The following is a 72,089-nucleotide window of genomic DNA, read 5'->3' on the forward strand; positions in this document are numbered from 1 at the left end:
TAGAAGCATAAAAATAGGACCTTGGTGGTAGTCTTGACCTTGAGCATGAGTTAAAGACCTTGGGAAGGTCTTGATGAGGGTTTTGGAAGTATAAGGGACATGCAAAGACATAAAGTTAGCAACTTTATGCCTTAGGACGTGTTAAAGAACTCAGATCTAGCTTTTGGACGTAAAAGATTGGGATATTAAGCACTTAATAGGAAAGTGCTTAACTCGGGCGAATGCCGGGCGTACTCAGTGTATGTCGCGCGTAGCCTTGGGATCCCAGTACGCGACGCATACCAAAGAGGTACGCTGAGCGTACGCAAGACAGATTGGGTCGTTTCATGTTTTGGGGCTGGCGACTTTTGGGCCTCAACTTGGTATTTGGGTTGACTGCATTTTGTGAAATATGGGCCATATCTTTGGATTTGGGTCATGGACTTTTTGGAGGGTCTTTTTGGGCCAAGAGGCCCATTAATGATTTTGGACTTGGACTTTGGGCCATTTTCAAAGAAAGATTAATTGGGCCGCGTGAATAGGGTTGGGGCTTGGGTCTTTCCCTCCTGGTTACTTTAAGGATCTAATGTTATTTAATACTATTATCCAGCCCGCGAGATTCCGGATTATTAGGAGAGCAGCTTTGGTTTTCGGCAAATGGAGGCGAGTCTCCTCACCATACCCATGGGTCTAAGGCACCAAGGCCGGCCCATTATATGAGATGTGTTACGTGTTAGTCATTCTGTGAAACTATGTGTTTGTGATTATGTTGGTATGGAAGACCTCGGGGGGTTCCCGGGGCACTTAGGTATAAGACATGGGAGGGTTTCCTTAGCGTCCTAGGTCGAAGACCTCGGGGGGTTCCCGAGGCATTGGGCTAAGACGATGAGGGGGTTCCTATGGCACCCGGAGTAAGACCCTAGAGGGTTTCCAGGGCTTCCCTATGTGTTTGTTTGCATGGTTTCTATGTTTGTATGGCCGATTAGTATGTATGAGACACTTTCTGATTATGTGTGGGTGTGCCCTGGTGTGACAACCCAAGTTGTTCCGAGATGCGATGAACATGTGCTTGGGAGTGATAGTGTGTACAACAGGTCTGAAACTTACCAACTAGGATTTCTAGAGCCAAACATAAAATTTAAATACTATAGGAGTATTTTGGAAGACTAAAAGATTCACACCAATCCCAGAATCATATTCAGAAGATAAGAAACAAACAAGAATTAAAATACCATAGGGGTATTTTAGAATACATAAACAACCTTCCGTGAATAACCAAAAATATCCTTATTGATATACCTACGACTACAGAGGGTGTACTCCCAAGGTTATATATAATAAGGATCCCATAGGCTAAGAATGTGTGGTTTCGCTCTACTTCCTTTTCCTCGTTGGGATGTGGTTCTAGAGTAGTATCACATATTCGAAGGCCTATCGGATCTAAGCTATATATGATTTGTATACCCTGTGTAATCGTAGCAGGACTCGATATGGACCACACAGTGAAATGTTAATAATCTCTTAGGATTCTTTAGACATTTCCATTCTCGCGCGAACCCTGTAGACAACCCTATCCACTTCAGTGCTCGGCAAAAGAGTTGATTCCGACCCCGAGGAGGTTCATTGAGAAGATTTCCTGTTCGGAAATAAGTGAACTGGGTCGAGACTATTGAATTCACCAAGTACCCATATCTCTTAGGGACAACGGTGAGAAATTCGCCTAAACTTCGGAGATTTCCAGTCATCCATCATGAAGTGGTGACACCCAGAGTCGGAATCAGAAGGAAGGCGGAGTAGAGATTCAATATGTCCATACAAGAAAAGAACCCTGGGTAACTACCCGAAGGAAACCAACGCCGATTCCAGTCAAAGATACGAGGCAGACCGAGGGAGCCAGTACATGGAACCCGAGAGTTGTCTTTTCCTCGTGTTCGTCACACTAATACACCCATAAAATAATACAATTTAGTGAGTTAGTGGTTACACTACTCACACTATGTGTTAGGTAAATCGTCGTTTCCCGTTGCCAGTTACACGATTAGGGCGGATCCCCGCATCTCTATTGAGAGAATTTAGTCATTTTCCCTTGTGAGCCTCTCTTTCCGCAGTTTCGTTCCGAACTGTTCTCAAATCTCTCCAGGCCGGAGAGTGAGACCTTTCGCAGTATAAAGGTAACTTAGTAGGAACGACTCGCATCTTATGGCTTTTTTTTCCGATACTCATACACCCACTTCGATTACCAGGACTACATCATAGGGATGTAGGTCGACACTCAGACAACCAGTACCCGAGGCACGGAAAAGTTTATGCCTAACACAGTCAGGACAGATATGTCCAGGCTAGCCATCGTCTCTCATTACCTTGTATTCCTTTCCGTGTAGGAAAACCATGCCACCGAAGAAGCGTAACCAATCCACAAGCAAGAAACATGCTGTCTTATTCGATGAAGCTACGTTCCAAGCTGCAGTCTCAGCAGCCGTAGCAGCTATCATGGCTCACCTGAATGCTAACACCGCCAATGTTAGCAAGGGCCCTGTCGGGATTTCCAATCCTAGCGATGGACAGCAGCAACCAACGCTTTCATACCCAATCACCCAAGAACCTTCACCGAACCCACTAAAGAGAAAACTCAAGATTGAGGAGGGAAGTACCTCGGCTCAAGGACTTTCTGAAAGGCGACGAGCTGAGGCAATCTATACCCCTGTCAATCCTTCCCTCCCGACCTCAAGAAGACCATACCTAGGAGACCTTCCCCACTGCAGCAAGTGCAGCTACCATCATCATGGTGCCTGCCGAGAACTCTTATGTGCTAGGTGCAACATGAAGGGGCATACTACTCGTGTATGCAGAACTCCAGTGGAGCGTATTGCATCAATCACCAATGTGACGACCAACCCAGTTTGTTGTCTATGTGGTGAGAGTGGACACTTCAAGAAGGATTTCTCAACTGAAGGAAAGACAAGAACACAGGAGGATCCTGACTCTACTGCTTAGGGAGAAGTGTCAAGGAACTCGTTAGATTTTGGTACGTCTCTCGATCTCGGGTAACTAAACTAAAAACAATAAAAGACTAACTCAAATGTAAATTCTTCTCCAATAAGGCGAAAGTCGCAGCACTGTTATAAAATTTAAAAATTCATTAGGTAAAACTATAATGGCTAAACATATACGTTACGGCCATGTATATTTAAGATGGACAGACCTAGAGTGAGCGAATGCCGCCTCATTTCCTGTTCCTCGTTTGGTTATGGATTTAGGGCGGGGTCGCTCAGTCAACAGTCCTCCCCACCTTAATATACATGACTAGTATATGTGAGGCGATTATAGAAATGCCTCGTGAGAATCCATTCATGAAAAGGTACTCCACTCAGAAACACTTAGAACTCTCTATAGTTCCGCGTCGACTCTATCGGTCCAAGTATCCGCGGTAGTGATACATAGGACGAAACCCGAGACGCCTAGAACTTGTGTGCCTGTTCGGCACATGACTCTATCGATCTTCACTTTATATCATGTCGAAGTGTGCCAACTTCGACGACTCTATTGATCATGGTTCGACTTCGTGCAACCATGTGTACATTCTTAGTGCTGTGTAAAAAGAACTTTCTCCGTAGCCATGTCGGCAAATAAAGGTTCTTTCGAACCTGAACCTAACACAAATAATCAAACCTAATGCGATCCGTCAATCGCCCCTCTTATCTCAAACCTTCCGAAGTACCCAAGAGAGGGTACCACGTGCCGCCGACCGACCCCTCGTAGTCAGATGAACACCGAAGCGAAGGACACTGTAGAAACTCCAGTAGACAAAAACCAACCGAAGCATACTCCGTAGATTCCCCCGGGAGACCCTTCGCACCTCGCACATCAGGTTCATGAACCCAGAGAACAGAACTCATGAGACTGACCACTATAACTAGGTATATGCATAAAGGTGGCATATAATTGAGATCAAAAAGATTTAAGGTGTGTGTTCCTCCCTATTCCCTGTTCCTCGTTGGGTTGTGGGTTTGGGGTGGAGTCGCACAGCTGAACATCCTGCCGACCTCAATTGTATACTGCTTGCATACACCAAGTATTGGTGGTTAAGCCAAGCATGAGCTCTACCACGAACCTCTTCGCAAAACACTTTCACCCTATTTCCATAACATAGGAGCCGGAGTCAAGAGAATCACTGCAGGTTAAGCTAGTAAAGTTCTGAGCGATGGGAACCTATACTCACTAGATTCGAACTAGACCGAGGAAACTCAGAACATTCGGAAGAGTAGTTGCCGTAGATGTCCACACTACTCAGGCACTTCGTCCCTCTTGTTTTAGACAAGTAGTGCCTATCATTGTCCACCCTCTCGCATGGAGGAAATCGTCGTCACCCTGTAGATGATGAAATACACTCTCCGAAGTGAACACTAGGATACCGAGAACCACAGGATAACCTTCGCAGCCAAGAATACTTGATCAAAGTGCAAAAGTAGTTGGGTTAAGCCTCATGACCCAGATCCCGAAGAGGTTATAGACTTGACACCAGTCCTGGTGTTAGTCGAAGGGTTATGCAGGAGCATGCACTTTCCACGCTAGAATAAACCAAAGTCTTAGAGATCCATTGGACTATTAGGTGTTCCACGGATACTACCTCACGTAGGGATAGTAGAATCACCTCCCGAGATAGTCCAACACTCGTCTAGTGAAACCCTATCTCTTCGACCCTCAGGGTTTCCGTGCCTCAAGATTCGTTAGTGCAGGTCCATTTTGCACAAGCTTGAGATAGACACTCTACAGCAAACCGAACAACCATAGTCATGCAACCCACTCGACGATCTAGAAAGTCTCTATCAGCCAGTTGACAGAAAACACGAAACCAAAGACCACTCGAGATTCCTAAGAACCAACCTGAAGGACTACACTACCGGTACGAGTGAGAACGTTAGGAACTTCGGAATGGAGATCAAGCCAGTGATGATCTTACCATAGAAGTACACTATGTTCTTAGTACTGAAAAGCTCTACCATTCCGAGAGCTTAGGACCATATGAGAATCCCCATGGAGACTTGGTCCAACCCTCTTCAGGCCGCCACTACCTACGGATATACCACAAGATTCACACCTGATCAATCCACTTCTTAGACTAGATATGCGATTGCCCGACATCACTCTTCGTGCCTCACTCATCTTGATAAAACCCATTGAGAACCCTAACCTTGTAGATACACCAGTTGGAACCCACTAGCCACACTAGACGGAATCCGCCTCCCGTACATGAAGGTCTGTCGGAATGACAAACACATACTAGAGTTCACTTGGGAATGCGAGGACAACCGTGTAGGAAGTACTCTCTTACCTCTACTTGGCCATTCATACCTACTTCCTTGCCTAGACCTGAATTTCGGGATGAAATTCCCTCTAACGGGGGGATGATGTGACAACCCAAGTTGTTCCGTTACATTTCCCCGTTACCGTTAACGGAATATTCCAATTTATAAAGTTCCGTTAATTTGAGGTCGTCAATTCAATAAACATTCCATTTGTTACACCTATTATGCCGTTAAGTCGTGATAAAAGAAAATAAAAACACATAACACACATTTCCATTTAATTGGAAAATGTTAAGTTTATTATTACGACCACTAAATCGGGTGCGACCAAAAGCCCCGTTTAACGGCAGTATTGGGTAGAATTTCACTGAGCTTCAACTCCCACCCATATATATAGGGGAGTAAACCCCATTTCAACCTTTTTCACACTTTCTCTCTCTCTATACTCTCTCACTAGACCCGTTTTCGCCCCAAATCCGCAACCAAACGCTTCCAAATCGTAAGTCCACTTACCCTAGCTTATTCTAAACATTATGATTTGTGTTTATAGCCCAAAAATCAGACTTAGAAGCAATGGAAAAGGAGTTTACGTGTAAGTCCCTAATCTGCCCGTGTATCAGTCAGATCCGTTTGATGGTGCGGAATCCCAATCAAACGGATGATGTCAGATAAAATAAAAGAGAAGGAGAAGAAGAATATTATGAATCTTGAATGTATTAATGATATGAATGAAATTCCTTACAAAAGATTCACACACACAAACACTCTTTTCTCTCTGTAGGCCATAAACTCTCTAGGGTTCATCTATCATCAATCTCTACTCCCCACCCTAACACCTCTATTTATACATGTTGGATATGGGCCGGAAACAAATGGGCCGTAAATGAGTTTACGGCCGTAAGGTGTTTATGGCCGTAAACTCAGCCGTAAACTATACCGAAAATTCATAAACTATCACACAAAAATATAATTGCCCAGAAAAGTGAAGTATAAACCATATTTTGACCCAACAATCTCCCCCTTGGTTTATAGCTTTCTTTTCTTAATGACCCAACAAGCCCCCCCTAAAAAGTAGCTGGCTCTTCTTGTCAATCTTCAATGAGAGCTTGGCTTCAGCTTTAACCTTCGATTTCTTCACAGCATCAGGATGAACATATGAATCTTCAATAATTGACTTCATCTTGAGCGGTTGGGTTTTTCTTCAGAATTTGACATTGAATGCACGTTTGGTGAGGAGGCTTGACGTACTGATTCTTGAAAGATAATACTTTCAGCTTGAGAATCTTCAGAGAGAAATAATTTTTTGGATCACTTCAGCAGGTACAAAGATGGCAGCAGACTGATTGAGGAGGCTTCAATGCAATCCGTTACATAATCTTCAATTGCAGCTTCACCTTGCTTCTGGGGTTGAAGGATTGAATGTTGAAAGAATAATCTTCATTTCTTGCTCCTTCGAATGCGAATTCTTCGAGGCTCATGGACGAGGCTTTGGCTCATAAATCTTCAACACAAACTCCATGAGTCTTATCTATACCTGAAATCACTTTTCAAGACAAAAAGAAAACTAAAAGAAAACTTAGCACACAAATTAAAATAGAAACAAAAATATTTTTGAATTTTTGATTTTTCTGAATAAGAAATAAAACAGAAATAACACTATTTTTGGATTTTTAATTTTTTTTATTTTTCTTTCATTTTTGATTTTTTTGATTTTTTTATTTTTTTTCATTATTTTTAATTTTTAATTCTCCCCTAATATTTAAATTAGAAGAAACTATGACAAATTTAACAAAAATAAAATTGATATCTAACTTTAAGAGTGATTTGGGATCAAAGTTTTTAGACAACCTTTATCCAATTGTCGGTACCTTCCATATTCACATCTTTGTCTGGTCGATCGTCGGTATTGTTGTCCACTTAAACACGAAAAATTGTGACTGATTTAGGACATACTATTTGATACAAGACAAGGTGAACTTAAGTTCCTAAAAATTATATCTGATCCTAATTCCTTAGATACTATATCTTAAGGACCATTCATCTGACGACGACCAGGGATATTGTTGTCCACCTAAATTGAGCAGCGAGATCTATAGACAATCTGTATGAGTTCAATTTTAAGTGTATTGGAACGTGTTTCCCGCTTCCTGATATGCCCCAGCCATCAAGAACTTCCAGAGTACTCCTTACACCGGGTGAGCAGACAACCATTCAGAGAGAGAAGAGATTCAGAATTCTATTGCTAACTACTTCAGAGGGGTTGAGAAGAAGAAGGTTGCATATGCTGTGTACCAGGTCGGATTAGAAGTCGCGCAAAGGAGACAGCATATGGCTAACAGATGAGAAGTATTTCACACATACATTTCACACACACACACACACACACACATATATATATATATATATATATATATATATATATCCTGCAGAGAAATAGAGTTGCATATGTTGTGTACCAGGTCGGATTGGAAGTCACGCAAAGGAGACAACATATGACTAACAGACGGAAAGAAAGAAAATGATATTCTACAGACCTAATTTATCGGAATTTACCAGTCGCCCCATCCAACCGGAATTAAGGACATAATCCGCACATCGAGGAAAAGTTAAACCACGGTTCCAAGTACGGGTTCATTTAGTGTGACGAATAGATTCCCATATATATCTCCCTGCTCAACCTATCCGAGCGTCGTATTGTCAGGCTGAATGGATCTAACTAGGTCAAGATTTGTCAAGTCTATAAATTTCCTAAGTTCAACTCTGCTTAGTCATGTCCATTTAGAATCTTTCGTGCCTACCAACGCATCAAGTCAGAGCATAGACCCTTCAACTTTGGGTACGTTACGCAGACTCAGGTTGCCTGTTATCACTTGCTAATTTCATTTCCCAAAACATCTCTTACAAGCACATTTCATAACCAATATATTTTTTATTTTCTGATTTTCTGATGTTTTTGGATTTTTTTTTTAAAAATTTCTAATTTGTGTTTTGTTTTTATTTCTCCCCCTAAATTTGTGCATATGAGAGAAACGAAAGTAAATGCGCAAATTTAAACTATCCTAAAACGAAAATTAGTCTTTAAAGCGAATCGGGTTAAGAAAAACTTAGGAGTATTAGAGAAGAAAACGCAAACCGTAAGTCACCGAGTGAATTTGCATCCAGAAGGTCTGAGAATAGCACGCGTAATCTCAGAACAGATCCGAAAATTCTTCATGTCATTAAGCACAAACCCCATGTGATCCCTTCTTTTCTTCCTTTCCCGCAAAGGACACATACTCCCAAACAATGTTCTGAGTATTGTACAGTTGAGAGATGCCCCCAATCATATGCCAGGAGCAGCCACTACCAACAAACCGAAGTCTGATGATATGCCTCCATAGCTGCCCCAGCACAGAGCGGGATCAGTTGGTCTTTGGAAACCAGTCCATTTTGAAACTGGGTCGACCTTTGTCATCAACGCAAGGTACTTTCTCCCATGACATGTCCTGTTTATCACAAACAGAAGATATAGAAATATTAGAATCGTTAGAAAATTTGGGAGATTGAGCCTTCGGAACCCATTTGTAGTTGGGTTTAACCCATTTCTTTTTCGATCTGATGGGTGGCTCAGTACTTGATTTGGAACTAGAAGCCGACTGTCGAGATGACTTTGACCTAACCGGTCTTGGCTTCACAGGAGCATGTCTTGAACTAGACTTCTGGGCCGACGTTTCCTTCTTTCCCTTGGCATTCAGATTCTTGGCCTTTGGAGTTTGATTCTTGGCCTTCTGCGCGTTCCAGTCATCATGGTATGAACGTGACTTTGAGGGGTTTCTTTTGAAAAATCTCCCTCTTGGCGCGTTCTGCCAGCCTTGTGCATAGTAGGGAACATATGCGCGATTAGGACAATTTCTAGCAATGTGTCCAGGTGTTCCACAGTGAAAGCATGTCTTTTTCTTCACTGTGAAGTTATCTCTTCCTGCCCCTGGTGGCGTATCCTTGCCTCGTTTCTTGTTGTTCCCACATGCACACTTGCAACAGGCACTTTGTTGCACTGGAATTGGAGGCCTATATTTCTCAACGGCAGGTTTGTTAGAAGCATCCGAGTTCGAAGCAACAGATTTAGAGTTCAAGGAGTCATTGGTTTGTTCAGAAGAACTCTCCTTGTTCTCATCCTCTGCTACTTTACCTGCACATGTAACAGAAACATCAATATTTTCAACATTAATAACTCCTCCTGACACAAATCCAGCTGGTTTTCCGTATTTAAGATGTGCCTCCCTGTCAATTTCTTCTTGTTTCATAGGGATGGATGTGTAGTTATGATTGTAAGGAGGAGGTACACTATCATACCCTAGACCCTTGCTTTGATTTTCTTGGAATTTTAACTGGGTCTCATATAAGGACTCGACTGTCTGACTTGACGCAGTATTATTTTTGAAACTGACATCAGTTTTTCCACACTTAATTTTTAAAGCGTCAAGTTCTTTAGTTACAGCAGCAAGTTGACTCTTAACATAATCATAATTTTCACACTTGTTGTTGTACTCTTCCTGAAGTTTCCTAAAGTCCTTGGTTTTTGCTTCTAACTCAGCGTTCAGGGGTTTCTGTCCTTTCCTGAGTTGATATCCTTCATATCTCAGGTCCTCAACTTCTCTTTTAAATATATCAATTTGTTCCCGAAGAAATTTAATCATGTCTTCACATGATTGAGAACATGAAACTTCACATGAATGAGAACATGACACTTCATTGACCGGAAGGTTTACAGAACTCTTTAAAGCGTCAAGTTCTTCAATTATATCAGCCAGACTAAGACGATTAAAATCTTTTGTCTTCTTGATGTCAGCCACATTCATATCCCACGATTTTGGAAGTGAATTCAATAGCTTTTTGTTGATCTCGGACTTAGTCAAGAAGATCCCGGCTATATTCATCTTAGTAGTGAGTGTGGTGAATCGCTCCAACTGAGTTTCCAGGGTTTCTCCAAGGATATAATCGAACATGTTGAAATTTTGTCTTAAAATCTCCTGACGATTCTCTTTCATGTTTTCAAATTCCCTCGTAGACCTTAAAATCGATTAAAAAAAACTAGAAGCTAAAATAAAACTTAAAAGTCAAAATTTAAAAAAAAAATTAAACTCAAAAGTCAAACATGAAAAAGTCAACCTTGAAAAGCTAAATTTGAAAATTTTAAAAGTTAAACGAAAAAGTCAAAGTTTAAAATCAATGGTCAAACGTGAAAGTCAAAATCAAAATTTGAAATAAAAAGTCAAAAATAAGAGAAAAAAAAATAAAATAAAATAAAAACAATTTATTATTATTATTATTATTATTATTATTATTTTAATTTTGGATGAAAAGGAATTTGAAATTAAAAGGAATTGAGTTTTGGGATTAAAAGTGTAAAAAATGTGAAATTGGAACTGAAAATGACGGGTTATATTTAAAACTTCGGAGGAAAGGAATAAGTGATCAGTTGGTCGAGTTGGCTAAGAGCTGTGTCAATGACCTAGAGGTCGCGGGTTCAATCCCCGCTACCCCCAACTTCGCGTCCTCCTTTTTAATTAAAACGCGCCTGTAGACCATTTAAGATGCCGAGCCGAGCCGATTCTTCAAGCCGCTAAGCCGCCGAGCTGAATTCCGAGCCGAGAACTTCCAACTGAGCCGCAAACTCCGAGCCGCAAGCTCGGAAACCCTAGCCGCAAACACGAATCCGCCACCGGCCGTGAACTGTTTCCGGCAGTAAGCTCCGGCCGAAAACCCTTCAAGATTACGTGAAAAACAGCGATTTTTCGACTTTGAAGCTCCAAAACTCGATCAAAAACACCTTTTTATGAAAAACACAAAGAACAAACCCACCTTATGTTTGCGAGATCTATCCAAAAACGCAAAAATATTTCGAAAATAAGATCAAATAATGCTCCAAATAGAGTTTACGGCCCAAGAACTCGGTGTTTACAGCCGTAAGTTTGGACCGTAAACACAGAATATTCGATATTTGGATGAAACAATAAACCTTTTGACTGATACAACTAGGCTCTGATACCAATTGTAAATCCCTAATCTGCCCGTGTATCAGTCAGATCCGTTTGATGGTGCGGAATCCCAATCAAACGGATGATGTCAGATAAAATAAAAGAGAAGAAGAAGAAGAATATTATGAATCTTGAATGTATTAATGATATGAATGAAATTCCTTACAAAAGATTCACACACACAAACACTCTTTTCTCTCTGTAGGCCGTAAACTCTCTAGGGTTCATCTATCATCAATCTCTACTCTTCACCCTAACACCTCTATTTATACATGTTGGATATGGGCCGGAAACAAATGGGCCGTAAATGAGTTTACGGCCGTAAGGTGTTTATGGCCGTAAACTCAGCCGTAAACTAGACCGAAAATTCATAAACTATCACACAAAAATATAATTGCCCATAAAAATGAATTATAAACCATATTTTGACCCAACATTACGGCCTAAGCTCCTCCTTAGGCCGTAAACACCTAAAATGAGGCCAAAATGACCCAAACTTGTCCCTAATGGCTTGGAAATAAATTGAGGTATTAGTCTAGGAGTGTTTAAACATTAAAACTCATGGATTTAGGGGAGAAAAGAGAGTTTACAGCCCAGGAATATGCCAAGGCCGTAAACACCTCTTAAACATGTCTAAAAGTCCCAAAAACACTCCTAAACCACCCTTAGGCTTAAGACATAAATTAGAGGCTTAGCATTTCGGGTTTAAACCATTTAAACACAATGAAATGAAGGGGAAAAAGGAGTTTACGGCCCAGGTATATACCAAGGCCGTAAACACCCCTAAATGTGCCAAAAATGTGGTTTTTGCCCCCCAAATGGCCTTAGACAATTTTTATAAAATGCTAGGAATGATTTAAGGGCTTAAAACTTCATTAAGTCCATGATATGAGAGTTTACGGCCGTAAACTCCCTTAGGAGTTGTCCCTAGGCCGTAAACTCCTATATGAAGCCCTTAGAAGCCTTAAACTCACTCATGCCTTTTTGGAATTGTACTTAGAATAATCCCATGAACAAGCTAGAAGCCTTAAACACACTAGAACCCTTCACCATGATTTTACGGCCGTAAACTCATGGTGAGTAGTCCCTGGGCCGTAAACATGGTATTAAGGGTTTACTCTCGGAGAGTAAACTCCATTCCTAAGCCACACACACCTTTAGACGCTACCCGGGACACCCAAACACTTATCCAAAGTGTTTGCCGCTCCTTTGAGCGCGTATAGTTGTTTAATTAGTATTAAATATACTAATTGTATGTGAACATATGTTATCATATGTTAAATAGGTCATTGAGTGTGTTCGAGTCGTTACGTGACACCGAACGCCCAAACGGCACCTTCGTCGGACCTACTTACACCAGGTGAGTTCATACCCCTGAATGAACCTTTTAAATGTTTTCACATGTTTTATAGGGGGGGAATACAAGTTAAACATGCCATTTATCATATCAATCACATGTGATTGATAACCCACATGCACAAGATTTTACCACACTTTACACTGTTTTACCGAGTAGGACACCATGATGGTTTTCAATTGTTTCAAAACTCTTACTGATACTGTTTTATCTAAATTCATTTTAAACTGGTTCATAAAGGTTCCAAAGATTTTAAAGGCTTTCAAACTTATTTTACCAAGAACACCAAATGCGATTTTCCTAAATATAAAGGTTTCCAAGGTTTTCATCAAAGTTCCTTTCACGATGTATAATTTTACTTGTTTGTTACTGCTGCTTCGTTTTTACTTATTTAAAACTCCTACTTGATAACACATTTCCTTCGTGATACTCTTATACCAGTTATTGTCTCTATTTCACTTATACTTTTAGTCGCTTATACCTGATAGACGCTCTTACTTCACTTATTGTCGTCTCTACTTCGTGATACGCTTATACTTGTTTGACACTCCTACTTCACTTACGACCGCTCTTACTTCACTTGTTAGACACTCCTACTTCACAAGAATCATTTCTACTTGATACACACTCAGTCGTAATTAGATGTATGTCCGTGCTTATATAGGTACATATAAGTAATGATTGAAAGACTTAGGAAGGCTCGTCCGTCCTATTTCCTTTTCTTCGTTGAGATGTGGTCTGGTGGGATCGGACGGCCGTCCGAAGGTCATTTGATTCATTAGTTATATATTATGTATATGAGTATGGGCATACAGGAATTCTCTAGTCAGTTCAGTTAAGGGTCTCTACCTCTAGTCTACACTTACATTAGAAACACACTACCCACTATTTGGAAGTCTCTACCCACTATTTGGGATGCATCTTCAGGACACGGCCTTCTCCGTCGTCTAGTTGGTAACCAGAATCTCCTGTAGGGAGAGCAGACATTATGTGTATAGATCTATACGGGATTGACAACCCCGCACCCAGACTGCTAGCTACAGTCCCGGCCTACCAAGCCAATGGGTGACAAATGTCATATTTTAGACGCTCGTAGGGCGTCTGGTACTCTAGTCAGTATGGTTACGAGTATCCCGGGTTACCTTATAATTCATTGGCTTTAAGGTAACGATATTTCACCGGCAATTTACACTGTATGCTGGTAATTCATTTTCAGAGTCACACTGTTTTGACCTTACAAGACGTATCTTTCATTTGATACTGTCTGGGGTCTGTCTACACTGTTTTGACCTTACAAGACGTATCTTTCATTTGATATTGTCTAGGGCCTGTCTACACTGTTTTAACCTTACAAGACGTATCTTTCATTTGATACTGTCTGGGGTCTGTCTTCACTATTTTGACCTTACAAGACGTATCTTTCATTTGATACTGTCTGGGGTCTGTCTTCTCTGTTTTGACCTTACAAGACGTATCTTTCATTTGATACTGTCTGGGGTCTGTATGCACTGTTTTAGACCTTGCCAGCTGTGCCTTTCCATTGGTACCTTTTGCGGTCTGAGTCTCTACTTGTTAGACGGAACCAGGTGTGTCGTTAGTTCGATACTCTCCTGGAGTCTATGATTCCTTGCCTTAGTCAGCAGTCCTCCCTGCTGAGGCATATGTTTTTCTCTGCTGTCGTTTGCTTTCCTCAATAATCAAATTCAGTATTTTGAAAATGATAGCAATTTAGGGAAAATGACTTTTTACCACATGACACTGACCAGTCTTGGTAGAAGGCTGCTTTATTAAAGAAAATATAGGATTTTCTGGAAAGAACTCTAATACACAGTAAACACTTAAACTACTACTTTATAAAGTTATTCGAATAAAACGTCACTAAATGCTTATGAACTCACTAGCATTTGTAAAAATGTTGATACTCGCTTTTCAAATAGCTTGTATTCTCAGGTCAACAATTAGACAGGTACACCCCCGGAGCTGTTGATGAAGATGGCTTAGTACCTTGTTGTACTTTATATATATTTGTCTGTATTACTTAATGCTTTGTAATGTAAACCATGTAAAACTATTTCTATTAATGCAATGTATTGTTGTACTTTGATTACTATAATGCATGTGTTGTGATACTTGACATGAGGTCATCCACCCCAGAACGTTTCCGCCGTTCCGGTTTTGGGGTGTGACACCTGGAGAACTCACTAAGCTTTCAAGCTTACCGTTTGTGGATGTGTTTCAGGTACACTCGAGCCCAAGGGCAAGGGCAAGGCGTGATGACGCGGCGTGCACTCTATCTCTCTTTTATTACTACCTTTTGGGACACTCTGAGGTTTTTAAACAAAATGTAATAAAGGTGGATTTGAAAACAATTGTGATGAGATTTATGGTTAATGCAAGTATGTTTATTAATTAAAAATGAAAAAAAAATTAGGTTGTTACAAGTTGGTATCAGAGCCTTGGTTTGAGGGATTCGGGCACACTCTCGGGTTTGTCGGGACTCAAACTAAGGAAATGGTAAAGAAAAATTGTTTTAAAAAAAATAATAAGAGTGCAACGCGCATGATTAGCCGAGCCAAGTAAGTGATTCCCTTGTATCATGGACATGTTACGCTATTATTAGAGCTATGTGAATATGTGGAACTTGTTATGTGTATGCTTTTAAATTTGTATACGACTAGGAGCTTATAGACTCAGAATGATTGATTTGGCCTTAATTTCTTTTCCTTGTTTGGATGTGGTCTTAGGGTAGAATCTTTATTCGAAAGTCAATTTGATCCTTTTTGTGTACAATTTGCATGCATAAAGGTAACCTGTTATGATGAATTGGTATTAGTAGAACAATTGCTAGGGAAGTATAGGGCTTGTTTCCTCTTTTTGTATGAGGTGTGAGGGACGGGGCAAGTTGGAGTTAGCAGGTGGGACATCGAGGGAAAGGTACGGGTAGGTGTGGAAGGTAGTATTGGGCCCGTACTACTAGAAGCACAGGACCTGTACCCAAACTCATGTTGTACCTGAGAACTCTAAGGAGGAGAATCGGTTGGGAAGGTTCTTGTTATAGGCATCCTGATCATTATTTTTTTATGACTTTTCAGTTCAGCATGGTGGTGACTCGATTTGGAGCAGGGGGATCAGGACCGGGATCTGGATCCAGGGCAAGATCAGGAGACACTACTGATGCTAGTGATGAGAGGCTGCGAGAGCTTATTGCACGCGAGGTTAGCAAGGGCATACTTGACGCGACCTCGATCATCTTCGGGATGGTCAAGGAGGGTATCATGGATCTTATGGAGGAAAGACTCAGATCATTCAGGGATGAGGTTGCAGCGGGCCAGGATGGAGCCCGAACTCCCTCGTTTCGAGAGTTCAAGGCGTGTGGAGCGCCGAAGTTTCTCGGGGCCAGGGACCCTATTGTCAGTCGGCGTTGGATAGTGGATATTGAGAATGCCCAGTGTACGAGTTCTTGCCCGGATGCAACAAATGTGGGGTTTGCTTCATGCTGAGGGATAGGGCCCGAGATTGGTGGGGCGAGGTTACTAGCCAATTAGGGCCGGCCGGAGTGGCCGAGATGTCATGGGTTGAGTTCGTACGACATTTTGATCAGGAGTTTGCACCACCCGTTGAAGTGAAGAGGCTAGTACAGGAATTCCACGATTTGCAGCAGACCACCGAGACGGTGGCGGAGATCACCGCCAAGTTTCAGGAGCGGGCTCTACTGATACCACAGTATGCTACTGACGAGGATATGAGGCGGACCCGATATCATTCCATGCTGAGAGATGACATTCGGTAGTTTGTGAGTTTCACGGGGTGCAATACCCTAAATGAGATGGTGGATAGGGCCTGCGAGAGGGAGATGGAGTTGGACTTCCGCACGAAGTGGAAGCCGGAGCAGGCCCAGACATTAGTAGGACAGGATAAAAAGCCTAAGACCTCGGATTCGTCTAGTCGGGGCCAACAGGGTCGGGGCCGATGTGCCAAATTTGGGAGGTCACATGGAGGGATATGTAAGGGACAAGGCACGACATGTTATACTTGCGGTCAGTCGGGCCACGTGAGCAAGGATTGCCCCAGGAAGGGCCTGATATGTTTCCACTGCAACCAGACCGACCACAAGCAGGCCAATTGCCCTAGGTTGCAGGGAGGAGGAGAAGCGGTAGCGGCGCCTGCGCCAGCTACTTTGAGGATCACCGATGGCTGATCTGCCAAGGTGGACGCCCCAGCAGCTAAGAGCTGTGCTTTTCAGCCGACTACCGAGGAGGCTCGCGCAGCACCGGATGTTGTGACTGGTGCGTGTTTATTCTCTCTTTCCATGTTCATTTCATTATGCTTATTTTGCCGCGTATTCTGGTGATTTAGGGACCTTTTTGGTCAATGGTATATCGGTCCACGTTTTGTTTGACTCGGGAGCTACCCGATCATTTGTGTCTCTTGCGCTTAGCAAGAAATTCCGAGATACGTCGGGGACTTTGGATTCCCCTCTAGAGGTGGAAATTGCAGACGACCGCACCGTGAGTGCTACAAGGGCGTATCGAGACTGTGTTCTAAATATGCATGGCGAGAGGTTCCGCGTCGAGTTAGTCTCGATACCGTTGCGGGGATCGAAGGTGATTATTGGCATGGGTTGGTTGGGAGCTCATGGGGCCATGATAGATTGCGGGCGCCAGTCAATTAGTGTTCGAACCCCAAGTGGGGGAGAACTAGTTATACATGGGGAAAAGGCCTCGCGAGGACCGATCCTCTGTTCGGCGGCACGGGCTAGGAGGTTTCTGCAGCAGGTTTGCGCAGTATTTTTGGCTTATGTCTCGAATACAAGGGTGGAGACAGTGGCAGGTGTGGATAGTATGTCGGTGGTTCAGGAGTATCAGGACGTTTTTCCCGAAGAGTTACCAGGAGTGCCTCCGGAGAGGCAAGTGGAGTTTCGCATCGATTTGGTGCTGGGTGTCGCCCTGATAGCAGAGGCACCATACCGATTAGCGCCCCCAGAGATGCATGAGTTATCTACGCAACTCCAGGAGTTGCTAGACCGAGGGTTCATCCGTCCGAGTAGCTCTCCATGGGGAGCACCAATTTTTTTGTGAAAAGAAGGACGGATCACACAGAATGTGCATCGATGATAGAGAGCTGAACAAGCTAATGGTGAAGAACCGTTACCCATTACCTAGGATTGATGACTTGTTTGACTAGCTTCAAGGTGCATCTTGGTTCTCCAAGATAGATCTTCGGTCGGGGTATCACCGGATGAGGATTCGGGAAGAGGATATACCGAAGACAGCGTTTAGGACCCGATATGGGCATTATGAGTTTGTGGTGATGTCGTTTGGGCTCACCAATGCCCCCCGCAGCATTCATAGATCTCATGAACCGGGTATGTAGACCAATGTTGGATCAGTCGGTGATCGTCTTTATTGATGACATCCTGGTCTATTCCAAGACCAAGGAGCAGCATGAGTGGCATCTGAGGAAGTTCAGTTTTTGGGGCATGTCATTAATGAAGAGGGAATTTCGGTTAACCCAACCAAGGTAGAGGCGGTGATGCGGTGGTAAGTACCAAGGAATGCATCAGAAATCCGTAGTTTCTTGGGCCTAGCGGGTTATTATCGGAGATTTATCCAGGACTTTTCCAAGGTTGCAGTGCCATTGACCCGCTTAACCAAGAAAAATGTCACTTTTCAGTGGGGTGAGGATCAGCAGATAGCCTTTGAGAGCCTGAGGCGGAGGTTGTGTGAGGCTCCGGTCTTAGTTCTACCGGAGGGATTGGGTGATTTAGTGGTATATTGTGACGCATCGATCTCGTGTTTGGGGGCGGTGCTGATGAAAACGAGGCATGTGATTGCCTACGCCTCGAGGCAGTTGAAGCCTCATGAAGGAAATTATCCTACGCATGACCTGGAGTTGGGAGCAGTCGTTTTTGCTCTCAAGTTATGGAGGCATTATTTGTATGGAGTGCGGTTCTCTATCTATACCGATCACAAGAGTATGAAGTATTTGATGGACCAGCAGAACCTCAACATGCGTCAACGGAGGTGGCTAGATGTACTAAAGGATTATGATTGCGAGATTTTATATCATCCAGGGAAGGCCAACGTGGTGGCAGACGCCTTGAGCCGCAAGGCAGCGGGATCCCCGATCAGGGACATCTATTTGAGGATGACTGTGACTTCGCCATTGTTGGATATGATCAGAGAGGCTCAAGTCAATGGGGTAAAGAAGGAAAATTGGAAAATAGAGAGAATTCAGGGGCAATATCTTTTGTTTGTAAAGGACAGCCGTGGCCTTTTGACGCAATGTGGTCGGGTGTGGGTACCCGCGTCATGGGGAGTAAGGCAGAGATTGTTAAAGGAGGCGCACAAGTCTAAGTTCTCTATACACCCAGGGGCTACAAAGATGTATAGAGACTTGAGATTGAGTTATTGGTGGCCCTACATGAAGCGGGAGATCGCCGGGTTCGTGGAACGGTTCTTGACCTGCAGGAAGGTCAAGGCCGAGCATCAGCGACCTCATAGGAAGGTCCAACCGCTGCCCGTTCCTATGTGGAAATGGGAGGAGATTATCATGGATTTCATTACAAAGCTTCCAAATACGATGAGAGGTGTGGATGCTATTTGGGTTATCGTGGAAAGATTGACGAAGAGTGCCCATTTCATTCCGATTTCCGAGGGCATATTCGCAGAGAAGTTGGCATGTATTTATGTTCGGGAGGTGGTGGCTAGGCACGGGGTGCCCGTATCAGTGGTTTCGGATAGGGATGTCCGATTTACATCTAGGTTTTGGAAGAGGTTCCACGAGGAACTAGGCACCCGACTACATTTCAGCACGGCATACCATCCTCAGACCGATGGCCAAAGTGAGAGGACAATCCAGACGCTGGAGGATATGCTTCGTGCCTGCGTGCTGGACTTTGGAGGTAGTTGGGATTTGTATCTTCCACTGGCGGAGTTTTTGTACAATAATAGTTATCATGCCAGTATTGATCGGGCCCCTTTCGAAATGTTGTATGGTCGGAGGTGTAGGACTCTGGTGTGTTGGGATGAGGTTGGACATCGGGTCATGGGGAGCACGAAAGTAGTGCTCAAGACGACTGGATTGATTCAGCAGGTGCGGGGGCGATCGCGAGTCACTCAGAGTCGTCAGAAAAGTTATGTTGATCGTCGTTGATCAAACCTGGAATTTCAAGTGGGGGACTTCGTATTGCTGAAAGTGTTGCCCTGGAAAGGGGTCATCAGATTTCGGAAGTGGGGCAAGTTGGGCCCTCGTTTTATAAGCCCGTTCAAGATCACGACCTGAGTTGGCAAGGTGGCTTATCGTCTAGAGCTGCCGGAGGAGCTTGGCCAGATTCACGACACTTTCCATGTGTCTCGGCTTCGAAAGTGTGTTGCTGATGAGTCTGTGGTTATATCCTTGGATGACATTCAGGTGGATGGAGGTTTGAATTACGTGGAGAGACAAGTCACCATCATAGATCGGAAGATGAAGGGTCTACAGAACAAGGAGTTAAAGTTGGTAAAAGTGTAATGGCAGCACCGAAGGGGCTCCGAATGGACTTGGGAGCCAGAGGAGGAGATGCGGGAGCACTACCGGGAGCTATTCGCAGCCGCAGACTTCGAGTACGAAGTCTAATTCAAGTGGGGGAGATTTGTTACATCCGAGAAAAATAAAGGTATGTCTTGGAACCTTTGAATAAGAATTTTTGGCATGAATGGTCCCTTAGTACGTTGGGCGTACTTAAGTGTATGATTAGCGTACTACGTCCTTTTCTGGTTGCGGTTGTTTGGGGGTACACTGGGCGTACCATGAGTTACGCGGGGCGTACGCGCCAGAGAAGCAAAACCCTAATTCTCGGACTTGAGGCCTATATAAACGACTTTAAGCTCCTTGGAGTGACCCCTAGAGAGCCTCCACTGCCCTTAAACGTTATTGCACCTCTGGAAACCTTGAGAGAGCACCTTTGAGAATTATAAGTGTGTATGTGTGGTCTTTAGTGCTCATTTCAAAAAGAGGAGTTGGTGAAGAAAGCTTGGATCAAGTGGGTGCTTCTGGATCTTGCATCATAATCATCTTTCAGAGCTTTTTGAGGTAAAAAGCTTGCATCTTTCCCCTTATTTCTTTAGATCTTGCTAGGGTTTTTGTATTTGGTCCCTTTGATGAGCCTTGGACCCCATTTGTTGGCTTGGTCATCCCCATTGGTTAAAAAGGTCAGATATGGGGTCCTTAAGCCATCTAGAAGCATAAAAATAGGACCTTGGTGGTAGTCTTGACCTTGAGCATGAGTTAAAGACCTAGGGAAGGTCTTGATGAGGGTTTTGGAAGTATAAGGGACATGCAAAGACATAAAGTTAGCAACTTTATGCCTTAGGACGTGTTAAAGAACTCAGATCTAGCTTTTGGACGTAAAAGATTGGGATATTAAGCACTTAATGGGAAAGTGCTTAACTCGGGCGAATGCCGGGCGTACTCAGTGTACGTCGCGCGTAGCCTTGGGATCCCAGTACGTGACGCATACCAAAGAGGTACGCTGAGCGTACGCAAGACAGATTGGGTCGTTTCATGTTTTGGGGCTGGCGACTTTTGGGCCTCAACTTGGTATTTGGGCTGACTACATTCTGTGAAATATGGGCCATATCTTTGGATTTGGGTCATGGACTTTTTGGAGGGTCTTATTGGGCCAAGAGGCCCATTAGTGATTTTGGACTTAGACTTTGGTCCATTTTCAAAGAAATATTAATTGGGCCGCATGAATAGGGTTGGGGCTTGGGTCTTTCTCTCCTGATTAATTTAAGGATCTAATGTTATTTAATACTATTATCCAACCCGCGAGATTCCGGATTATTAGGAGAGCAGCTTTGGTTTTTGGCAAATGGAGGTGAGTCTCCTCACCATACCCATGGGTCTAAGGCACCAAGGCCGGCCCATTATATGAGATGTGTTACGTGTTAGTCATTCTGTGAAACTATGTGTTTGTGATTATGTTGGTATGGAAGACCTTGGGGGGTTCCCGGGGCACTTAGGTATAAGACATGGGAGGGTTTCCTTGGCGTCCTAGGTCGAAGATCTCGGGGTGTTCCCGAGGCATTGGGCTAAGACCATGAGGGGGTTCCTATGGCACCCGGAGTAAGACCCTGGAGGGTTTCCAGGGCTTCCTTATGTGTTTGTTTGCATGGTTTCTATGTTTGTATGGCCGATTAGTATGTATAAGATACATTCTGTTTATGCGTGAGTGTGCCCTGGGGAACTCACTAAGCTTTCAAGCTTACCGTTTGTGGATGTGTTTCATGTACACTCGAGCCTAAGGGCAAGGGCAAGGCGTGATGGTGCGGCGTGCACTCTATCTCTCTTTTATTACTACCTTTTGGGACACTCTAATGTTTTTAAACAAAATGTAATAAAGGTGAATTTGAAAACAATTGTGATGAGATTTATGGTTAATGCAAGTATGTTTATTAATTAAAAGTGAAAAAAAATTGGGTTGTTACAAGATACCATGATTATAGGGATTATTTTTGGAAGTTATTAAACAAATGACTAACTTACACTTATTTAATTTTTTCAGAATCATGATGTAATACGAGTTTCTTATCATTGTTTATTTATTTGAAATACCACTTTCAAAGCCAAATAACACATTTGAAACTCATGAGGATTTTCAAACTTTTTCTTCGGCTTCAAAAATTGTTTTAGTGTTATATTATTAGTTTTTGAGTAAATTGTAAAATTGGTCTCTACGGTTTATTAAAAAATGTAGCTTTGGGCTAATTTTTTTTTCCACGTACAGATTGTCCAAAATTAAACTTCGATACATAATTGGTCTCTGGTCTTAACTGCCATTGTTTTTTTCCAGTTAAGTTGATCACATGCCACTCATGTGATGGTATATTTGTTATTTTACATATCTATCTATCTCTCTCTCTGTGTGTGTGTGTGTGTGTGTGTGTGAAGATGCAAATCTAGTGGGGAGAATTAAGGGGAAGAACACATATAACAGGGTAAATGATATTAAAAACAGGAGACGTTGTTTGGATCTATTGCTTCAACATCTGAACAAAAAAAATCGACCCACTGACATACACAACTAAAAACATGCACACACAAGGGTAAAGAGAAAAATCTAGTGACCATGTTAGATCTATGTGAGGTGAGGGTTTTAGCGTTTCCAGATCCATAAATTTTCAATTGATTGGTGTTGATGACAATGATGCACAATGGCCTTGTTTATATTTTTTTCATTGTTTCTTCGATTCAATAAGGGGGAGAGGGAGATCAAAGGAGGATGGAATGGTGGTGGACGGTCGGCAATCTGAGGTTTAGAGCGGTGTCGACTATGGTGGCGGCAGGGGCGGATTTAGAGTATTAATAGGACATGCAATTGAATACCATTGGCAAGTTACTAGAAGCATTCATTTTTTATTAAAAAAATATATTTATATATGTATATTGTAAGAATGCATACCCTTGTCATATTAAATTTATACCCAAATAAAATTGCAACCTAAGTAAACGATAAATTAGCCATTTGACACAACTGAAACTTTAAAAAAAAACTAAAATACTTGTAACTAATAATTAACTAATGAAAACCAAAAATAAAAATTTGAAAAATTCTAAACACCTAATCAATTTATAAAAATTTAAATCAAAAAGCTACAAGTAAATATAACTGAATCCAAGTTTAATACTAATGCGTTCCATCACAATTTTTATAAACTCAAAGGGTTCTGATTTTTCCACTGAAACATTTGATTATGCCACTGAAAAATAATGTTTTGACATTTCACATTTATACCCTTGGTTCTTAATATGTAAATAATTAAAAAAGAGAGCTATCGTTTCGATTAAAGTATCGAGAATCACCTGACATCCATGTAGACTTACTGCATAACACAAAACCAAGAAATCTCCCATGGATGATGGAGGCTTCAACTTGCACCAAAAATAAAACAAATACCAGATCCACAATTTTCGTCACTTGATTACATAAAACCCACAAATCCCAATGCACCATTGTTTATCCCTTCTCCATGAAATTCGTTGGAGCACCACTTCATCTTCTTTTAAAGCTTGAGCAATCATCTCTTCATTCTCAACATAATTTGATATCTCATCATTCTCAGCATTGACATTATTTGGACGAACACATTTACCTTCGCTCACATATTCAACACCGGTATGTCCTTATCATAACGAGTAAACACTGTTGGTGATCAACCATTAGTTACAGAACAAAATTCCATCAAAGGATGAAGACCCCATCTAACAACATCTATCAAAGTAAACTTTCTCCCTTCCAACATCAGGATCTTGTTCTTGGAAAGTCATCTTCATGTAATGATTTGAAAAAGTTCTTGGGGTTCTGAAACCAACAAAAACAAAGGCTTCCTATTTGAATCGACTTCCGGTGACTGTGGACTGCTTCTTTAGCTACCAAAGGGTAGATGAGTCAAGCGACAGAGATAAATAGGTGGTTGGTATTATCATGTATAGATCATTTCAAGGCCATGAATAGCACCGAATCTTTTAATCTAGCACACTCTTTTAAAAAAGGTAGACGTATAATATATATTAGTAAGCCATTTTCTTCTATATCATAATAATTGGGGAAGGAAGAGTGGCCATTAGTTGGTTTTCACATACCTATTCTAACCCACTTATAAGTGAAGAAAGAAGAACCGAAGAAGGAGTGTCAGTGCTTCATTTGGAAACAAAATCAAGGGATTTTTTTAATTCTCTGAATTAAAATGAGACATTATTGTCAATATCTTAAATTTTCAGTAGATCGAGTAAAAGTGCCGGTGGCAAAATTAGCTCCCAAACTCAAATAAAAGGTGAGAAAACAAATCCTAAAAATCAAGGTCTAAGAAACTCTAACATTAAGACATAGTCTAACATTAAATTTTCTGTGTGTGTTTTCATCCTTATATGTTGAATTTGAAATCGATTTTGTATTTCGTTTCTAAAACTCAAGAACTCAAGACTAAAATCATCGGATGCATACATATATTTTTGGAACTTGATTTAAAAAATAAACACACACACAAACAAATCAATTTATGGGGATGAACACATATACACAAATCGATTCCAGATTGGTTTTTTTTTTTTTTTTTTTTTTTTTTTTTTTTGTCGTTTTGTTTCAAAAAACGATTTTAAGAACAAATGATTAGGCATAGGAGTACAGAATAACTGATATTCTTTTTATAAGAGTTAACTACTATTCGAAAATCATGAACGAGTTCAAAAATATTTTGCAAAGATAAGAAAATCTTTTGAATTTAAAAGCTCAAAAAAAAACTTTCGAAAATATTGTGTTCGAAAAAAATTTCTTCGAAAAACTTGTTTTGAAAATACAATAAACATGTATTCTGAACTCTATAATGACCTATAAGCAACGACGTTTGAGTCCACATTAGGTAATCAGTAAGTAGGAGGCTGTGATCAATTTTCTTCATTGACAACAAAAGTGTCAAGTGGGTAAGTGATGAAAGCCATCGGGCGTTAGATCATTGATTTGGTACATGTTTGAGGACGTGTGAGCCTATGGGTTACGAGCAAAGTAAGGCATTAACGGTTCATGATAACTTACTACTTGGTGGGCATTTTTTTATTTTATTTAAAGAGGGCGTTTTTTTTTTTTTTTTTTTTTTTTTGTTAAAGAGGGTGGGTCAAATGGATTAGGGTGAAGTTTGGAAAATTCGACTAATAATGAGTGCGATTTATGGCTTATGTGTTTAGTTGTACGGAATTGGTCGACTATAAAAAAAGGTTTTCACTCATAAAGATATTGTTATGTCTACTCGGGACAATTTAAGTGCTTCGAATTGCATTTTTGTACTTTCATTTTAATGCTGTTTGTCACCCATCCGAGATTGTTTTAAAGATTGTGTGATAGTTTTCTTCAATAAAATCTGAGTTGTTTTCATAAAAAGCCCAAAACTTTCATGTTTATTATCCCTAAATATTATTAAAAAAGAAACCTTATGACATCATCATATCTAAAACAATTTGAGCCGTTGATTGTGTTTTATTTATAGGTTTTATACATTTAGATCAATTTGCTTACGTCACCTTGATCAAAAAAGAAGTCAAATCGTTTGTTTTGAAGCCTCACGCGATGATTTTGAAGTTTCCAAAATCAGATTCTGTTACTAATATTAATTTTCATTCGTTATATTAGGAAATTAAATGTAGGACTTGAATGAAAATGATACTTGAATTCTTTCCAAACTTACAACTACAAAATTGGTTCCTTATTAATGTAAACCTTAAATTTAGGCTCTATTTCCATTCAAAATTGCTTTACAAATATATTATATGTTGAAATCTTGAAAACTATTAATTTCAAATTTCAAAAGTTTAGGATATTATTATGAACCAATACACTTTCAAGCATGATATCTTCTATTTTAGGTTTAAATGAGATTTCAATTGATTACCTACTAATTTTCATCATATTGACTTGTATATATATTTCAAACATTTTTAATAATCGATTTACACAAACATTTTGTCATAATTCATCCGCAGAAAACAAAAGCAAAAAAAGTTCAACATTCCCATCAGTCTGATTAGTCGAATAAATATATGTACTTCTTCCTTAAATCCTTTTAATCTGTAAGTTTGATATTGCTTTCGAATTTATATGTTTTTACTCATTTGTATGGTTCTTTTTTGAATACTTATAATTTGGATGTATAATGTTGTTTTTGATTTTTTTTTTTTATGTTGTGTTTAGTTCTTGGTTCCATCTTTTTAATCGGTAACTATATTCCTATTTTCAATGTTGTGTTTGGTTCTTGATTAAGCTTCATCACTCCTGCCTCTAATCTGCTCTTTGCTTTGTAGTAAGGAATGTTCTTTACTACCACTAGATCATTTCTTGCATGTTCATGATCCATTGATATAATTCTTGTTGTATTTCAAATTCAATAACAAAAATGTAATTAATTAATTTCTCATTGAAGTTAATAAATTATAAATTTATCTCACTTCCTGCTCATCCAAGTTTTCTCATTGCTACAACATCACGAAGTTGATCATATCGCATATTTTTCTAAATAAGAAACACTAATATGAACAAAAAAAGTTATTTAATTTCGTAATAAAGTTGAATTAAAATAAATAAGAAGAAGAACCTTGTATTACCACCATATTTTATGTTTGACATCATCATCATATTTAAATCCTCCCATAATTTGAGACATTATGATTAACCAAAATGCAACAATGCTTGGATCTTTTATGCTATCAATAATATGCCGAAACACAAAAACAAATGTTTTGAAGTGAGATAATTGTTACAAGAGGAAAAAGGGTAGAATCGTAATTGACATTTACCTCATAAGGGTTATTTGTTTTTTTCATTATGTTGTAAGCTTTGCATGGAGGCTCGATAATCTGTAAAGTAAATAAAACTATGGGGGTGTTTCTTTTTTCCTTCATTAAACTTAGTAGTTAATGACTATATGGATAAAATGTTCTATACATAAAGATTGTAGATAAAGATGGAAAATAAAAAGCAATGGATTATGAGAAATCACAAAAAATAAGAACCAAACGTAGGAACCATCGAACAAAAACCCTACTTTCTTTACTTAAAAAAATCAACGTACCTGCACATACTCAAAACCGTAGAACGAATTTCACAAAAAAAATGTTATTTCATAAAAAAAGGAGTCTGAAAAAAAAAAGATGATGGTAACCGAAGAAGGCATATCAAAATCAACAAAAAAAAAACAAAGATATAAACATAAATGATGCACTTGATAAATGATTTCTGTCATATTATCCATAAAATAAAAAAGAAGCCATCAATGAATCTTAACATTGTCGATGATAGTGACAATAACTCAGATTAAGGAAAAAAGACCTAATATTAGAGTTGAAGTGGAGGGAGATGATTAGCTTCGTTGCAGATTTATTGGTAATAGTTTCTTTATACCAAAGGGCCAATGGCCTAGCGGTATGGAGTGACCATCTCATTTGAGAGGTCAGAGGTTCAAGTCTCGGTGGAGATATATGTGCTTTTAGGAGTAGATTAATTAGTTTGCCGTTTCAAAAAAAAAGTTTCTTTATATTTAATATCATGGGGGTTTTATGTGGTTCATTTTGAAGGAACATAAATAAGTTGCTATTTTTTGAAATAAACGATTCTATCTCGCAATATAGCCATAAAATAACAATGTATTTTGAAAGTACATTGTCAAATGTTGGATTATACTTGTGTAGACCCATTTTCATGCATGGTTGACTATATATAGTTGTTTTCCATGTCACAAGTAAAACATATTTGAAGGTACTTATATGCGACGAGCAAGGTCATTGAACTAAGGAAACAAAAAATGTTGTCTATAAAGAGGTCCTTCAACGCCATATATATTTACTGATTTTAGTGTAATTTTTACACATTTTAATAATACCAATAACCCTGTTTATTTTTTATAATTATTCTGTAATATCTATACAAATTCGTATTTTATTTATGTGTTCTCTGCTTTTAACGCATACCATAATCTAGTTTTTTTTAAACAAAAGTTTCATATTTTCTCGATTAAAAGCTATGACCTCTTCAATTTTTTAATTTTGCTCGATAATCTCGTTTGTAGGTTAATTTTTGGTAAATGGGCAACACATAAAATTTGGGAAAGTTGTTTTATTTTGTAAGAAAAACTAGAAAAATCGTTAACATTATGGATATTTTATAATAACTTTTAGATTTCTTAACTTGCTTGAATGACCAATGGATTCAAGAAAACATTTTTTTTTAACATGGTATCAGTATATGACTATATATAACACCTTAAATGCTCCGTAGGATGATTGGTATGTCATGATGTTTATGCTTTTGTATAGTAGCATTGATATATGGTTGTATGTGAGAGGACCTAGATACTCAAACAAAAAAGAATAATGATTATATATTTAGTAACGTCTTATTTTCATAAAAAAAAGTTTGCGATTTTTAAATGAGGTAAAAAACCATTTTCATAAAACTCAAGTCAAGAAATCTCATTTTTTTCCAAAATAAATTTATAAGAAATTAGAGTTATCAAAATAACATGGAAACACCATTATTGTTGATGAATGTGTATAGTCACGTCTTCGCCTTCCCACGATCAGCACAAATACTTGAAACATATTTAAGCCACAACTGTAAGCCAAGTTAGTGAGTTCTCCCAAAATACTGTACACTACATTATACATACAAGCATACACACAATGGACTTCAGTCCAAGACTGGCCCGCCCCACTCTCCTTCAACATACAGTTAGTCCGCACCTGGCCTTCATAATACCGTTGGCCCACTCGGGCATCTTGGCCTATCGCACAAAGCAGGATCACTTCAACCCACCACAAGATATGTCGACATATATAACAAACAGACAATCAAACAATACAACATAGGCAACTATCTACATTAGTCTACTTTCCCAACAACCCATTACAACATATAGGGTCTCATACAACACACACTATGCCACAATTGGCAGATCACCAAATGAATGTGTAGTTGTATATAATCAGAGGTAGGATAGACAGTCGAACATGTCATCTTACTATAAAGCCATAACCAAACAAGGAACATGCACGAAAGCCTAGATCAAGAGTTCTCAGGCTATCGTACATGACTACATATAACCCCTAGGGTACTTAACCCGATGACCACCGACCTACTGATACTCTAACCAACATAATACTACCCCTTATATCGTATCTTGCAAGGATATAAAATGCAAAACATAGTATAATAAGGAAACTCACTTGAATCAAATACCTGAAGCAACATAGCAACACTTCAACTCCCCACAATGGTCAGCCCCATGAACCTATTGGATTAGATGTTTAAGCCTATAACTAAAATTGGTATATACTTGAATTAATAGTAGCACAGTCCTTTTGGGTTGCCCTCAAACCTAGCAATTGGACATGATGACTTTTGGATAGAAAGGTTAATTTTTTATTAATAAAAGAAGTTTATTAATATATTATGGAAATAATTATTTAATTAATAATTAGTTAGAAATTAATTGGAATAAATTTTGTGATTAATTTGATTAATTAAAAGTATAGGGACAGTTTGGTTATTTATTGAAAGTTGATGAAGGAAGGCTTTAGAACCTCATGGGATGAGGTGGATGAAAATCATCTAGGGTAAGCCTAGAAGATTTCGTCTAAGTCTCCTTGGATAAGGAGATTGAGCTGCTTAGTCAACAAGTAATTCAATCTAGGGCTTATCCCTTAAACCCTAGCTTTGGGCCCAAGAATCCTCAACTATATAAAGGAACGTAATCCTTAGATTTTCGGCAAATCATATTTTCCAAGGGAGAATCAAAATTCTACACCTTCTTTCTCCTCCTTCAAGTCATCTTCTTGCTAGCTTGGGTGTTATTCCATTAGAGGCACGAAATTTTTGGTGCTAGCTTCAAAGAGATCTACAACAAGGTATGTAATCCTAAAACCCTTTTGTGTTTGTTGAAAATTTCCTAGGGTTTCTAGGGTTTCTTATTTGATGTTCATAGTTATAGGTTCAATAGTGAAAATATAGATCCTTAGGTTGCATATGAAATTAAGAGTTTTTTGTTTTATATAAAACCTATCAGTGGTATCAGAGCCTTTTCGTTTGTTTTCAATTGAATTGTTGTAATTGTTGAATTAGATCAATTAGGGTTGATGGACATTAAACCCTAAGAGGCATGAATTTTGATTAGGGTTAGGATTTTTTGAAAACCTAACCCATTCCTCATGGATTTCAAAATTTAGGGCTAGGGTTTTGAAACCATAGCCTTCCTCCCCAAGTTTTCGAAAAAAGGCATGTTTAGGGTTTACAAATTTTCGTAATTATTATTTTATTTGCCTAAAAAGAAATAATTAAAATTAGAATAAATCCTATACCTTAATTTTTGAAAATTATAGGGTAAGGATTAAGATTAAATTATTTGATTAATTTAATTAGTTAATCCTCATCCAATTTAATATTTTAGTTAATTTTAGATTAATAGATAAATATTAAATTATTTGGTTTATTTTAAATTTAAATTAATTGTAACACCCAAAGTTTTGAAGGCCAAGAAAGGAAAGAAAACCCTAAGTTTAGGGGTCGACTCGGCGAGTCCAATGAGGAACTCGACGAGTCCGAGCGGGATCCGGTCGAGGAGTAACTGACTGACTCGGCGAGTCGGCCAAGGAGACTCAGCGAGTCGGCCAAGGAGACTCGGCGAGTCTGGTCTGTACGAGGAAAACCCTAATTCCGGGAGTTGTATCCTATATAAAGGGTGTTATGTCCCTCCCTCAACCTCCATATCATCCTAGAGAACCTGTAAACCCTAGATTTCGTGTGAGCTTCCATCATTTGAGAGAAATAGCTTTGGAGGAAGGAAATTTTGGAAAGGAACTTGAAGATCAAGAAGGTTTCTTCAAAGGGGAGGTGTAGATCCGAGATCTACTTCAGTTTGTGTTCATCTTGGAGGTATTAAGCTACCATTTTCCCTTCTTTACATCTAGATCTATTTTGTTATGAGATTTGGGGGTTTTATGGTTGATTGAGACCCAATTCAAGTTTAGGGGCTTAGATATGTTGTTGCCACTTCAGATCTAGTGTTGGGATGGTCCAATATGTCATAAAGCATTAGAAGATGAGTATTTGGTGAAGCCCTTTTGTCCTTAAACCAAACCCTAGTATGTTTTGAGCCTAGATCTCTTTAGTTATACGCAAAGTTTGCAACTTTACGTGGGGATTGAGCTTTGGAAGTATGGATCTATGGTTTGGAGTCCCTGCATGACTCAAAAGTCCTCTGCATGTATGGAGATCTGAATGGACTCGACGAGTCCTTTGAGTGGACTCGGCGAGTAGCATGAAGATTTGGAGGAACTCGACGAGTGGGATGAACAGCTCGTCGAGTCAGATGAAGTTGGGCAGGAACTCGGCGAGTTGGATGAACAACTCTGCGAGTCTGTTGAAGGTTGTCTTGGACTCGGCGAGTCAGGTCGCGAAACCCCAAACCCTTCGAGTTGAGACTCGAATCAGTGAGTCGAGTGGAGACTCAGTGAGTTGGACAGGTCAGGACTCGGAAATCGGTAGACTCGGCAAGTTATGGACTGACTCGGCGAGTCGAGTCGTAAAGAGGACTCTGAACATATGAACTCGGCGAGTCAATAGGGTGACTCGGCGAGTAGGGTTGACCTGGAAGGTTGACTTTGACCAGGACTTTGACTTGGTTGTCTTTCGGGGGTCAGTTAGACTCACTGTTGCATTGATATTGGTAGCTCGGGGAGCGAGTGGAGCAGGAGTTCAGAGAGTTGCTGGGCAGCAGCTAGTGGGTTCATCAGCCAGTTCAGCTAGTGCAGGTGAGTTTCCCTTTGTATGAATGGGTCTACGGCCACAATGTTGGCCCATGTAGTTATGAGTAGAAGACCCGGGGGTTAGCCCTAGGCATAGTATGCTAGTATGATATTCGGGACGAGGTACAATGATAGAGGGCGGGTTCCCAAGGAATGGTTTATGTGATAATTTATACTTGTTGTCTGTGTGATACTTGTATGTGCCTGGTAAGGAGGTGAGAGTGGGCGAGGTCCCGTATCTCACCAATAGCAGAGTGTGGATGGTGTTCCACATCTCAATAGCAGCAGATCAGGGGCGAGGCCCAAGTTAGGGAAGGAGTGAGGGTGGGCTGGGCCCGTACCTCACTATCAGCAGGAGTATGGACGGGGTTCCATGACTCATCAGTAGCATAACAAGGGCGGGGCCCAAAGATAGGCGAGGCCTTAGGACAAGATCTGTTAGTATGTGTTTAGCTTATGTGATGTGTTGTGATATGTTTATGTGCTATTATATGTTAGTGGGCAAGGCCTAAGTAAAAAAGATATGTATCTGAGCGAGGCTCGAAGCCAGGCGGGGCCTAGAGCGGTGGTTCGTTGTAGCAGGCGCGGCCCGAGGTAGGGGGCGAGGCCAAGGATAGCGGGCGTGGCCGAGTATGTGCAGTATGTGGTTATGCATGGTATGTGGTAGGGTGGGGAACTCACTAAGCTTCGTGCTTACGGTTTTCAGTTTTGGTTTCAGGTACTTTCGGTAGCGGAGGGAAGAGCTCGGGGTGATCGCATGGCACACACCATAGATTAGACAGCCTGGGAATGTTTTACTTTGATAATGAACATGTGTTTTGGAATTTAATACTCTGATTATAATTGGATTGATGAATTTGCTTTAAGTAATGTTTTATTAAAAGAAAATTTTTAGTCTTGAATTTTGGGATGTTACAAGTTGGTATCAGAGCCTTGGTTTGAGGGATTTGGTCATGCTCTCGGGTGTGTCTGAACTCAAACTGAGGAATTGGTATAGAAGTTTTCAAAATGAAAAGACGGTTTTGTAAAAAGAGAGTTTTGGGAAGGAAAACAGTTTTAGAAAAGCAAAAATAATTCAGGAAGAAAAGAACTTTGAAAAGAGAAAAAGGGTGTGGTGCATGCAATCAACCGAGCTCAAGTAAGTACCCTAAAATACCCATACAAGTTTATGTTATGATTATCAGTTGATAGAACAGTATGCTAGATTAGGACTAAGGATCTAGGGATGATGCCTTATGTGTCTATTATATGTGTTTTGAGCTGCATGATAGTGCTGATTAGACAGTACTAGGATAGCATGTTTAGGTTATGCCTGAGTTTATGAGTTTGTGCGGGCCTATGAGTTTTTGTTGCATGCTAGTTCAGTTTCTTGCTATGTGGATATGATTGCTTGAGTATGTTGTGGTTAGATTTTCCCTTGTCTGAATGCTGCTTGTTTTGTGCATTGTAGGATTTCGAGTGATGAAAGTTAGCCATTAGGTGGATACGATACGTCACATGTGATCAGGGTTGAGTAATCTCAGAGTGCTGGATTTGGTCCTATTGCGCAACTCTTGTTTGAGTCCAACCGTTGTAGGGACGAGTCTTTTACTTGAAGGATTATCTGAGCCTCGTCACATGTGATGGTATCCAGGTGATGGCTAATTGGCATCAGAAGGAGACCTTCAGCAGCTAAGGATTGGTTTGAGTTGAGTCAGAGGTTTCCCTAGGGTAAGCCTAGGATGAGATAGTGCTGGGAACAGTAGTAGTGGATAAGGGACCTGGTGGAGTCAAAGCAATTCCTGAGGAAAGTACAGATAGATGTGGAAGGTAGTTTGGGCCCGTACTACTGAAAGCAAAGGATCCGTACTCGATTCGGGAAAGGCCAAGACAAGACCGGGAACCTAGTAGGGAGTGTGTTTGGTCTCGCAGCAGTGATGAGTATTCTGATAGTGGATGTATTATATTTTCAGTATGGTGACATTGCGAGAGAGACCAGCGGGCGGATCAGGCACCGGAGAGGGATCTGGCTCGGGTTCAGGAGCCAAGCAGCTCGAGGAGCAAACGAGGGAGTTGATATCAGCAGAGGTTACGCGCAGTATTCTAGATCAGACTCCTGTGATCTTTGGCATGGTCAAGGAGGGTATATTGGAGATTTTGGATGACAGGCTGGGAGCCTTCCGTACTGAGATGATGGCATTTATGGGAGCGCGTACCTTGACATTTCGAGAGTTCAGGGCTTGTGGAGCACCAGATTATCATGGGGCTAGGGACCCCATCGCTAGCAGCAGATGGTTAGTTGATGTTGCCAATGCATTCCGTACGAGCCGGTGTCCTGAGGGGGACAAGGTCAGACTCGCTTCCTGTCTTCTGAAGGACAGAGCGAGGGATTGGTGAGATGAGATTGGTCATGCTTTGGGGGATGATGCCGTGTTGGACGCGATGACTTGGAGCGATTTCTCAACCAGGTTCAGGGCGGAGTTTTCGCTGATTATTGAGGTGCAGCAGTTGACACGGGAGTTTCAAGATTTGACGCAGACCACTGAGCCTGTGGCGGAGATCACCGCCAAGTTCAGGGAGAGGGCTCTTCTTATACCGCAGTATGTCACGGATGAGGAAATGAAGAAGGCCCGATACCATGAGATGTTGAGGGATGACATCAGGGAGTTCGTGAGCATATCCAGCTGTAAGATGTTGGAAGATATGATTTCTCGGGCTAGAGAGAGGGAAATTGATTTGGAGCAGATCCGGAAGAGGAAGCTGGATGAGGTTCAGGTAGCTGCTGGTTCGAGCAAAAGGCCCAAGGGATCGGATTCGAGGTCGATGGATTTTCAGGACTGCAGTCGGTGCGGTAAGTGTGGCAGGGCGCACGGGGGCGCGTGCAGGAGTGGTAGCGGTGGTGAGTCTGGCTGTTTCAAGTGCGGTCGGATTGGTCATTTCAGCAGGGATTGTACTATTACCACCTCACAGGGATTAGACCTGTTATGCTTTCACTACAACCAGCGGGGCCACAAGAAGGCCCAGTGCCCCAGTTTGTTTTCAGCAGGACGGGTGATGGCACCTGCCCCTGCAACTTTGAGGATCACAGACGGCCGTCAGGGCCGTGCAGAGGCACCTGCAGTAGGAGGCAGAGCTCTTCAGATGACTACCTTAGAGACGCGATCAACACCGGACGTTGCAGGTATGCGATTTCTGTTTTCAGTTCTTTTATTTGTGCATGATTATATTGTTATGGTTCTGCATCATTATCAGTATGAGTATTTGTGACAACCCAAAATTTATTCCGTCATTTTTAACCTTCTTCCGTTAATAAGCCCCACTTTATTTATTTGTCCGTTAACCTTTTGGAAGAGGTTAATTAATTTGGGACTTTTATAATGACTTGGTAAGGGTTGAAATAAAATTAGAAACACCCACAAAAGGCCCTTAAAAATGTTTAGTTTCAACCAAGTCAAAATACGACCACTAAGTCGGGTGAGACCAAAAGCCTCGTTTAACGGCAGTATCGGGTAGATTTCCACTGAGCCTCAACTCAAACCCCTATATAAGGGGGAGTGGACTTCAATTCCACCCTTTTCACCCTCTCTCTATACTCTCTCTCTCTCTCTACAACTTAGTTTTCGAGCCAAAATCGTCCGTTTCGAGCCCCAAACGAGTAAGCCATCTACCCTAACTTGTTGTATAGCTTAACTAACATGAAAATTCATGTTTAAAACACCAAATAGGGGTACATTCATGTGTTTACAGCCCAAGAACACTCTTGGACCGTTAACACCATTTAATGGGGTTTTTAAGCCCTAAAACCCCTCTAAACTACCCCTAAGGCTTAGATATGGCTAAATGGCTTATGGAATCGGACTTAGAACACCTTGAACTAACATTTTAGGGAGTAAACTTGAGTTTACTGCCCAAGATCATTCTTGGGCCATAAACTCCTCTTCATGGGGAGTAAACTCAAGTTTATGTGTTAGAAATGCCCTAAACACCTCCTATGGCCTTGGAAAAATGTCTAGAAGAAAAAATCCCATAGATGTAAATGCTTTAAACATTAAAGAAACCAAGGAATGGGAGTTTACGGCCGTAAAACCCCCTAAGAAAGGTCTATGGGCCGTAAACTCCTATAAGATGCCCAAATGATACCCTAAACTCCCCATTTGACTTGGAAAAATGCATAGTATTTTATTCTCTACCATTTAAGACCTTAAAACACAAAAGAAATGAGCACATGAGAGCTTACGGCCGTAAACTCCTTGTATAGGGCCGTAAGCTCCCTAAAATGGTGCATTTGAGGCCTTAATCCTTTTATAAATCCTAGATTTGAGCCTAGCATAATTCCACAAGTAATATAAGACACCTTGGCATCCTAGAACACCCTCACCGTGAGTTTACAGCCATAAACTCATGGGAGTTAGTTCCAGGGCCATGAACTCTATAAAGAGTTTACTGTTGGAGAGTAAACTCCTTATTTAAGCCATACACGCCCTTAAACGTTACCCATGACACCCCTAACACTTAATTAAAGTGTTTTTCGCACTTTAGGATGCGTATACTTGTTAAATTAGTATTATATGTACTAATTGTATGTAAACATATGTTATCCTATGTTAATAGGTCACTAAGTGTGTTCAAGTCTTTACTTGACACCGAGCACCCAACCGGCACCTTCGTTCGATCCACGTACGACAGGTGAGTTCATACCCCTGAATGAACCTTTTAAATGTTTTTACATGTTTTAGCGGGGGGGTGGGGGGGGGGGAATACAAGTTAAACATGCCAGTTATCATATCAATCACATGTGATTGATAACCCGCATGCACAAGGATTTACTACACTATTAACCGTTTTACCGAGAATGATACTGTAAATGTTTTTCTAAAACGTCGATACTTGTTCAACTTTTACTTATATTGTTTTATGAAAGTTTCATTTAAAACTTGTTTATGAAAAGTTTCCAATGGAATTCTAAAGGTTTTCAAACTGATTTTACATAAGAATACCAAGTTATGATTTTCTTAGGCATAAAGTTTTTTCCAAAGTTTTCTTCCATGTTTTTATACTCCTACTTAGTTAAACACTATTACTTTATTAACACTTCTATTTTGAAATACGCTTATACTTGTTTACGCTTTTACTTCGTGATACACTCTTACTTAGTGATATGCTCCTACTTTATAAACGCTCCTACTTATTAACGTTTCCACTTATTAACGCTCTTACTTTAATTATGTTACTACTTCACGAACCACTCCTACTTTATTAATACTACTACTTCACAAACGTTTGTACTTTATTAACACTCCCACTTCGAGGAACGCTTCTACTTCACGATATACTACTACTTCACGATACGCTACTACTTCACGATACGCCACTACTTCATGATACGCTACTACTTCACTATACGCTTTTACTTCACGATACACTCCTACTTGTTAACACTTATACTTTGTGAAACACTTCTACTTCGTTAAACACATAAACTTCGTTAAATGTTCCTATTTGTTAAATGTATGCCTATGCTTGTATAGATATATATAAATAATGTTTAAAGGACTTAGGAAGGCTTGTTCGCCCTATTTCCTTTTCTTCGTTGAGATGTGGTCTGGTGGGATCGGATGTCCGTCCGAAGGTCGTTTGATCATTAGTTATATATTATGTATACAAGCATAGACATATAGGTTTACATTAGTCAGTTCAGTTATGAGTCTCTATCAGTAGTCTAGTTCTCTTACTTTAGAACGTGACACAGTATTTCCCACTATGGCGCTTCATTGCGCCAACGCCGTGCAACTAAAGTCTCCGGGAAGGAGAGCGAACATCATGTGTATAGATCTATACGGGACTGACACTCCCACACCCTGACTACTAGCTATAGTATGCGCCGGTAAGGCCCATGGGTGACATGAAGCCACTATTACTACTGCCACTACTACTGCCACTACCTCTACGCATGACCTGGAGGGTCATCGGATACTCTATTTTCGATTAGCATGGTTACATATAAGTTCACATTCACTCTTTGTTTTAGACCTTGCTAGACGTATCATTCAGTTGATACTGTCTGTGGTATGTGCTCACTGTTTTTAGGCCTTACTAGACGTGTCTTTCATTTGATACCGTTTGGGGTCTGTGTCTCCTTTGGTTAGACTGAGCCAGGCGTGTCGTTCACTCGATACTCTCATAGAGTCTATGATTTCCTTGCCTTAGTTAGCAGTATCTTCTGCTGAGGCATACGCTATTTTCCCTTGTATTTTACGACTTCCTTTAAACTCAAATACCGTATTTTGGTAATGATAATATTTCAAGGAAATTCTCTTTAAAACATAATAATGTCGGGTCTTGGTAGAAGACTACTTTTATTTAAGAAAATATAGGATTTTCTGGAAAGGACTCTAATTCACTCTTGATTCTAAACTACTACTACTACTTATATAAAGTTAATTGGATAAAATGACACTAAATACTTATGAACTCACCAGCATTTATAAAAATGCTGATACTCGCTTTTCAAATAACTTGTATTCTCAGGTCAGCATTAGACAGGTACATCCCCGGAGCTTTGATGAAGATAGTTTAGTACCAAGCTGCATTATACTATTACTTGTATTACTTAAATGATGTGATGTAATGTAAACCATGTAAAACTATTACTATTAATGCAATGGTTGTTGTACTTTGATTACTATACTGCATATGTTGTGATACTTGACGTGAAGTCATCCACCCCAGAACGTTTCCGCCGTTCCGGTTTTGGGGTGTGAGAGATTGGTATCAGAGCATTGTTTATAGTGAGCTAAGTATATCAATTCATAAAAGATATACAACCTATAAATACATAGGGATAAAACACTCTGACCAAGAATTATACTTTAAAATATAACCATATTTTACCTAAGTATAAGAACATCCAGAATCTAAACACTTGAACACAAGTATCACAAGAAGAACAATAATAAAAGTCTTCGGATGTTGAGCATTACCGTCAAACCTGGGCAGTTATGTAATCGTAAGCTGGAATAAATGTAACCTGATCAACTACATTTATTCGAGATGCGATGAACGTGTGCTTGGGAGTGATAGTGGTGTTGCAACAGGTCTGAAACTTACCAACTAGGAATGCTAGAGCCAAACATAAAGTTTAAAATACTATGGGAGTATTTTGGAATACTAAAAGACTCACATTAATCCCAAAATCATATTCAGAAGATAAGAAACAAACAAGAATTAAAATACCATAGGGGTATTTTAGGATCCATAACTAACCTTGTGAGAAGAACTAAAAAGATCCTTATTGATATACCTACAATTACAGAGAGTATACTCCCAAGGCTATATATAATAAGGATCCCATAGGCTAAGAATGTGTGGTTTCGCCTTATTTCCTTTTCCTCGTTGGGATGTGGATCTAGAGTAGTATCACATATTCGAAGGCCTATCGGATCTAAGCTATATATGATTTGTATACCCTGTGTAATTGTAGCAGGACTCGATATGGATCATCCAGTGAAATGTTAATAATCTCTTAGGATTCTTTAGACATTGCCATTCTCGCACGAACCCTATAGAAAACCCTATCCACTTCAGTACTCTGAAGAAGAGTTAAATTAAGACCCCGAAGAGGTTCATTGGGAAGATTTCCAGTCGAAAATAAATGGACTGGGTCTAGACTATTGAAATCACCAAGTGCCTATATCTTTTTAGGGACAATGGTGAGAAATTCGCCTAAACTTCCGAGATTTCCAGTAATCCATCCTGAAGCGATGACGCTCAGAGTCGAAATCAGAAGGAAGGCGGAGTATAGATTCAATATGTCCATACGAGGAGAGAACCCTAGGTAACTATCCAAAGGAAACCAACACCAGTCACAATCAAAGATACGAGGTAGACAGAGGGAACCAGTACATGGAACCCCAGAAGTGTCTTTTCCTCATGTTCGTCACGCTAATACACCTATAAAATAATACAATTTAGTGAGTTAGTGATTACACTACTCACGCTAGGTGTTAGGTAAATCGCCTTTTTCCCGTTTCCAGTTACACGATTAGTGAGGATCCCCACACCTCTATTGAAAATGTTTAGCCATAAGCCTTCATGAGCCTCTCTTCCCGTGGTGTTCGTTCCGAACTGTTCTCAAATCTTTCCAGGCCGAAGAGTGAAACCTTTCCCAGTATAAAGGTAACTTAGTAGGAACGACTCGCATCTTATGGCCTTTTCCGATACTCATACTCCTACCTTGAATACCAGGACTACATCATAGGGATGTAGGTCGACACTCAGACAACCAACATCCGAGGCACGGGAAAATTTAGGCCTAACATAGTAAGGATAGATATGTCCATGGTTAACCATCGTCTCTCATCCGCTTGAGTTCCTTTCCGTATAGGAAAAACCATGCCTCCAAGCAAGCATAACCAATCCACTAGCAAGAAACCTACTCTCCTACTCGATGAAGCTACTTTCCAGACTGTAGTCTCGGCAGCCGTAGCAGTTGTCCTGGCTCAACTGAATGCTAACAACGCCAATGTTAGCAAGAGCCCTATCGGAAATTCCGATCCTAGTAATGGACAGCAACAACCAAACTCCGCATACCCAGCCACCCAAGAACCTCACTCAAATCCATTGACGAGGAAGATCAAGATCGAGGAAGGAAGTATGTCGGCTCAAGGACCTTCCGAAGGGCAACGAGCTGAGACGGTCAAATTCCCTGCCAACCCTTCCATTCCTACACCTAGGAGAACATACCTAGGAAACCTTCCCCACTACAGCAAGAGCAGTTTCCACCATCATGATAGCTGTCGAGAACTCTTTTGTGCTAGGTGCAATATGAAGGTCCATACTGCTTGCGTCTGCAGAACCCCGGTTGAGTTTATTACATCAACCACCAATGTGGCGACCAATCCAGTTTGTCGTCTATGTGGTGAGATTGGACACTCCAAGAAGGACTGTCCAACCGAAGGAAACAACAAAGACTCAGGAGGAGTCTGACTCTAATGCTTAGGGAGAAGCATCAAGGAACCCGGTAGATTTTGGTACGTCTCTCAATTTCAGATAACTAACCAAAAACATTTTCGAAGGGTGCCAACTTCGACGACTCTATCAATCATGGTTTGACGTAGTGCAACCATGTGTAAAATCCTTAGTGCTGTGTAAAAAGAACTTTCTCTGTAGCCATTTCGGCAAATAAAGGTTCTTCCGTACCTAAACAAAATAAATATAATAAAGACTAATACGATCCGTCAATCGTCACTCTTATTTCAAACTTTCCAAAGTACCCAGGCGAGGGGTACCGCACGCTATTAACCAACCCTCCTTAGACAGATAGAGACCAAAGCGAAAGACACTGCAGGTATTCCAGAAGACGATAACCACCCGAAGCATACTCCGTAGGTTCCCCAGAAAGACCCTTCATCCTATCCCATGGAACGGGAGCTAGAGTCAAGAGAACGCTTGCGGGTTGAGCTACTATAATGACCACAAATCCGAAATTGTTGTCATCATAGTTAAGCCAAAATAGTAGCTAACACACTCAATTGGTAAAGAAATCTAAGTCGTAAGAGTCAAGGACATTGACTACGACCATCCACTCACGCTTAATCCCCCGAACTACGCATTGCAGCGAATATCCCGGAAATCCGAGAGCTGCGATAAATTAAACTCTGAGAAGAGTGGATGAGGAGATTAAAGTTCCGAGTGATGGAACCCTATACTCACAAGATTTGACCTAGACCGAGAAAACTCAGAACCTTTGGGAGAGTAGTTGCTGAAGATGTTCACACTACTCAGGAACTTCGTCCACCCCGTTACCGACGAGTAGTGCCTAGAACCCTCCGCCCTCTCGCGTGGAGGAAGTCACCGTCGCCTTGTAGACGATAGACCACATTCTCCGAAGTGAACACTAGAATACCGAGAACCGCAGAATAACCTTCACAGCCAAGAATACTTGATCAAAGTGCGAAAGTAGTTGCGTTAAGCCTTATAACTCAGATCCCGAAGAGATTTTAGACTTGACACCAGTCTAGGTGTTAGTCGATGGGTTATACAAGAAGTACGCGCTTTCCACACTAAAATAAACCAACGCTTTGCAAATAAGGGCATGTCTTACAAGATTCATTGGACTATCAGGTGTTCCACGAATACTATCTCACGCAGAAATAGTAGAACCACCTCCTGAGATAGTCCAACACTCGTTTGGTGAAACCCTGTCATCCCGAACCTGAGGGTTTCCGTTAGAATTATCTCAAGAATCAAAAGTGCAGGTTCACTTTGCACGAGCTTGAGATAGACACTCTACAGCAAACAGATAACCATAGACACGCAACCCATCCGATGATCTAGAAAGTCTCTAAAAGTCAATTGACAGGAAACGCGAAACCAAGGACAACCCGAGCTTCCTAAGAACCAACCTGAAGGACTACACTTCCAGTATGAGAGAGAACATTAGGAACTTCAGAATGGCGATCACGCCAGTGATGATCTTTCCATAGAAGTACACTATGTTCTAAGTACTGAAAAGCTCTACCCTTCCAAGAGCTTAGGACCATCCGAGATTCCTTTTAGAAATCGGTCCAACCACTCGTCAGACCACTACTACTTTCAGAAATTCCACGAGCTTCACCCCAGATCGATCCACTCCTTAGACTTGATAAGTGTTTGCCCAACGTCACCCTTCGTAGCCCACTCATCTTGATAGAAACCATTGAGAACCCTAACTTCGTAGACATACCTTTAGGAAATCGCTAACTGTACTAGACGGAATCCGCATCCCATAGGTGAAGGTTTGTTGGAATGACAAACACAGGCCAGAGTTCACTTGGGAGTGCGAGGTCAAACCGAACAGGAAGTACCCTCCTGCCCCTACTCGGTCATTCATACCTACTTCCTTGCCTAAACCTGAATTTTGGGACGAAATTCCCTCTAAACGGGGGATGATGTGACAACACGAAATTTATTCTGTCATTCTTAACCTTCTTCCGTTAATAACCCCCGCTTTATTTATTTGTCTGTTAACCTTTTGGAAGAGGTTAATTAATTTGGGACTTTTATAATGACTTGGTAAGGGTTGAAATAAAATTAGAAACACCCACAAAAGCCCCTTAAAAATGTTTAGTTTCAACCAAGTCAAAATACGACCACTAAATCGGGTGCGACCAAAAGTCCCGTTTAACGACAGTATCGGGTAGATATCCACTGAGCCTCAACTCAAAACCCTATATAAGGGGGAGTGGACTTCAATTCCACCCTTTTCACCCTCTTTCTATACTCTCTCTCTACAACTTAGTTTTCGAGCCAAAATCGTCCGTTTTGAGTCCCAAACGAGTAATCCATCTACCTTAACTTGTTGTATAGCTTAACTAACATGCAAATACGTGTTTAAAACACCAAATAGGGGTACATTCATGTGTTTACAGCCCAAGAACAATCTTGGACCGTGAACACCATTTAATGGGGTTTTTAAGCCCCAAAACCCCTCTAAACTACCCCTAAGGCTTAGATATGGCTAAATGGCTTATGGAATCGGACATAGAACACCTTGAACTAACATTTTGGGGAGTAAACTTGAGTTTACTGCCCAAGATCATTCTTGGGCCGTAAACTCCTCTTCATGGGGAGTAAACTCAAGTTTATGTGTTAGAAATGCCCCAAACACCTCCTATGGCCTTGGAAAAATGTCTAGAAGCAAATCCCATAGATGTAAATGCTTCAAACATTGAAGAAACCAAGGAATGGGAGTTTACGGCTGAAACCCCCCTAGGAAAGGTCCATGTGTCGTAAACTCCTATAAGATGCCCAAATGATACCCTAAACTCCCCATTTGACTTGGAAAAATGCATAGGATTTTATTCTCTACCATTTAAGACCTTAAAACACAAAAGAAATGAGAACATGAGAGCTTACAGCCGTAAACTCCTTGTTTAGGGTCGTAAGCTCCCTAAAATGGTGCATTTGAGGCCTTAATCCTTTTATAAGTCCTAGATTTGAGCCTATCATAATTCCACAAGTAATATAAGACACTTTGGCATCCTAGAACACCCTCACCATGAGTTTACGGCCGTAAACTCATGGGAGTTAGTCCCATGGACATGAACTCTATAAAGAGTTTACTGTTGGAGAGTAAACTCCCTATTTTAGCCATACACGCCCTTAAACGTTACCCGGGACACCCCTAGCACTTAATTAAAGTGTTTTTCGCACTTTAGGATGCGTATACTTGTTAAATTAGTATTATATGTACTAATTGTATGTAAACATATGTTATCATATGTTAATAGGTCACTAAGTGTGCTCAAGTCTTTACTTGACACCGAGCACCCAACCGACACCTTCGTTCGATCCACTTACGACAGGTGAGTTCATACCCCTGAATGAACCTTTTAAATGTTTTTACATGTTTTAGCGGGGGGGGGGGGGGGGGGGGAATACAAGTTAAACATGCCAGTTATCATATCAATCACATGTGATTGATAACCCGCGTGCACAAGGATTTACTACACTATTAACCGTTTTACCGAGAATGATACTGTAAATGTTTTTCTAAAACGTCGATACTTGTTCAACTTTTACTTATATTGTTTTATGAAAGTTTCATTTAAAACTTGTTTATGAAAAGTTTCCAATGGAATTCTAAAGGTTTTCAAACTGATTTTACATAAGAATACCAAGTTATGATTTTCTTAAGCATAAAGTTTTTTCCAAAGTTTTCTTCCATGTTTTTATACTCCTACTTAGTTAAACACTATTACTTTATTAACACTTCTATTTTGAAATACGCTTATACTTGTTTACGCTTTTACTTCGTGATACACTCTTACTTAGTGATATGCTCCTACTTTATAAACGCTCCTACTTATTAACGTTTCCACTTATTAACGCTCTTACTTTAATTGTGCTACTACTTCACGAACCACTCCTACTTTATTAATACTACTACTTCACAAACGTTTGTACCTTATTAACACTCCCACTTCGAGGAACGCTTCTACTTCACGATATACTACTACTTCACGATACGCCACTACTTCACGATACGCTACTACTTCACTATACGGTTTTACTTCACGGTACACTCCTACCTGTTAACACTTACACTTTTTGAAACACTTCTACTTCGTTAAACACATAAACTTTGTTAAATGTTCCTATTTGTTAAATGTAAGCCTGTGCTTGTATAGATATATATAAATAATGTTTAAAGGACTTAGGAAGGCTTGTTCGCCCTATTTCCTTTTCTTCGTTGAGATGTGGTCTGGTGGGATCGGATGTCCGTCCGAAGGTCGTTTGATCATTAGTTATATATTATGTATACAAGCATAGACATATAGGTTTACATTAGTCAGTTCAGTTATGAGTCTCTATCATTAGTCTAGTTCTCTTACTTTAGAATGTGACACACTATTTCCCACTACGGCTCTTCATTGCGCCAACGCCGTGTAACTAGAGTCTCCGGGAAGGAGAGCGAACATCATGTGTATAGATCTATACGGGACTGACACTCCCACACCCTGACTACTAGCTACAGTATGCGCCGGTAAGGCCCATGGGTGACATGAAGCCACTATTACTACTGCCACTACTTCTACGCATGACCTGGAGGGTCACCGGATACTCTATTGTCGATTAGCATGGTTACATATAAGTTCACATTCACTCTTTGTTTTAGACCTTGCTAGACGTATCATTCAGTTGATACTGTCTGGGGTCTGTGTTCACTGTTTTAGGCCTTACTAGACGTATCTTTCATTTGATATCGTCTGGGGTCTGTGTCTCCTTTGGTTAGACTGAGCCAGGCGTGTCGTTCACTCGATACTCTCCTGGAGTCTATGATTTCCTTGCCTTAGTCAGCAGTATCTTCTGCTGAGGCATACGCTATTTTCCCTTGTATTTTTCTAGTGATATTTTTCTACTTCCTTTAAACTCAAATACCATATTTTGGTAATGATAATATTTCATGGAAATTCTCTTTAAAACATAGTACTGTCGGTCTTGGTAGAAGACTACATTTATTTAAGAAAATATAGGATTTTCTGGAAAGGACTTTAATACACTCTTTATTCTAAACTACTACTACTACTACTTATATAAAGTTAATTGGATAAAATGACACTAAATACTTATGAACTCACCAACATTTATAAAAATGATGGTACTCGCTTTTCAAATAACTTGTATTCTCGGGTTAGCATTAGACAGGTACATCCCCGGAGCTTTGATGAAGATAGTTTAGTACCAAGCTGCATTTATACTATTACTTGTATTACTTTAATGATGTGATGTAATGTAAACCATGTAAAACTATTACTATTAATGCAATGGTTGTTGTACTTTGATTACTATACTGCATATGTTGTGATACTTGACATGACGTCATCCACCCCAGAACGTTTTTGCCATTCCGGTTTTGGGGTGTGACAGTATTTTATTTTTGAGCGGTTGATTGTGATCGAGTTATATGCCATCTGCATACCTTGGATATTTGATTAGTAGTGAGGGGATGTGCCCTATTGGAGAAGGTTACATAGGATGCAGTAACTGTAGCATGCTTGGGATGGACTTGGTATGTCTCGCTAGATCGAAGTTGTATAATGTTAGAGATGGATTGGTTAGATCCCTAGCTATGGTAAGCTTGGGTTTCTCGGTAGATTGATTATGGAATGGTAGCAAGGATTGGGATTTATTTTGAGTATTGAGCAACAAGGTGTAAGCAGGATCGAAGTGGGGGAGAATCCTCCGAGTGTGCAAAGGTAGGAGCACGCAGACCCAGAATGAGTGCGCGATCTCCGAGAGGGAGAAGAAGTGGTTCAGCGTTTGATGGATTGAGGATTTCAGGGTCGGGAGTTTGAGAAACTCCCCATCAGCTAGTGCATGTGATGGTAATGGTTGGTACGTGGTTGGGAATTCAGGTTGTGGATCGCCCGTAGGACTCGAGGGAGTCGGAATGAGGATCTTGAGAGCTAATGCCACATGGGTGCCTTCGTATTAGCAGTTAGTGGTGGAAATGTTGTAAGACTACGGGGCACCCGTAGCATTCACTAACAGTCAGCAATGGATGGTGATGTAAGACTACGGGTAAGCCGTAGCATTCCTTAGTAGCTTCGTTAGCAGAGTTGGGGAGAGGCCCTTATCTCCTAGTGATCAGATAGGGATCTGGAATGGGTAGTAGATGAGAATGATAGGGAGTTTGCCTATATAGCCCTAGAGAGGTGAGACCTTGGGAGAGGCCGCTCCAGGATATAGTTGGGTGAGACCCGTGGACGAGGCCCGTATGAGATTAGCAGTGTAGATGAGACCTGAGAGCAGGGTTGCTTAGTAGTATGGTTGGGTGAGACCCATGGGCGAGGCCCGAGCAAGAGTGATTAGACTAGTGGGACTAGAAGGATAAAGGCGGGTGGGACCCATGGGCGAGGCCCATGAGTTTTAGCAGCACAGGTGGGACCTGGTAGGGACCTTAGTGTCAAGTTAGGGGATTGGGGATCCCAGGTTTGTAGTGCCTGAATGGCAGAATAGATTGAGCAATTATAGTTGGTCGAAGTTTCTTCGGAAGTCGAAGGGAGCGACTAGTGGTCGTGTTGGGGCTAGCAACCGGTGGGAGCTGGTAATCCAGACATTGATAGGTTGGTAGGGACCAGGGTGGTCTCAGTTCATCCGGAAGGCAGACAAGGAATAGAAGAATTTTCAGTCAGTAGTACTGCGGGTATGCAGTGTATGGTGGAATTCAGTTAGTTGAAACGAGGGGTGCTCGGCACCAAGTTTTGACAAAGAGGATTGCCCAGTGGATACTGGCGATAATGACCCGTACTGGAAGTTGCGGGAATAATGGATTTGGTGAAGATAGGATCTTTATAGTGACAGAGAAAATAGTTGGTTATGGAGCATCGCCTTGGGAAGGCAAGGAAATCGCGCAAGGAAAGAAGGGGTGAACCCCTATAGGTTCAGTGCAGTACTCGGTGAGTACCAGAAGGATTGTCGGTTGAGTAAGTTGTGTTTCAAGGATGTTCAGGGTCAGGGTGACCCGAGACTACTATCCGCAAGGATTGATGATAGTCAAAATGACCGAGCGGAAGGCCAGCGAAGGTAGGCAGCTGGTGTTGGATTGATTGGTGGGATATTGGAGGCAGATCGCAGGCGGTGGGCCATAGCAAACTTCGAGGACGAAGTTTAGTTTAAGTGGGGGAGAGTTGTAATACCCTAAGTTTTGAAGGCCAAGAAAGGAAAGAAAACCCTAAGTTTAGGGGGCGACTCGGCGAGTCCAAGGAGGAAATCGGCGAGTCCGAGCGGGATCCGGGTCGAGGAGTAAGTGACCGACTCGGCGAGTCGGCCAAGGAGACTCGGCGAGTCTGGTCTTTCCGAGGAAAACCCTAATTCCGGGAGTTGTATCCTATATAAAGGGTGTTATGTCCCTCCCTCAGCCTCCATATCATCCTAGAGAACCTGTAAACCTTAGATTTCGTGTGAGCTTCCATCATTTGAGAGAAATAGCTTTGGAGGAAGGAAATTTTGGAAAGGAACTTGAAGATCAAGAAGGTTGCTTCAAAGGGGAGGTGTAGATCCGAGATCTACTTCAGTTTGTGTTCATCTTGGAGGTATTAAGCTGCCATTTTCCCTTCTTTGCATCTAGATCTATTTTTTTATGAGATTTGGGGGTTTGATGGTTGATTGAGACCCAATTCGAGTTTAGGGGCTTAGATATGTTGTTGGCACTTCAGATCTAGTGTTGGGATGGTCCAATATGTCATAAAGCATTAGAAAATGAGTAGTTGGTGAAGCCCTTTTGTCCTTAAACCAAACCCTAGTATGTTTTGAGCCTAGATCTCTTTAGTTATACGTAAAGTTTGCAACTTTACATGGGGATTGAGCTTTGGAAGTATGGATCTATGGTTTGGAGTCCCTGCATGACTCAAAAGTCCTCTGTATGTATGGAGATCTGAATGGACTCGGCGAGTCCTTTGAGTGGACTCGGCGAGTAGCATGAAGATTTGGAGGAACTCGACGAGTGGGATGAACAGCTCGTCGAGTCAGATGAAGTTGGGCAGGAACTCAGCGAGTTGGATGAACAACTCGGCGAGTCTGTTGAAGGTTGTCTTGGACTCGGCGAGTCTGTTCTTGGACTCGGCGAGTCAGGTCGCAAAACCCCAAACCCTTTGAGTTGAGACTCGAATCAGTGAGTCGCGTGGAGACTCGGTGAGTTGGACAAGTCAGGACTCGGAAATCGGTAGACTCGGCGAGTTATGGACTGACTCGGCGAGTCGAGTCGAAAAGAGAAGGACTATAAACATATGAACTTAGCGAGTCAATAGGGTGACTCGGCGAGTAGGTTTGACCTGGAAGGTTGAATTTGACCAGGACTTTGACTTTGACCAGAGTTGACTTGGTTGTCTTTCGGGGGTCAGTTAGACTCAGTGTTGCATTGATATTGGTAGCTCGGGGAGCGAGTGGAGCAGGAGTTCAGAGAGTTGTCGGGCAGCAGCTAGTGGGTTCATCAACCAGTTCAGTCAGTGCAGGTGAGTTTCCCTTTGTATGAATGAGTCTATGGCCACAATGTCGGCCCATGTAGTTATGAGTAGAAGACCCGGTGGTTAGCCCTAGGCACAGTATGCTAGTATGATATTCGGGACGAGGTCCAATGATAGAGGGCGGGTGCCCAAGGAATGGTTTATGTGATAGTTTATACTTGCTGTCTGTGTGATACTTGTATGTGCTTGGTAGGGAGGTGAGAGTGGGCGAGGTCCCGTATCTCACCAATAGCAGAGTGTGGATGGTGTTCCACATCTCAGTAGCAGCAGATCAGGGGCGATGCCCAAGTTAGGGAAGGAGTGAGGGTGGGTTGGGCCCGGACCTCACTATCAGCAGGAGTATGGACGGGGTTGCATGACTCATCAGTAGCAGGACAAGGGCGGGGCCTAGAGATAGGCGAGGCCTTAGGACAAGATCCGTTAGTATGTGTTTAGCTTATGTGATGTGTTGTGATATGTTTATGTGCTATTATATGTTAGTGGGCGAGGCTCTGTGACAGGCGAGGCCTAAGTAAAACAGATATGTATCCGAGCGGGGCTCGAAGCCAGGCGGGGCCTGGAGCGCCGGGGACATTGTAACGGGCGAGGCCCGAGGTAGGGGGCGAGGCCCAGGATAGCGGGCGTGGCCCATTATGTGCAGTATATGGTTATGCATGGTATGTGGTAGGGTGGGGAACTCACTAAGCTTCGTGCTTACAGTTTTCAGTTTTGGTTTCAGGTACTTCCGGTAGCGGAGGGAAGAGCTCGGGGTGATCGCATGGCACACACCATAGATTAGACAGCCTGGGAATGTTTTACTCTGATAATGAACATGTGTTTTGGAATTTAATACTCTGATTATAATTGGATTGATGAATTTGCTTTAAGTAATGTTTTATTAAAAGAAAATTTTTAGTCTTGAATTTTGGGATTTACATTAATGGTTTAATAATTTTCTAAGTTTAAACAATAAACCTGGTGTTTTGAAAAGTTTTTAAATACACCTTATATATATATATATATATATATATATATATATATATATATGATATTAAATGATTAATTACTATATATATAGGAATCAGTCAGTCAAATTGCTAGTATACCTCATTCACGAAGCTAGTCTATAAAGGGGGGGGGGGGGGGGGGGATAAGGAAAATGTATATAAAATGGTAGTTGAATGGGTGTCCACTCTCACCCACTACTTCCTTGATTAGTAGAGGGTCATTATCAGAACGGATTTCATAGGACAACTAAATCTCATTAAAAGTATAATGCTATTAAAAGTACTATAACCTTTTATTTAAAATCTCATATCTAGTTACTTTAGGAAAAATGTGAATTAGTATGCTAACCCGTGAAATTGCACATTACACTTTATGAGTCATTACTGGAGCGTGTTTGGTTAACCAGGACGCTAATAGGGACTAATAAAGAGTTGTAATGGGTATCTCATAAATTATCATTATTGATGGAGCGTGTGTGGTTTACCGACACATCAATTGGGATAATAAATGACAACGAGGTTACCAATCACATTTTCATGTTTTTCACACATTGTTTCTGATCTTTGGTATCCCAGTCACAAATAGAAGAACATAATCTGAGATTAAACATGCTATTGAATAGTTTCAATAAATCTCAAAGACCTAGGAATTTCAGTTAACTTCAATATTATTTTTCTTTGTGGAATTGGTAAATTGTCATTTACCTACATTTATAAAATTTACAATTAGATTATGGCATCCCTTTTCTAAGTTGTGAATTATATAGTTGGGTCCTAGCCTTAATATTTTATTTTGGGTTACTATATTAAGGATTATTTTTATCTAACTACAACTACCTTATTTTTATAGATGTTTACTCCAACTAATGCTTCTGGTTCCTCCTCCTCCTCCAACCACCATAACTTCTCGTTGTTGTCCATCTACTCAAAGGTGACATTGGATGGAACCAACTTCAATGACTGTATGCGCAACATCAAAATGGACCTTCGTTTCGAGAACAAGGATTATGTCCTTGAAAAATAACTAAATGAAATCGAAGAAGAGAAGGCCACTCCTGAAGAATTGGCCTCCTACAAGAAACACTATGATGATGCAACAAAAGTTGTTTGCATCATGGTCGCTACTATGACCCCTGAGTTGCAGAGATTTTATGAAGACTACTGGCCGTGTGAGATGAACAAGGACCTTGTGGAAAAGTTCCACAAGCGAGCTCATCAAGAAAAATACAAGGTGGTCAAAGCCCTCATGGTTTGCAAGATCAAGGAGGGAGACTCTGTCCGTGCCCACGTGCAAAGGATGCAATGATATGTTGAGCACCTTGTTAGGCTAAATGTGCATTTTGATAAGGAGCTGGCTAGTGACATAGTCCTAAACTCCTTACCAAGTTGTTATGATTAGTTCATGCTGACCTATCATTTGAACAACACTGAGATCACCTTGGCTCAATTACACAACCTTCTGTAGACAACTGAAGCAGGATTGAAAGGAAAAGGTTTAGCCTCCACTCCTGCTAGTGCTCCCGTCCCATCCATTGGACAAGGAAAGGGTAAAAAGAGGAAAGGTCCTCCTAAGAAAAACTGGAGAGGAAAGTCTCATGCAGGGTCATCCAGTAGTGGCCCTAAAGGAAAGTCCAGTTCTGATCATCCATCCTCTTCTAATCCGAAGGAGGCTATTTGCTTTTATTGAAACGACAATAGGCATTTGAAAAGAAGCTTCCCTAAGTATCTGCAAGATATCAAGGTGTTGGATAAGGTGTCTAAGTCCATAACTATTTCTGGTATGTACTTGACCCGACCCGGCATGGTCCATTTGGGTTGCATGGCACCATGCAATTGGATAGACTAAATGAGAGAAATAACACTTGTGGTTTAATATATTATAAGTTCTAATATATTAATAATTTTATTTAATTAGTTTGATCAAGAATTAATTTTAGAATTAATTAAGTGATCAAAAGATAACTAATTAAATATATGGGTTGATTATGTAAATCATCCATAGCTTATATAGTGGGCTAAGAGGCTCCATAGATAATCAAGTTGGGTTGAACCCATTGGATGCTCCATGGGGGCTCCATGGGAGTTACAAACCCATGGGTCATGGAAATGAAGAGTCATGACACATTAGGGTTTACATGGTGTAACCCTAAATGTGTCAACACTATATAAAGCTCATGTTTCTCCCAAAATCGGTTACACATGCATGCTTGAGGGCTAGAGCCGATTTTTAGAGTGTTATACTTTCTCTCCAAGTTTACTCCATAGCATTTGGTGTTGTGTGAAGCATTTGAGGAATCACACTTGGGGTGCTAAGCTCACAAGGTTTCAAGGATCAAAATCAACAACAAGGTATGTAGTTCTATCTTTCATTTAAGTTAAAATTGTTCCCCATGTATGCTAGATAGGATCATAACCTTGGAAATCAACTTTGCATGAGAATTAGACAAACATAGATCCAAGGTTATTAGGGTTGCATGTACACTTAGGAAGTGTTAGAATGCTCAAAACCCATCAGTGGTATCAGAGCCTAGGCTTGTTTGTTTGATACTTGATGCAAAATTGTTGAAAAAAGTCGATTTTGTGCAATTTGCCTGATGAACTCGCCGAGTCCATGGGGGGCTCGCCGAGTTCATGTGTATCTTCATCCTACTCGCCAAGTAGGTTCATGCACTCGACGAGTAGGAGCCTCAGAATGCAGATTTTCGACTTTTGCTGCTAGAAATGGACTAGAAACATTACCCTAAACTATTTTGGTGGTATTAAACTTGTTTTAGATGGTGTAATGTTTGTTCTAATCCATTTACAATGGCTAATATCATTTTTTTCATGATTATATGTGTTCGTATGGTCTTGAAACTTTGATATGGATATTCATGTTCTTGATCTTATGAATTTAGATGATCATAGGAATTACTTGTAACCTACTTGGTAGTTTAATTCTTGGTCATAATATGTTTTTAATGGAGTCCATAACTTGTCCTCAAGTTATGGAAAACCAAGAGTCACGCTTGAATTAAAACCATTAAAAGAACACAAGAGTTATAAAAATGAAGTGTCTTCAATTTTAATACTCAATTAAAATTCATAAGTTATGAGAAATGAAAAGTTTTGAAAGTTTACAAAACTTGCCCTCAAGTTTTGGAACAAGTAAAGTCATATTAAAACTTTAGTTTCAACCCTTAGAATTTTAAAAGTTAAAATTCAACCCTTATACTTATAATATATATATATATATATATATATATATATATATATATATATATATATATATATATATATATATATATATATATATAAGATCAAAGTCGTCTTACTGCTAGTACGCCTCATTCACGAAGCCAGTCTATAAGGTGGGTATAAGGTTGTTGCCTATAAAATGGCAACTTAATGGGTGTCCACTCTTACCCACCGCTTGCTTGACTGGTGGAGGGTCGTTAGCCGAACGGGTACGACAATGACTCAAAAATTCTCATTAAAAGTATAATGATTATTATAAAGTAACTAAATGTCTTATAAATTCCCAATCTTAGTTACTTTAGGAAAAATGTGAATAAGGTGCTAATCCATGAAATTACACTTTGCACCTTGTTTAAGTCGTTCGTGGAGCGTGTGTGGTTTACCGGCACACTAACTTGGACTTAACAAAGGAGGCAAAGGGTGACTTAAGGTTTTTCATGAGGTCAGAAGGAGCGCGTGTGGTTTATCGGCACTACGATTAAGTGAAAAACATTAAGGGTACCAAGTAATTTGCATGGTTACTTCACACCTTGTTTTGTGATCCTCGGTATCCCAGTCACAAAACATGAAGGGCACACTCGAGATTGAAACATGCCATTGAAAAGTTCAATGAATCTCAAAGAATCTAGGAATTTCTAAAAAACTAAATAAAACCTAATAATTTATATTTCGTTTTCATGGTGGAAATTGGTGAATCGTCATTCACCTACCTTTCAAATATGTTATAACTTGGATTACGGCATCCCTCTTCTAGGTTATAATATATTGTGATTGGATCCTTGCCTTAATATTACATTTGGGTGTTTTATTAAGGACTATCCCTATATCTAAACTAAACTTATTTTCTTCTTTTCAGATGTCTTCCAATAATTCTACTCCTGGCCCAAATCCTACTGGCTCCTTTTCTCTCATGAACCTTTGTGGGAAAGTCATTTTAGATGGATCCAACTTAACTGACTGGATTAGAAACATCAGGATGGTCACTCGTTACGAGAACAAGGAATATGTTCTTGACAAGGAGCTTAAGGTGCCTGAGCCAACTGCTACTCCTGAGGAGCTTGCTGAATATGAGGTTCATGAAAGAGATGCTAAGAAAGTGGCATGCATCATGATGGCCACCATGACAGTCGAGCTCCAAAAGTCCTATGAGGACGACTATCCTTTTGAGATGCACCAGGATTTGATGGACCGCTACCATCAGAGTGCTCATCAAGAGCGATATGAAATCATCTCCCTTATGATCACAACCTGAATGAAATATGGTGAACCCATCACAAGCCACATGCATAAAATGCAAAGGTATGTGGATCGATTGATGAAGTTGAATGTGAACTTCCCTGAGGAGTAGGCAATAGATATTATTTTGCACTCCTTACCTTCATGTTATGATCAATTCCGCATGACATAACACATGAATAAGGAGGAAGTTACACTTAGCAAACTTCAGGGACTCCTAAAGACCGCAGAATCATGTCTTAAAGGTAAGTCGAGCGCCCATACATACCTTTATAATATGTTATAAATTCTATTACTTTTTTATATGGGGTCCTGTCCTACTCCAAACTCCTCAACTATCCTGGCAATCGGGAAAGGGAAAGGGAAGAAGAGGAAGAACCCCTCGAAGGGTACCAAGGGGAAGACCCTTGATGGCTCCTCTTCTAGCGGAACCAAGAAAGGTTTCGTTACACCTTCTTCTGATCCCAAAGAGGCTGAATGCTTCTATTGCCATGAAAAGTCGCACTGGAAGCAAAACTGCCCAAAGTACCAGCAATATTTGAAGGATGGGAAAGTGAAACCCAACCATGCAGGTATTTACACTATATCATCTAATAATTCACTCTATTCTAACTCTTGGGTCCTTGATACCGGTTGCGGTATTCATATTTGTTCTGAATTACAGGGACTAAGAAGAAGTGAGAATGTGGAGCATGGAAAGACAAACTTGATCATGGGGAATAGGAAAGTTTCACCTGTCACCAAGATTGGAGTTTATACTTTGTTGCTTAGTAGTGGATTTACTTTAGATTTGAATAAGTGTTGTTATTCGCCAGAAATGGCAAGAAATGTTATTTCCTTTCATGCTTTGTATAAACAAGGTTTTACCTTTTCTTTTGATGATGAAATTGGTGGAATAAATGCTTTCTTTAATAATATGTTTTATTTTAAAGCATTACCTTGTGATGGTGTGTATGAAGTTGTGTCTGTTGTAGATAATCTAGGAAATAATGTATTGTGTATTGATTCTACTAATGATAATAACTTGGATAAAGCATCATTATGGCATGGTCGTCTTGGACATATAAGGAAGAAACGCATAGGCCAACTCCAAAAGGATGGAGTCTTGGAATCATTTGACCTAAAGTCAGATGATAGTTGTGAATCATGCTTACTTGGAAAAATGACAAAGTCACCCTTCATAGGTTCTTGTGCTAGGGGTGAAGGTTTGTTGGATCTTGTACACACGGATGTGTGTGGACCCTTCAAACATGCCACAAGAGATGCTAATCGTTATTATGTGACTTTTACTGATGCTTACAGTAGATATGGATATGTCTACTTAATCAAGCATAAGTCAGAGACTTTTGAAAGGTTTAAAGAGTTTAAACAGGAAGTTGAGAATCAATTGGGTAAGAACATTAAGATGCTTCAATCCGATTATGGTGGTGAGTATCTTAGTACAGAGTTCCTCGACTATCTGAGGGAATGTGGGGTTGTCTCACAATTGACACCTCCCAGGACACCACAGTTGAATGGTGTAGCTGAGAGGCGTAATCGAACCTTGTTGGATATGGTTCGTTCCATGATGAGTCGAGCTTCGCTACCAATATCATTTTGGGGGTATGTCTTAGAGACTGCCACCCATATCCTTAATCTGGTCCCTACAAAGAAGGTTGCCAAAACACCTCACGAGATGTGGACTGGAAAAGCTCCTAGTCTAGCCCACATCAAGGTTTGGGGTTGCGAGGCTTTCGTGAGACGCGAGACTCATGACAAGCTCGAACCTCGAAGTGAGAGGTGTATTTTCATCAGCTACCCACAAAAATCCTTTGGTTACCTCTTCTACAGACCTAGTGAGAATGTGGTCTTTGTAGCAAGGAGGGATGTCTTTCGAGAAAGAGAGAGAGAGAGAGAGAGAGAGAGAGAGAGAGAGAGAGAGAGTTAATAAGCCAAGGAAACAGTGGGAGGCTAATTGACCATGAAGAACTTCAAGAGTCAAGTGGTGAAGGAACCTCAAAGCCTAGCAACCAACTTGAGGAGGAAACTCCTATTGTACCTCCAATTGTACCTCTGAGGCGTTCCACAAGGGTTAGGAATGTACCTGAGCATTACTATGGATTCCATATTACTGCGGAAGGTGATACACTTATTAGTGATGAGACACTGATAGGTCTGGATGAACCTAACAACTATGCGGAAGCCATGGCAGGCCCCGAGTCTGCTAAATGGAAAGAGGCAATGGATAGCGAGATACAGTCCATGTATGACAATCAAGTCTGGGACTTGGTTGACAATGTACCAGGTCGTAAGACAGTTGGGTGCAAATGGATCTTCAAGAAGAAGACCGACATGGGTGGTAATGTACACACCTATAAGGCACGACTGGTTGCAAAGGGCTTTTCTCAAACTCCAGGAGTTGATTATAGTGAGACCTTTTCACCAGTAGCCAAGATTAAGTCTATTAGGGTATTGTTAGCCATAGCTGCATTTCATGACTATGAAATATGGCAAATGGATGTCAAAATCGTTTTCCTTAATGGAGAGTTGGCTGAGGATGTTTACATGAACCAGCCATAGGGTTTTGTCAGCACAGAGTACCCTAATAGAGTGTGTAAGCTTGAGAAATCCATATATGGATTAAAGCAAGCACCTCGCAGATGGAATCTTTGCTTTGATGAGAAAGTCAAAGAGTTTGGCTTTTCGAGAAGTGAAGATGAATCTTGTGTATATGTTAAGGCTAGTGGGAGTATAGTTAGCTTTTTGGTATAGTATGTGGATGACATACTACTCATAGGAAATGACATCCCAACTCTGCAGGAAGTTAAGTCCTATCTTGGGAAGTGTTTTGCTATGAAGGACCTAGGAGAAGCTACCTATATTCTAGGGATAAGGATCTTGAGAGACCGGAGTAAAAGACTAATTGGACTTAGTCAGAGTACATACTTGGATAAGGTGCTGAAGAGATTCAGCATGCAAGATTCCAAGAAAGGAGAGTTACCCATCCAAAGTAACACTAGACTGAGTAAGACTTGGATCCCGGGTACTGAGGTAGAGATAGCTGAAATGAGTCGTATACCTTATGCTTCGGCAGTAGGCTCAATCATGTATGCTACGACCTGTACTCGTCCTGATGTAGCCTTTGCTTTAAGCATGGTTAGCAGGTATCAGGGGAACCCTGGTAAGGCTCACTAGACAGCGGTAAAGAATATCCTTAAGTACCTGCGGAGGACTAAGGACTGGGTCCTTACCCTTGGTGGGAGTGATGACTTGAGAGTTGTAGGGTATAGTGATGCTAGCTTCCAGACTGATAGGGATAATTTCCGCTCTCATTCGGGCTGGGTTTTTACCTTAAATGGAGGAGCAATCTCTTGGAAAAGTTCCAAGCAGGAGACAGTGGTTGATTCAACTTGTGAATCAGAGTATATAGCGGCAAGCGAGGCAGCAAAAGAGGCTATATGGCTAATGAACTTCATTGGAGACCTTGGAGTTGTACCAGCTATATCGAAGCCCATATAGATTTTCTGTGATAGTGAAAGTGCAGTTGCTTTAGCAAAGGAACCAAGGGATCATGGGAGATCCAAACACATTGACAAAAAAAATATTATTTCATCAGACATCGTATAGAAGAAGGACTCCTCATGGCAAAGAGGGTATCATCAGATGAGAACCCGGCAGATCCCCTCACGAAGGGACTGGGTAGGGTTAAGTATCTCCAGCATGCTAGGAGCATAGGGCTGAAGGATGATATAAGTTTTAGTAGTTAGATAATTCTGAAATATGTAAAATGTATTTGACATTTGATGATGAATAAAAGTTGTGTTTATTCATGAGTAAAGTGTTGCTATCTTTTGTCAATCGTTTACTATTATTTCTTTTGCATGTTTTGACTTCCCGAATATTTATGTTGTGTTTTTACATATTATTCAAATTATCCACATTCGGTCATATGTCAGGAGTAGATATGAATTAAGACTGTCATGAGTTGGTTGTAGAGGTCTAAGGTGTTGGACATGGCCTCAACACTCATGAGTGCTCATAAGTTCTGAGTACTGGATTCAACCCACGCTCGCTGGTATCACTTCATGGAATTTATCTCGAGTAATCGCGAGACGGTAATATCATATAAGTCTTCAAACCTAGAGATATGACTTGTTAACTATGAGTTAGTTATGCATTGATCATGCGAAAACGCATTGGTAACTCGATGTTATGAAACGTGCGTTTGTGTGTAATTTAACAAGTAGTAGAGCAAGCATATGAGTCGAAGATCAGTTCCTTCTTGGATTAGAAGATGATATCTGGGCCCCTCGATGATTTTGTTTTGACCTATGTACCGGGCCCAGTCAGAACTAAGTTGATGAGTTCAATTAAGTTCTATGTCAAACAAATCGGAAATCGGGAAACAAACTGCTGGACAATAAGCAAGACCATGTTCCATGTGTTTGTCCGGCTGATATCTAGAACAGAGGATTATATGATCCCTTATCTGAAATTACTTACCATCATCTTCTCAGTTCCGAGAAACCTTGAAAAGAGCTACGATTACCGATCGGTTCCTGAAGTTATACTTGCAGTTATAGTTATTAGACTTATCCAAGTGGGAGACTGTTGGATAAGGTGTCTAAGTCCGTAACTATTTCTGGTATGTACTTGACCCAACCCGACATGGTCCATTTGGGTTGCATGGCACCATGCAATTGGATAGACTAAATGAGAGAAATAACACTTGTGGTTTATTAATATATTATAAGTTCTAATATATTAATAATATTATTTAATTAGTTTGATCAAGAATTAATTTTAGAATTAATTAAGTGATCAAAAGATAACTAATTAAATATATGGGTTGATTATGTAAATCATCCATAACTTATATAGTGGGCTAAGAGGCTCCATGGATAATCAAGTTGGGTTGAACCCATTGGATGCTCCATGGGAGTTACAAACCCATGGGTCATGGAAATGAAGAGTCATGACACATTAGGGTTTACATGGTGTAACCCTAAATGTGTCAACACTATATAAAGCTCATGTTTCTCCCAAAATCGGTTACACATGCATGCTTGAGGGCTAGAGCCGATTTTTAGAGTGTTATACTTTCTCTCCAAGTTTACTCCATAGCATTTGGTGTTGTGTGAAGCATTTGAGTAATCACACTTGGGGTGCTAAGCTCACAAGGTTTCAAGGATCAAAATCAACAACAAGGTATGTAGTTCTATCTTTCATTTAAGTTAAAATTGTTCCCCATGTATGCTAGATAGGATCATAACCTTGGAAATCAACTTTGCATGAGAATTAGACAAACATAGATCCAAGTTTATTAGGGTTGCATGTACACTTAGGAAGTGTTAGAATTCTCAAACCCCATCACAAGGATGGAAAGGTGAAGCCATCTTCTGCAAGTGTATATACTATTTCATCTAACAACACATCATCTTCTCATTCTTGGGTCCTTGATACAGAATGTGGATTTCAAATTTGTTCTGATTTGCAGGGGCTAAGAAAAAGTGAGGAGGTGGTGCATGGAAGAATGAACTTGATCATGGTGAATAAGCGATCTTCTTCTATTACCAAGATAGGAGTTTATAGTCTAGTGCTTAGTAGTGGTGTTTGTTTAGATTTAATAAATTGTTGCTACTCATCAAAAATGACACATAACATTATTTCTTTTCATGCTTTATTCAGAAAAGGTTTTAGATATTCATTTTTAATGATTTGAATGGTTCTATTTCTGCTTATAAAAATGGTGTTTTTATGTTTGAAGTTTTGCCTTGTGATGGTGTGCATGAAACTATAACGTGTGTTAATAATTTTGGCAATAATGTTTTTTTATATTGATTTGTCTAATAGTGTATACAAAGCGTGCTTGTGGCATTGTCATCTTGGACGCATTAACAAGAAAAACATTGCCCAACTCCAAAAGGATGGAGTGGTGGAATCATTTGACCTAAGGTCAGATGATACATGCGAATCTTGTCTTTTGGGAAAGATGAAAAAATCACCTTTCACCGGATATTATGAAAGAGGTGAAGGTTTATTTGATCTCATACACACATATGTGTGTGGACCCTTCAAATCATCCACAAGGGATGCTAATAAGTTCTATGTGACTTTCAATGATGATTATAGAAGATATGGTTATACATACTTAATCAAGCATAAATCAGAAACCTTTTAAAAGTTCAAAGAGTTTAAACAAGAAGTCAAGAATTAATTAGGTTGGAAGATAAAGATGCTTAGATCCGATAGAGGCGAAGAGTATCTTAGTATCGAGTTCAACGACTATTTGTAGGAATGTGGAATAGTTTCACAATTGAATCCTCCTAGGACACCACAGTTGAATGGTGTAGCTAAGCGGCATAATCAGACATTTTTAGACATGGTTCGTTTCATGATGAGTCGTGTTTCTCATCCAATTCACTTTTGGGGGTATGGCTTGGAGATAGCCACCCACACCCTCCATCTAGTCCCTACAAAGAAGGTTTCCAAAACACCTCACGAGATGTAGATGGGGAAAGTGTTGGGTTTTGAGCACTATAACACTCCTATGGTGCACATGCAACCCTAGATGCTTTGGATCTATGTTTTCTCTAATTATACATGCATATTTTCAATTTTCCAAAGCATACATCCTAAATAGTATATAAATTGACATTTGAGCAATACAACTAGTTAGATGACTTGCCTCTTAGAAGGAATTGTAGTTCTTGACCTTTGAAAGCTTCAGCACCTAAAGTGTGATGCCTCTAATGGTTCACAAACACCAATATGAAAGAGGAGGCTTGAGAGAATAAGTTACTTAGCACAAAATCAATATCAAACTTCTTGGAATGATGGTGTAACCGATTTTAGTTCTAGGGGTGTGCTTTTATAGTGTAGCAAATGTTAGGGTTACACCTTGTAAACCCTAATGACCTTTCATATTACTTAGGCTCCATGGGTTAAACCTCCATGGACTATCTCATTGGTTTAGCCCATTCTAAATAACCATGGATCATTATCCCACACTATAAGAATCATTGATTTCCATAATCAATCCCCATATATTTAATTAATCTCTTTTGATCACAAAATTAATTCCAAATTAATTCTTGATCAATACTAATTAAATAATATGATTTCTCAATTAATATATTATACTTATAATATATTAATAAATCACGTAATAACCTTATTCTCAAAAGTCCATCCTATCAAATTGCAGTGATGAAGGCAACCCAAAAGGACCATGCTACAATCGAGTCAAGTACATCCCAATTATAGTTATGAGCTTAGACACCAAATCCAACAGTCTCCCACTTGGATAAGTCTAATAACTATAGCTGTCAATGCAACTTCAGGATCCGACTTAGTAATCATAGCTTTCAGAAGTCGTTGTCTACTTTGACCTAGTCAATGACGCATCCTTCAGATAAGGGATCATATATTCCTCTATTCTCAAGATATCTATGCGGACAAATACATGGAACATAGTCATACTTATTGTCCTGCAATTTGCTTCCCGATTTCCGACTCGTCTGACATAGAACAAAACTGAACACATCAATTTAGTTCTGACTGGGCCCGACACATAGTCAAAACAGAATCATCGAGGGGCCCAAGAGATCGCTTTTAATCCTCTTAGGATAAAAGGAACAAATAAAGTTCGACATTATATGCTTGTACTAACTACTCATCAAATCATGCACAACAACACGTTTTATAACATCAAGTTACTGATGCATTTTCATGCCTTCAATGCACAACCAACTCGTAGTCAACAACTCATATATCTTGGTTTGAAGATTATATGATATTATCGTCTCACAATTACTCGTGATAAATTCCATGAAGTAATTCAGGTGAGTGCAGGTTGAATCCAATACTCAAATCTTATTTCAGGAGCACTCATGAATGGTGTAGCAAACTTTTGTTATGTCTAACGCCTTAGACAATCTACAAGCCAACTCATGATAGTCTAGCCTCATTATCTACTTCCAAAGTATGATCGACCGTGGATGGTTTGAATAATCTTATTATTTTGGAAGTCAAAACATGCAAAGTGAAACAATAGTAAATGATTGACACAAGACAGTAACTTTACTTATAAATAAAAATCCTTTTATTTAATCATCAAATGTCAATTACAATTTAGATATTACAAGTTTCTATTTATCTAACCATTAAAACTAATATCATCCATTAGCCCAATGCCCGTACATGCTGCAAGTGCTTAACCCTAGTCAGTCCCTTCGTAAAGGGGATCTACTGGGTTGTCCTATAACGATAACCCCTTTACCACAAGGTGTCATTCTTCTACTTAATGTATTATGAAGTGGCACTTTCTGTCGATATTCCTGGATCTACCATGATCTCTCGGTTCCTTGGTTAAGGCAACCGCCCCTCCATTATCGCAGAAAATCTCCATAGGATCCTTTATGGATGGTATGACTCCAAGGTCTCCGATGAAGTTTCTCAACCATATCGCCTCCTTCGATGCTTCGGTTGCTGCAATGTACTCTGATTCGCACGTTGAATCATCTACAGTCTCCTGCTTGGAACTTTTCCATGTCACTGCTCCTCCATTCAAGGTAAACACTCAGCCCAACTAAGAGCGGAAATTATCTCTGTCGGTTTGAAAGATGGCGTCACTATACCCTGTCACTCTTAAGTCATCACTCCCACCTAGGGTAAGGATCCAATCCTTAGTTCTCCGCAGATACTTAAGAATGTTCTTAACCGCAGTCCAATGAGCTTTACCAGGATTCCCTTGATATCTGCTGACCATGCTCAAAGCAAAGGCCGCATCAGGCGAGTACAAGTCATAGCATACATGATCGAGCCAACTGCAGAAGCATATGGTATTCGACTCATCTCTGCTATCTCAGCCTTTGTACACGGACTCTAAGTCTTACTCAATTTGGTATTTCCTTGGATAGGTAAGTCACCTTTCTTGGAGTTCTCCATGCTGAAACGCTTCAACACCTTGTCCAAGTAGGTACTTTGACTAAGTCCTATTAGTCTTTTACTCCTATTTCTTAATATCCTTATCCCTAGGATTTAAGCAGCTTCCCCAAGGTCCTTCATAGCGAAACACTTCCCAAGCCAGGACTTAACCTCCTGTAAGGTTGGGATGTCGTTTCCTATGAGCAGTATGTCATCTACATACAATACCAGAAAGCTTACTATACTCCCACTAGCTTTGACATATACACATGACTCATCATCGCTTCTCGAAAATCCAAACTCTTTGACTTTCTCATCGAAACAAAGATTGCATCCGCGAGATGCTTGTTTCAATCCATAAATGGATTTCTCAAGCTTACACACTCTATTAGGTTACTTTGCATTGACAAAACCCTCTGGTTGACTCATGTAAACATCTTAAGACAACTTCCCATTAAGGAAAGCGGTTTTTAACATCCATTTGCTATATTTCATAGTCATGAAATGCATATATGGCTAGCATAACCCTTATAGATTTAATCTTCGCTACTGGTGAGAATGTCTCATCATAGTCAACTCCATGAGTTTAAGTAAAGCCCTTCACAACCAGTCGTGCCTTATATGTGTGTACTTTCCCATTCATGTCGGTCTTCTTTTTGAAGATCCATTTGCACCCGACTGTCTTACGATCCGGTACATTGTCAACCAAGTTCCAAACTTGATTGTCATACATGGACTGAATCTCGTTGTCCACAACCTCTTTCCATTTTACAGACTCGGGGCTTGCCATGGCTTCCTTGTAGTTGTTAGGTTCACCCAGATTTACCAGTGTGCTATCACTGATAAATGTATCACCTTCAACTGTTATATGAAAACCAAATAACACAGGTGGAACACTAACTCTGCTGGAACGCCTCAGAGGTACACACTCGTCAATTAGTTCAACCGGAGTTTCCTCCTCAGGTTGATTGCTAGTGTTTGAGGTTCCTTCACCGCTTCACTCTTGAAGCTCTTCAAGGTCAATTTGCCTCCTACTGTCCCTTTGGCATATGCATTCTCTCTCATGAAAGACTCCACTCCTCGCGACGAACACAACATTGTCACTCGATCTATAGAAGAGATATCCAAAGGACTTCTATGGGTAGCCGATGAAAATACATCGCTCACTCCGAGGTTCGAGCTTGTCGTGAGTCTCTCATCTCACGAAAGCCTCGCAACCCCAAACTTTGATGTGGTCTAACGAGGGAACATTCCCTGTCCACATCTCTTGAGGTGTTTTGGAAAACTTTTTGGTAGGGACTAGAGTAAGGATATAGGTGGTAGTCTCTAAGGCATACCCCCAAAATGAGATAGGTAACGAAGCTCGACTCATCATGTAATGAACCATGTCTAGAAAGGTTCGATTGCGCCTTTCAGCCACACCATTAAGCCGTGGTGTCCTAGGTGGCGTCAATTGTGAAACAATTCCACATTCCTTAAGATAGTCTAGAAACTCGATACTAAGATACTCTCCTCCTCGATCGGATCGCAACATCTTTATCTTCATGCCCAATTGATTCTCCACTTCTTGCTTAAATTCTTTGAACTTTTCAAAGGTTTCTGACTTATGCTTGATTAAGTGGATATAGCCATATCTGCTGTAATCATCAGTATATATATAAATTGTCTAATTGAAAAAAACATTTTTTTGTTTAAACGAAAATACAAACAATTGGTATATAAACAATCATCTATTTTTTCAAAACGAGCATATATGGTAACTTGTTTTGGTTTATTTAAATTTAATGGTTATATAAGAGTGTGATTATCTCCTTGTCTATTTTAATGATTATCGTAAATCATTCTATGCTCATAATTAGATCATAAACTTTGAACCTTTTAACTTTGGGTCCTATTATGGACACACCAACTTACAACACTAATCTACTCTAATAAATGAAGGTTTTTTTGGCCACATGTCACACTCTTATTCAATTTGTCAAATGTCATTTTGTGATTATTTTGAATTAATTTTTTTTCCACATGTCATTTTGTGAGTTTTTTCTATTTTATTAAATTCAACATCATATTTTAATGTAATAATTGCAACAAATCTTTTATAATAAATAAAGGTTTTTTTTGCCACATGTCACACTCATTCAATTTGCCAAATGTCATTTTGTGGTTACTTTGAATTAATTTTTTTCCACATATCATTTTATGAGTTTTTTTTATTTTATTAAATTCAACATAATATTTTAATGTAACAATTACAATAAATCTAGTAATAAATAGATATCAATTTCATTAATGAAATGCGTAGGTCTCACAACTAATGTATACTATTAGACAGACTTACTTTTTGGATGAATGATGATAAATTGTTACCATATAATTATCATTAAACTTACTTTTTAAGTCATCATCACAATATAATTAGGCTTCATTTATCCCTACCCCTTCTTTACTTATTAATACCCTCTAATCATTGCTTTTACTAATTAAGTTAATTATTACATACTTTACTAATCATTATTACTTTTAATAAATAAGTTATCAAATAAAACTTTTTATAATATATATATATATATATATATATATATATATATATATATATATATATATATATATATATATACTAGTGTATAACCCGTAGAATCACAGTTATATAATTAATTAAACTTTAATATTAAAAAATCAAAATTATTAATCAATTATTTTAAATAAATTATTACTTAATATATATTTTTTTAGTTATATAAAATTATAATCGTTGATTTAAATAAATACGTGAAGTTGTATCACTTTATAATCTGCATTTATTTTATTTTATTTTTTAGTCTAATGTTATTAATGTAATATAATTAGATTGAGAAAATTTTAAATTTGAAATTTAAAATGGAGAATCAATTATTAATTTAATTCAATTAGAGTGGAAAATTTAAAATTTGAAATTTGAAATGAATAATTAATAAGTTGACAAGTGGAATGATATGTGACATATCATACATACTTATAAAGCTAGCATTTTTTCTTGAATCTCATGCATTTGAAACTCCCATTCTTTTTTTCTTTCACCACATTCATTTGAAACTCCCATGACTTTTCAACTTCTTTATAATAATAATTATAATTTGGTAGTTAGGTTAAATAAATATCAAATGTAAAGTGTATTCATATATAAACTAAATTTCAATATTAAAATAATCTCTTTAATTCTATTTATAAAATTATGTTTTTTTTAACTTTTAACATATTATACTTAATTTATTAGTTTTAATATATTGTTGGATGTAAACCATTATAATTTTAAAGGTATAATTTTTGAACAATTTGTATAAAATACTTACATTATTAATTAAAATATAACATTATAGGCTTAACTTAAATATAAATTTATTTAACTTAAACAACCCAAAGATTATTTTATAAATAGTTAAAAGTGATAAATTGTAGCGTCTTTCTGATAATGATTGTAAGTTGGTTAATAAGGTTAAATAAATATCAAACCTAAAGTGCAATCATAAATAGACTAAATTTCAATTTTAAAATAATATCTTTACTTCTATTTATAAAGTTATGTCTTTAAATATTAACATATTATACTTAATTTATTAGATTTAAAATGTTGTTGCATGTAAACCATTATCAGTTTAAAGCTACAATTTTTGAACAGTTTGGACAAAATACTTAAATTGTTAATTTAAATATAACATTACAGTGTCAACTTAAATATAAATTTCAGTTCTACTAAAAAAACCAAATAATATTTTATAAATAGTTAAAAGTGATAAATTATAGTGATAAACGCAAAAAACTAAATTGTAATATCAGTTTAACTAAAATATTTCCTAAATATATTTATATAATCGTTAAAAATTTTCAAATAAGTAGCTTAAAATAACTTATAATAACAATAGTTAAAAATAACTCTATTTAAATGATTATATTGTTACATTTAAAATCAAAAAATAATGTTTGATGTTTTAAATAATTATAATTATAGAAATTAAAATATTAAGCAAATATATTTTATAAAATTAGTTAAAAATAACAATTATAAATAATATTAAAGCATATATAATATTTAATTTTATTGATATGTAACTCGCGAGTAGAAGTCATTCAAACGATTGAGATTATGATGTTATAATAGATTTATATATTATCATATAATTCAAAATATTCAATATATTATATCAATTTAATATACGAATTATTATATCCAATTTAACAACAACGTTAGTGTTATATTTTTAAAAATATATATATATTTGTAAAGACTTCAACTATATAGGTGTTTCTGCGCATTACAATGTCAACTCAAATATAAATTTTAGTTCCATTTAAAAACACTACATAATATTTTGTAAATATTTAAAAGTAATAAATTGTAGTGATAAAAGCAAAAACAAAATTGTAATTTCAATTTAACTAAAATATTTCTTAAATATATTTTTATAATTGTTAAAATTTTCCAAATAAGTAGCTTAAGATAACTTACAATAACAATAGTTAAAAATAACTCTATATAAATGATTATATTGTTAGCTTTAAAATAAAAAAAACAATGTTTGATGTTTTAAATAGTTATAATGATAGAAATTAAAACATTACGCAAATAAATTTTAAAAAATTAATTAACATTAAAAACAATTATAAATAACATCAAATCATATATTATATTTAATTTTATTCATGTGTAACTCGCCGGTAGAAGTTATTCAAACGATTGAGATTATAAAGTTATAATAAATGTATATATTATCATATAATTCAAAATAATCAATATATTATATCAATTTAGTATATACAAATTATTATATCAAATTAAAGAACAACGTTATTGTTATATACAAAATAAATCATATATTTGTAAAGACTTTAACTATATAGGTGTTTCTGCGCAACGCGCGGACATTCGCCTAGTACTATTAATGAAGAGTTTTAATAGAAGGACACTTGTCAATAAAAGAATAAATAAAAGAATAGGATATATATATATATATATATATATATATATATATATATATATATATATATATATATATATATATATATATATATATATATATATATATATATATCCATTTTTTTGACTTTCAAAATTTGGTTAAAATTTTAAAAATAATAAATATAAATAAACAAAAACAATAATAAATCTCAACACACATATCTTTGAACATTATTTTAGAAACATTAAAAAAATAAAAAGTTTATTTGAAAGATAAATATTCAACTTCAACTAACTATAAAAACATATATACATATATATTTCAAAAATCGAGGACAACAGTAAATATATTTTATACTATCCTTAAACTAAAATTATACCGAAAGTAATGAAGATCAAAGAACAAAATAATAATTTTGATGAGCTTATGCTAAGAAAAAAAATATTGAAATACGACAAGCCAACTAACATTTATTAATTAATTTTGTATTAAGTTTTGATGTGTTTTACTAATAATACTTTATGAATCGGAAGACTGTAAAAATTAAATTTTTGGCTTTTATTTAAAAATTTAATTAATAACAAGTTTTAACAGTTATTTTTATTTTTTGTTATAATATATTATTAATTTAATGATAACATTTTTACCTCAAAAAAATAAATTTGAATATTTTAATGGACTACATCAACTCGTTATTTAGTTTATAAATAAAAAAAATTATTTATTAATTTATTGAAAATTAAAACACTATATCCTCATATATAAAAACGTTCTAAAACGTATATCCTAATTTGCTTTTTGTGCTTTCTTTGTTTGCTAGTTTATTGAAAATTATTTCTACTTCAGAAAAGATAAATTAGAATATTTTAATAGATTACATGAACTCGTTAAATAAAAAAATATTAAAAGAATATAATTTGGTTTTTTATAATAAAGATAAAGGCTATTGATTAAAGATTAAAGAGGCTTGATTAAACACGGAAAACAATAAAACATTTTACTTTAACTATAAATATTTATTAGGATGTCTACATGGGTTATCTATTCATATATTATATATTGATTAATGAGCTTAAAATTCTGAAAAAGCTGCAACCAAAAGATTAATATAAAAGTCAAACCACCTAACAAATAATTATTACAGGAGCATGAAAAATAATTCAGAGGTACGAATAACATTTCCCTATGTGAACAATTTTTATTATTAGTTCGAATTGGACTGTAGTCCGGCGGAGAAAGAAACATGCGGATGTAGCAACACTTAATGAAATCACATACTTTGTCAGTAATGTCCCAGGTGATGTTAACAGGGAGGAAATAAGGAAAGCTTTTCTCATGTTTGGCAAGGTATCAGATGTGTACTTTCCAGGAAGAAAAGGGAAGAATGGACAATTTTATCTCTTCATCAGGTTCATGGATGTGGTAGATATACTTGCCCTAGAAAGGCAGATCGATGAGGAAACTATCAATCAATCTGGAAAAGCACCCTCGAGAAACTATTGCCCCAAAAATCGGACATAATAGAAGAGAACATGGAGCATACAAAGGGAAGAAAACTCAGAACTTCCAGGATTCTAGAACCTTTGTAGAGGTCACTTGCCCTAGACCAAAGCATCAACCCCAAATCCAGGATCCTCCTCCTTCCCCTCCTTTAATTACCATTTCACCTGACACAGAAACAAGCCACAGACTTAGGAAAATATCAGTCGTGGGGGAAGCACTATCCCTTGCCCATCTTGGTCACATGAGATCTCTAATTCAACTGAAGGAGACGCCAAACTTTGATATTAAGTACATTGGGGGACTCAAGGTTTTGTTCGTATTCAAAGACTCCATCGCGGCCAAAGGGTTCATTGAGGACAGAAGAAGATGGGAAGAATACTTAAAATGGGTTAAACCAGGTGAGCTTGAAAGCACGCTGAAATATGAGCGAGTTGCATGGATAAGAATCACTGGGCTTCCCTTACAATACTGGGGGGAGACAAATTTCTCTACCATTGCTGCCCCTTACGGCATAATCATTGCTCCATACGATGATCTCCCAAACCGGGTGGATATGTCCCACGTGAAGATTGGAATTTTAACAGGAATTAGAAGAAGAATAAATGAAGAAATTACAATTTCGTTAATGGGCACACTGACTAAGATTGGTATCATAGAGTTTGATGAAGATTGGTTTCCGTTTAACTTTGATTCGGTGTCTAATCCATATAAGGAGGAATCGGTGGATGATACAGAGTCTGATGATGGAATATCCGATACATGGATACCAAAAAACAACAACGATCTAGAAGAAGGGGAGATTGAGATGGAGAACGGTGATGATCCGATCAACGATGGCGTTGCTGATGGTGCCATCAACATTGGCGCCGGAGGAGGAATGCCAGCAGACGCACATGTGGAAAAGGTTCCTCGAGAAGAGCAATCGGCGCACGATGAAGTTCTACCCAGGATGGAATCTGAACAGGCTCATGGGGAAACTACTCCAATTAACTCCAACAGTAAGAATAATTCAACGAAGGACAATATTAACAGTCAATTGGATAGACAAGGTCAAACAGATAAAATCAAGGAAATCGGTGGCAATGGGCCTTCACATGGTATCGAACCTACTGGGCTTCTTAATAGTGGGTGCTTTGGCCCTTTTTCGTCTAGGTGGATAAATAGTCCGGAATATTCTCGGCCCAATTCCCTTCCTCAGTTTAACGCTGGGGGATCCACACTTAAAAGACGTAGAACAGATGACACGACCTTTCGCTTCTTTGCAAATCAGATTCGCCCTATGGGTAATCTCGACTCTGATGATGTCGAGATTGGAACATCTGTACCCCTTCCCAACGAAAACACTATCCCGATGGACAGAAGTGAAGACGGATCCTCAATTGATCTCAATCGAGGGTGCCGGGAGAACTCACAGAAGGTATCAGGAGCTGAACTTAATGATTGTATATCCTCTTCACTGGAGGCAGAGAATACAGCTACTGTCGGTAAGCAACTAGGATTTGAAATAGAGATGGACAATCCCATATTATCAGAAGTACTGGGTGATGTGGGAGCTTACAGAGCAATCCAATGAATTGGATGTCACTTAACATCAGGGGGATGGGGGAAACCCCAAAAATTGTATGGGCCAGGAGACTAAAAATCAAACATCGATTATCTTTCCTTGGAATTCAGGAGACTCAAATGACGAACTCAGAAGACATAGACGTTGGAGGATGTTGGGACTCCAACAACTTTGGCCATGCAGCTATTGACTCCACAGGAAGATCGGGTGGGATATTAAGCATTTGGGATGAAAGTCTTTTTAATGTCACG

Source organism: Lactuca sativa, chromosome 4 (genome assembly GCF_002870075.4).
Source record: "Lactuca sativa cultivar Salinas chromosome 4, Lsat_Salinas_v11, whole genome shotgun sequence".
NCBI lineage: Eukaryota > Viridiplantae > Streptophyta > Magnoliopsida > Asterales > Asteraceae > Lactuca > Lactuca sativa.